The sequence below is a fragment of the Odocoileus virginianus genome, chromosome 4 (assembly GCF_023699985.2).
Source record: "Odocoileus virginianus isolate 20LAN1187 ecotype Illinois chromosome 4, Ovbor_1.2, whole genome shotgun sequence".
Classification (NCBI taxonomy): domain Eukaryota; kingdom Metazoa; phylum Chordata; class Mammalia; order Artiodactyla; family Cervidae; genus Odocoileus; species Odocoileus virginianus.
This window is the reverse complement of record NC_069677.1, coordinates 46076074-46148162: the sequence shown is the minus strand read 5'-3', so window position 1 is coordinate 46148162 and position 72089 is coordinate 46076074. Positions and strand designations below refer to the sequence as shown.

The window sequence follows — 72089 nt, the reverse complement described above, 5'->3', positions numbered from 1 at the left end:
ATCATGGCGTCCTGTCCCATCACTTCATGGCAAATGGATGGGGAAACAATGGAAACAGTGAGAGACTTTATTTTTGGGGGCTCCAAAATCACTGGACAGTAACTGCAGCCATGAAATTAAAAAACGCTTGCTCCTTAAAAGAAAAGCTATGACAGACTGCTATGATATGATATGATAGACAGCATATTAAAAAGCAGAGACATTACTTTGTTGAGAAAGGTCTGTATAGTCAAAGCTATGGTTTTTCTAGTAGTCATGTACAGATGTGAGAGTTGGACCGTTAAGGAGGCTGAGTGCTCAAGAATTGATGCTTTCAAACTCTGGTGTTGGAGAAGACTCCTGAGAATCCCTGGGACTGCAAGGAGATCCAACCAGTCAACCCTGAAGGAAATCAACCCTGAATATTCATTGGAAGGACTGATGTTGAAGCTGAAGCTCCAATACTTTGGCCACCTGATGCGAAGAGCAGACTCACTGGAAAAGACCCTGATGCTGGAAAAGATTGAAGGCAGGAGGAGAATGGGATGACAGAGGATGAGATGGTTGGATGGCATCACCGACTCAATGGATGTGAATTTGAGCTCTGGGAGATGGTGAAGGACAGGGAAGCCTGGCATGCTGCAGTCCATGGGGTCACAAAGAGTCAGATACGACTGAATGACTGAACAACAACAATAGAAGTTTAGCCAAACTGTAATAGGATCAAATGCTATTATTCATAAACGAATGAACAGGACTGGGGAAGACTTGGCTGTGGCTCTCCTGATTCTATCATTTGAGAGGATTGCACAGGGTTTTAATATTGGAACAATATTAAATACAATATATATCATATATAATTATATAATTATAATTAATGTACAAATATAATTGTATAATATTATATGAATATAATTATATAAATATAATATAGAGGTGAAACTAATCATAGTAGTCTTCCAGGTACAAATGAGTAGTATTTACCCAGAAGTAATTTAAGCATTGTTCATATATCTTGACTGTAAAAATCTATCATTTTTCAGTATCAGATAGCTTTACTGATGAGTTCTCCCACACATTTAAAGAAGAGTTAATATCAGTCCTTCTCTAGCTCTTCCCAAAAACATCAGTACAGATGGACCACTTCCAACCTCATTTTATAAGGTCAGCATTTCCACTGTACCAGAAGCAGATAAGGATGCCACAAAAAAATTGCAAGCCAATATCCCTGATGAACACAGATGCAAAAATCCTCAACAAAATGTCAGCAAATCAAATGCAGCAATGTGTTAAAAGGTTCATACTCCATGATCAAATTATTCCAGGGACAGAAGGATGATTCAGTATCTGCAAATCAATCATTATGATATACTACAATTATAGAATAAAAGATAAAAATCATATGATCATCTCAGTAGATGCATAAAAAGCATTTGACATAATAGGTGGTGCTAGTAGTAAAGAATCCACCTGCCAATGCAGGAGATGCAGGAGATGCAGGTTTGATCCCTAGGTCAGGAAGATCCTCTGGAGTAGGAAATAGCAACCCACTAAAGTATTCTTGCCTGGAAAATTCCATGGATGTTGAAGTCTGGCAGGCTACAGTCCATGGGGTCGCAAAGAGGCAGACAGGACTGAGCATGCACATACTAGGTTTGTCATAGCTTTTCTTTCAAGGAGCAAGTGTCTGAATTTCATGACAGCAGTCACCATCTGCAGTGATTTTGGAGCCCAAGGAAAAAAAATTGTCACTGCTTCCACTTTCCCCCCTTCTATTTGCTATGAAGTGATGTGACCAGATGCCATGATCTTAGTTTTTTGAATGTGAGTTACCAGCCAAGTTTTTCACTTTCCTCTTTCACCCTCATCAAGAGGCTCTTTAGTTCCTCTTCACTTTCTGCACTTAGAGTGGTATCATCTGCATCTTGGGTCTGGAAAGTTAAGTCTATAAAAACTCTTGAATGATGAGATTTAATGAGCTTCTTGGCTGGTGAATATATAAAAGTTTTGCAAGGGTGTCAAGCCAGGAGAAGGCATTGAAGTTCCATGCCTGCCTCCACCCCCTGTACCTTGCTCTACGCATCTCTTCCATTTGACTACTGCTGAGTTATATCCTTTATAATAAACTGATAAATAGAAATAAAGTGTTTCCCTAAGTTCTGTGAGCCATTCTAGCAAATTAGCAAACTTTAGGATGGGATCATGGGAACTTCTACTTTGTAACAGTAGGTTGGAAGTATGGGTGGCCAGACTTAAGACTGGCATTGGAAGTGGGGTTTTATGGAGGACTGAGTCTTAATCTTGTGGTATCTGTGCTAATTCTAAATAGTTCATATCAAAATGAAATTCTAGGTGGACTTCCCTGGTGATCCCGAGATTAAGACTCTACCCTTCCATTGCAGGGGGACGCATACTCCATCCCTGGTTGGGGAACTAAGATCCCACGTGCCCTGCGGCAAAAAAAAAAAAAATGTTTTTGTTTTGTTTTTTTAAATTGAATTAAAGGATATTCAATTGGTGTCCAGAGTATCAGAGAACTGGCTATTGGTGTTGGAAAACACTCCAGATATGCATACACACCTTTTCTGTATATTCTGACTACTAACATCTTATTAATTCAGAGTGATTCTTAATTTTTTTTCCTCCTTGAAATAATTACATCATTAACTAGTTTTTATTGGTAAGTAGAACTTCAGAAAAATTTTCAATATTTTCTTTCCAGTTTGTTTACAGTCAAGAACTTTTGGCAAGTGTGTCTGTTTTTCTGCATCAAAAGGATAATTATCAATGCTGTTCTCTTTGTATATATGTCAGCAGTTTATATTTTTCCTAATTAATAGATTTTGGGGAGCTACTCATTTTTTCTTCTCTTTTTTCATAAACTAGTTTTATTAATCTTTAAAATGAATACTATTGGAGACTATGTCTTCATTAATTCAAAGTGAATTAAGAGCATGACAATGAAGTAATCTATAGAGAATAATTATGAAGCTCTGAAAATAAACATATTTTCAAAAATTTGTTACCTGAGCTTTTATCCCCCCAGTTTCCAAAGATTTCTTTCTTTCTTTTTTTTTATGTTGCACTGTGCAGCATGTAGGGTCAGGGTTCCCTGACCAGGGATCAAACCCGAGCCCCCTGCATTGGGAGCACAGAGTCTTCAACACTGGATTATCAGGGAAGTCCTCCAAAGATTTACTTTCCTGTTTATTTCTTCTCAAAGTTTCCAACAATGTTCTACAAAAAGAATATTATAATCACACATAAAAATCATTTAAAAATCATTTTACAATGATGGAGTAGGGAAGAAATAAAACACAGAAAAATAAAGGAGATTGAAAGGAGGTAAATAAAATTTTTAATCCTAGTTTTTTCAGCTAACTAAAGGAGTACCAGTGAAGCCTGACACGTGCCATCTATCCTTTCACTGATTGAAATGACATTTATTACTACCATCACATTATTACCTCCTGTTAAATACCTGGCCAGCTCCAAAAATGTCACTGTCTAAAGGGTCATGACTTACAGATAGTAAACTCCCAGGCCCTGGATCCAAGGGCCAAGTAGAAACCAGAATATTATCTGTTAAGGATAATGTATGAGAGACTCAGGTGTGATGGACAGTAGAACTACACAGTTTGTAAGAGTCTTCTAAATGTTGAGAACTGACTGCCTGAAAATACCACCAAAATAATCTGCTAATAAAGTACAGTTTATTTATTGCTCAAAATGTTAAAGGAGAAGACTACTGTGAAAAGTCCTAGTGTTTCAAAGTGGGGCAGACAATGTGACCCAGCAATACCACTTCTAGGCATACACACTGAGGAAACCAGATCCGAAAGAGACACGTGCACCCCAATGTTCATCGCAGCACTGGTTATAATAGCCAGGGCATGGAAGCAATCTAGATGCCCATCAGCAGACGAATGGATGAGGAAGCTGTGGTACATATACACCATGGAATATTACTCAGCCATTAAAAAGAATTCATTTGAATCAGTTCTAATGACATGGGTGAAACTGGAGCCCATTATACAGAGCGAAGTAAGCCAGAAAGATAAAGACCATTACAGTATACTAACACATATATATGGAATTTAGAAAGATGGTAACGATAACCCTATATGCAAAAAAAGAAAAAGAGGCTCAGATGTATAGAACAGACTTGTGGACTCTGTGGGAGAAGGTGAGGGTGGAATGTTTCAAGAGAACAGCATCGAAACATGTATATTATCTAGGGTGAAACAGATCACCAGCCCAGGTTGGATGCATGAGACAAGTGCTCGGGCCTGGTGCACTGGGAAGACCCAGAGGGATCGGGTGGAGAGGGAGGTGGGAGGGGGGACCGGGATGGGGAATACATGTAAATCCATGGCTAATTCATTTCAATGTATGACAAAAATCACTGCAATGTTGTAAAGTAATTAGCCTCCAACTAATAAAAATAAATGGAAAAAAAAAAAAAGAAAATTTACAAAATAATAAAAAAAAAAAGTGGGGCAGACAAAGGCAGGATTTTTATGAAGTTTTTTAACATATGGTTTAAGACGGCAAGACCTTAAACCACATATGCTTTAAGGTGGGAAGACCTTAAGTCATGCATTTGAAGATAGGGCCTTTAAAGAGGTGATTAAGTTAAAAGGAAGTAGAGTGAGGACTCTAATCCAATATGACTGGTGTCCTTTGGAAGAGGATATTTGGACACACAAAGAGACATCCAAGGTTAACACAGACAGAGTAAAGACCATATGAGGATGGTTGCAACCATGTGCAACCAAAGTGGAAAGCTATAGGAGTAATCTGACCTGCTAATGCCTTGATCATGCACTTCCAGCCTCCAGAACTGGGAGAAATAAATTTCTGTTGCTTAAGCCACCCAGTCTATGGTATTTGTGATGGCAGCCTGGGCACACTAATATACTGCATCTACCTAATTGTCACTTTTCAGCATTGCAATGGAAGTCTGAGTCCAGGACTTCCCCACATTTTGAATATGAAGATTCCCTGCAGATCTTCATGGAGACATGACAATGTCTGGAATACGTGTACCTGATCATGATTTCTCTAGCAACCTTTAGGTTGCAGACAGTTTTATTTTGAGGTTAATCAAGGAATTTAAGGGTTTTGACTGTTACCTTTTGGTTAAACTCGTCAGTTTTATTGCATTCCTGAATGAATTGTATTTTGAAGGAAGATAAATAGTGTCTCCCGAAAGTCAGCAGAAGACTTTTGACAAGTTGATGGTCAACATCTTACTGAGAGCCCTTGAAGCCTGGATGAGTGAGTCACACCAACTCCCCTAGGCTTGAACAATCTGTGATCTATTCCAAAAGCTCTGACAGTTTGTCCAGCCTTTGACAGCATTTCCTGGCATGTGACAGGCAGTCATTTCGTACTTGAAACAGTGACAATAAGAGAGACAGCTTTGTCTATCTGTGGTTATTCCTCAGTGGCAAATATTTACTATACATGGGGTACACTTTCTGTAGCTCTATCTCCGTACTCTTTGCTCTGTGCACGATTTTTGAAGACAATTTAGAATATGTCACCCTAAAATATGCCACATCGGTATATTGATTATTTTGAATTAAAGTAACTTTAGAACTGGCTGATGCAAGAACTCTGACCTTACTTTGTCCCCCCTAAAAGTAGGAGATAAACCTCTCATGTACAGGTACCCTCCCTGTACCAGGAGGGTAGAAGGCATTTTTATCACCAGAGACAGGGAATTTAGGGCCAAGAAAGCTGTAGAAACAAACCTTGCTACTTCATCATATTACTACCCCAAGCCAAAACCCTCTTGTCTTGTCAATTCTTCACATGTTTATTGTTTCTTTGTCTAAAATGTATTGAAGGAGGAAAGAGATGGAACAGGCTTCATCTTGAAAGCAGGACTCCGTCTTGGGCTGGACGGTGGACTCTGAGCTCTATGCCCGGTATCTATGGAAAGGACATACCAACTGGAAAACCAGACCCCCCAGATGGAAGAGCCCCAGGGCTCATGCCTAGACTCTCTCTCTCCTAAAAGAACACCCTAATTATCTGTGTAACCAAATAGAATCATAAATTCTATTATGCTTATTGGGGTATGACCACAGCCCTATTGATAATTGTCCACTGTTAACTACCTAGGCTTAAGGCATACGAATCACAGGTTAACTTTGAGTGTATATTTCTTTCCTTTGTTCAGACTAGTTTCAGAGCATTTGGGGAGGTGGGTTTGAGCATGTACACTTAGGGTATATAAGGTTTCCACTTAACCTGGTCAGGGTCCTTGGCTAAGAGGAGACTCTGCCTTGGGCCCACTGGTGTCATAAACTGCACTCCACTATCTGCATTGCTCTTCTGAGTGAGTTTGTTTCCTGGAATGCGTGGCTACAACAGTATAAAAGTGTCCTGCTTTGCTCACTTTGAGTTTCATGTCTTTGCCTGGCAGGGTGCAGGGAGGGGGGGGTGTCCTCATATAATTATGTTTATCTCCTATTACTTGCTTAGTCGTGTCCGACTCTTTGCGACCCTGTGGACTGTAGCCTACCAGGCTCCTTCATCCATGGAATTTTCCAGGCAAGAGTACTGGAGTGGGTTGCCATTCCCTTCTCCAGGGGATCTTCCCAACCCAGGGATCGAACCTGGGTCTCCCTCATGGCAGGCAGACGCTTTACTGTCTGAGCCACGGTCACCTGACCTAGTCTTTTTATTACAGGTGGGTCTCAGCCAACAAGCTGGGAGGATAGAGGGGAAATTATATTTCCTCCCTTATACCACCTTCTGAAGTGAGACACAGCTCTGTAACTGAACTGACCTATTCTCAGTACTAAGAGACCAGTTCAGTGAGACTACCAACTTCACAAAGACTATGAAACTTAGCAGGGAACTTTCAAAGGATGGAATGAAAAGCAGTAGAATATGCCACTCCAAAATATACCTGTTTGGCATAAGGATTATTTTGAACTAATTATTATTATTATTTTTTTAGAAACAGCAGACACAGGAGAAGCTCCAGAAAAGAGCTGAATTTACCCTTTTCTAAGGGAAATCTCCATTGATTATGTTATCTTCCTCTCTGTACCAGGAAGAGAATGACTCTAAATCACAAAACTCATCCATGAAGAAGGTGCTGGCTTAAATCTGCATAACAACCTTACCGTGTTTACTGTGTCTTTCCTGATAACCTCCTGTAACTGTCCCCCCCTAGTTCCCAATATCTTTCTTTTGTCTTTAGCCGAAGATAGTATTTCAAGTGATGGATTGGGCCATTTCAGGGTATTTTACTCAGTTTTCATGGGTGTCTCCCATGTATACATGATATATATGTGTTAATAAACTTCTGTGTGTTTTTCTCTATTTAATCTGTCTTTTATTACAAGGGGTCTGATCACAGAACCTAAAAGGGTAAAGGAAAATTAATATTCATGATAGTAAGAGGTATTAATGCTAGAACGGTTAATAAAAAGAGAGTGTGTATATTTCTCAGAGTTCTTCTAGTTTCAGGATCAGCCACAACTTTCTCCTTAGGATCAGGAGAGGTTAAAAGGTAACATGACAACATTAAGCAAAATATTAGTTGCTGTTGTTTATTTTTAGAAAAGACCAAATGGAGTAAAGATGCCCTCTAGTGTAGGTCAGGTACATTTTACAATCAAACTGAAAGAACAGAAAATCCATTTACAATTACAAGGCAATTGCAATGTGGAGCTTTTGCTTTCTTTCTGAACAATAAAATCAATAACAGAATTAAGAAATTAATTCCTTTACATAATAAATTATATTCTCATTCATATGTTCTTCCCGAATGAATTTTATTTATTTTAATTACTTCTAAGTTGTTTTGTTCTGTAAATACGAATAACCAAATTGTCATTAGGTCAAGGAAATCTGTTGTTTCCTATTTTGAAAAAAAAAAGGGTTAACATTACCATCTTTCTAAATTCCATATATATGTGTTAGTATGCTGTAATGTTCTTTATCTTTCTGGCTTACTTCACTCTGTATAATGGGCTCCAGTTTCATTCATCTCATTAGAACTGATTCAAATGAATTCTTTTTAATGGCTGAGTAATATTCCATGGTGTATATGTACCACAGCTTGGACTCTGTGGGAGAAGGCGAGGGTAGGATGTTTCGAGAGAACAGCATTGAAACATGTATATTATCTATAGTGAAACAGATCACCAGCCCAGGTTGGATGCATGAGGCAAGTGCTCGGGCCTGGTGCACTGGGAAGACCCAGAGGGATCGGGTGTAGAGGGAGGTGGGAGGGGGGATCGGGATAGGGAATACATGTAACTCTATGGCTGATTCATGTCAATGTATGACAAAACCCACTACAATATTGTAAAGTAATTAGCCTCCAACTAATAAAAATAAATGAAAAAAAAAAGAAAAGAAAAAAAAGGGTCACTCTTTATTGACAAATATACTCTTTCTCACAAGTTATAAAGTAAATATTGGCTTGTTGAAGAGATAATCTGAAAGTATTATCAGAATTTGCTTTAATTTTGTAAAAGAAATATTTGAGAGAAAATAAATTGCAAAGTTATCCAAAGATCTAATGATAAAGAACTCCCCTGGTGGCTCAGTGGTGAAGAGTCTGTGAAAGCAGGAGATGGGGTTTGAGCCCTGATCTGAGAACATCTCACATGCCGTGGCGCAACTAAGCCTGTGTGCTACAATTGTTGAGCTTGTGCTTCAGAGCCAGTGGGCCACAATTCCTGAGCCCACATGCCACAACTACTGAAGCTCACACACCCTAGAGACTCTGCTCTGCGACAAGAGAAGCCACCACAATGAGAAGCCCACGCATCAGAACAACAGAGTAGCCTCCCCTCTCTGCAACTAGAGAAAAGTCCACACAGCGCTGAAGACCCAGAACAGCCAGAGATAAAGAAAAAAAGAAAGTTACCTAAAGCAAAAAGATCTAATGACAAATCTCTAGAAAAATAAGATGTTGACAGAAATTCTTATTTTATGACTTTCAGGGTCAAGGTGCTTGAGAAAGAGATAAAAGAATAAAGGGACTGTGTGTAGAGTTGATGGGCACGGGGAGCAGGAGATTATGCTCTCAGAGGCCAGCCCAGAGTCTTGTTCACAGTGAAAATCAATAAACATTGTTGATTGGAGGTGAGACAAGTTGTTCCCTAACAAACTGAAATAAAATCTCTTCTGGATGAATTGCTAAGATGGTTGGCAAATGCCAAAATTCAGTGTTCCACTGATTTAAAACTGTCCTGTAAGACTTACGGGCTGACAGTCCCTTGGCTATGACCAAAGGATACTAAAATACAGTGGTGAAAAGATGATCGTTTCAACAAAAGGTTCTGAGTTTATTGGATGTCCATCTGCACACACACAAAAATTAATCTTAGCTTCTACCTCATACCTTAAAGAAAAATCAGTTCCAAGTGGATTGCGGATCTTAATGTGAAAGGTAAAACATCAAAGCTTCGAGAAGAAAACACGGCCACCTCAGGGATTGCAGATATTTCTCAAACTGGATGTGAACAGCACTAACCACAAAGCAAAAGACCGTACTAACTGAAAATTAAGAACTTCTCTACTTAAAAGCACCACTAGAAGACCTATGCAATATGTATGTTCAATAAAGGACTTTTATCAAGAACGTATTGAGAAGTCCCACAAATCAATAGAGAAATGAACACAGAAGAAAAATGACTTAAAATTAATAGGGACATTACCAAAAAAAGATATTCTACTGATCAATAAACTTATGAAAATATGTTCAACTTTCTTAGTCATCAGGGAAAGAAAACATTAAATCACAATGTGATAGCACTATGACCAGAGGTATCCTGGTAAATATTCGACATTTGGCTTTCTAGAAGGAGGAAAAGTGTATATGTATGTGTGTCACAAACTGACAAATAATAAAATATACAAGATATACTCTTTACTGTAAATTCCATACAGCCAATTGATTCTTATAGAATTCTTTCTGATTTTTGCTGAACTTTTTCATCCTTATCTAAGGCTGTAATTCAACCATGTTTAATAATTTTTTTAGCTATTTATAAGATACCAACTACATACATGAAACTTTTAAGTTTAATCTGCATTATTAATATTTCCCCCATCACTTTCTGAAGTCTGTATAAATCAAGCCCTGATTAGTGGCATGTCCCAGTTTTCATAGATAAATATTCCACTGTGGTCAATCTCAAGCAACCTAGAAGGTATTGCTAAAGAGATGCATATAATATTATGTATTATATAGTATTTCCATCATATGGATAAAATTACTATAAATAAACTCAATAGCATAGAATGACAGTCAATGTAGTACAGTAATTAGGAGGTGATAAATTTTGAACACTTTTGTTTTAACATAACTTATTTATGTTTATGTAAGTTAATTTTTACTAATGGTTATTTTTAACAACCAGTTGTCAAAATTACTACAAAGTTAACCTTTGGTCCCTGAGAGCTGGTCTGAGCCAACTCCGACATACCTTTGAACCTACCAGAATGAAAAGATAGCCAATACTACATGAGCTCTATGACAATTAATTCTTAGACAAATCCCCAACAGAAATGAACACCTAGGTTCATCAAAGACATGTATAAGAATGTTCACAGCAGCACTATTCATAATAGCCCTGAATGAAAAGCAACCCCAAAGTCCATCAATAATAGAGTAGATAAATAAATCATATAATATTCAATGAGAATGAACATACTATTGTTACATGTACCAACATGATGAATCTCATAAATGTGAAATAAACCAGAGTGAAATAAGCCAGACCCAAATGTACACATGGGCTTTCCTGATGGTTCAGACAGTGAAGAATCCGCCCACAATGCGGGAGACCTGGGTTCAATCCCTGAGTTGGGAAGATCCCCTGGAGGAGGGCATGGCAACCCACTCCAGTATCCTTGCCTGGAGAATCCCCATGGACAGAGGAGCCTGGTTGGCTACAGTCCATGGGGTCATAAAGAGTCAGACACAACTGAGCATAGCATAGCAAAAGAATACATGCTGTTTGTTTCCATTTATATAAATTCAAAGAGACGAAAGTAGTCTATAGGGTCAAACTCAGGGAACGGGGTGCGGGCGCGAGGGAAACAACCGGCTTTCTGCCTGTGTTCTTTTTCTATGCTGACACGGTCTCCATAGTTGTGTCCAGTTTGTGAAAACTCATTAAACTGTACCACTTAAGACCCGTGTGATTTTCCATGGATGTTGCATTTCAGGGTTTAAAACATTAAAAAAAACTCTACTCCCTAGATTTAAAAAGGCAAAACTGACCTAACTGATAATTCCAAGGTGATATTAAGTTGGCTAATTTAATTATCTATAACTGAAGGAGTTGTTTAGTCGCCAAGTCATGTCTGACTCTTTGCAAACTGCATGGACTATAGCCTCGCGAGGCTCCTCTGTCCATGGGATTTTCCAGGCAAGGATACTGGAGTGGACTGCCTTTCCATTCTCCAGGGGGTCTTCCCGACCCAGGGATCGAACCCACGTGTCCTGCTTAGCGGGTGGAGTCTTTATCACTGAGCCACATGGGAAGGCCACACAAGGAGAAGAGGAGTAGAAAGCAGAAGGTTAATTAATGGAGTCCCATTGTCTCATCATGAAAGCCTCTGAAAGAATTTTTATTCCTTTCGTGACTCAATACTTTCTACCACAAATAGAAGCGGATTACAAAAGTCAGAAAATTAACGAAACACAAAGCTTACCAAATCTCTATACTAACCTTCAAAATAGCTAAACTCTATGAAGCTATTTTGTAACAGAGAGTAATATATCCCCAAATAATTTACTTGGTCCTTGAAAATATGACTCTGTTTAAGAGTCATATAGCCTTTTAAAGATTTTTCAAAGACATAATAACCTTGTTCATTTTTTCCCCATTTGGCCTGTATCCACAGAGAGAAAACAGCTACAAGCCAATAAAATAAAAAGGAAGGAGTACTTCTCAGTAAAAGATATGGGTAAATGGTTAAATGGACGTTGGAAATGGAGTGAGGGCTCCATCAGCCGTAAACCCAGTGGAAGGAGCAGATTTCTGTTGAGTAGAAGTTAATTTAACATTATATGTTGCAGATAAAACTGTTTGCCAGAGATTATTAATTCCTACAGATCTATACCTAGATCTTCAAATTATTTTCAAATTACTTTTGAAAGCTTTCTCCTTCCATATCACAATATCACATACAAAAATACATTAGACTCTGTTGCTGCCTGAAGTCTCTCCTTCTAGAAGCTTTACTGTTATAGCACATTTCACATTTCATAAATTTTGATGTCTGTTTTGCCCTAGACTTTCCTTTCTATGTGAGTTATTTAGCAGAACTTCGTTTAAGATTATGTGATACGTCTAAAAGAGTACTCATTTTAGATGGACGTGATAGAAAGAAATTTTTTCTTGAAGGTTCATTCATTACATTTTGTAAGGATAAGAACCATAACTGAGTATTAGTTTCACCATAAATCTACCCATCTCCTTTGCAAAGAGTCAGCAAGTCAGTGATCTGGGAATTATTTTAGACATTTAGCTCTGCACACACACCAACTTGACAAATGTGAGTAATAGGCTCACACTGACTGGACAGTCAGAAGCAGACAACACTTGGGTAAGTCAAACACGGTTTACATATTTGAAGGTGCAGCATGAAGTCAGAACAGATTAGCTGGGCAGTAGAGACATCAGCTCTCATTTGCTATTAACAGTCAGAAGTGCTTTTACTTGAGAACCCATCAAGGGGGCCACACCAGCAGATACACAGTTGGGGATGGTAAGTCTGAGCAAATGAGGCTCCCGTCAGACTTTTCAAAGACTCGGACTGTCAGACCTAGTCTCGTATACATAATGCTAAATCAGTCCAGGATGTCTTGGTCTTGCTTGGGTACATGCTGGAGACAACTGCATCCTGGCTAGGTATACCACAACCATCAGGGAATCATAGGACACACGCCAGACTTGCAGGAGTATATCGTACTCATATTGTTTGTTTAGTCACTAAGTCATGTCTGGCTCTTTTGTGACCCCATGGGCTGTAGCCTGCCAAGCTCCTCTGTCCGTGGGATTTCCCAGGCAAGAGCACTGGACTGGGTTGCCATTTCCTTCTCCAATATAGTACTTGTACTGCTAAATAAACTCTTTGCTCTTTGCTTTTAACCCCTCCAAACTATGACAGCATGGGCTGGATGCGATTCTGAACTCCATGCCGTGGAACCAGAGTAATGGGTAATCTGTTACCCATATGGCTCTGGGAGTCATGCTAAAGCACCCTCGGACCAGTTTTAGGATCCAATCAACAAGTCCAGAGTTACTTATGTTGACAAGGAATCATGAGATTAAACAGGGAAAAAAAGACTGCAAAATACATGCCCTAGCCATAGACTATCCAATCACATAGTCACTAAACATTGCAAGACAATTTTCTACATCATTATTTTTTTTTTGAACTTTCTATGTTGCCTTGGGGTATAGCCAATTAACAATGCTGTGACAGTTTCAGCTGAACAGTGAAGGACTCAGCCATACACATACATGTATCCATTCTCTCCCAAACTCCCCTCCGGTCCAGCCTGCCACTTAACACTGGGCAGAGTTCTATATGCTATACAGTAGGTTCTTGCTGGTTATACATTTTAAATATAGCAGTGTGTACATGTACATCCCAACTCCCTAACTATTCCTTCCACCATTCCTTGCCCCAGCAACCAAAAGTCCATTCTCTATCTATGAGTCTGTTTCTGTTTTTGAAGTTCATTTGTGTCTTTTCTTTTTAGATTCCACATATAAGGGATGTCATATATCTGTCCTTCTCTGTCTGACTTACTTTATATCATTACTTTATATGTGCTTTTATTTTGTTTATTTTTGTTGCCTTCTAAACCTATTCATTGAAATGTGAGGAGGTTTCTATTTAGCCATCCTCCATCATCTGGGGGCATCCTTTTACCAGGTGAAACACCCATTTGCTTTGGATGGTGTCCTTCCTTTCAACTCAGTTTTGAATAATCGGATGCCAAACTGCAGTGCCACAATGAGATCCCAGCAGTTTGGGCTCATCATTGGCTTAATCCATGATGTTTTTTTTTTTTTTTTTTGGCTGCACTGGGTCTTTGTCGTGTGCTCAGGTTTTTCATTGCAGTGGCTTCCGTTGTTGGGGAGCACAGGCTCTAGGGTGCCTGGGCTACAGTAATTGTGGTGCACAGGCTTCATTGCCTCATGCCATGTGGAATCTTCCCAGACCTGGGATTGATGTCCCCTGCGTTGGCAAGCAGATTCTTCATCATTGGACCACCAGGGAAGCCCCCATGGCATTTTAATCAGAGAAGAGTTGCTAGATGTTACACATCTCTCCCTAAAGCTTAATCTACCTTAACCACTCTGTCATGCTGAAACCCTTATTCACCCTGGATGGTTCCACTGAGGCAGAGAGCTGATTTAGATCAGGAGCCAGGCTCAAACCCTGGGTTTAACAACTACTACACTTGTGATCTCCAGCAAGTCCCATGAGGCTCGAGTTTGTTTTCCTCACCAGTGAAGTGGGATCTAATCTATTGCGCCTTATGAGTTTGCAGCAACAGTGTAGAGAATGCTTGTAACTTTGCCTTAAACAGTGCTTGACACACAGTCTGTACTCGATAAACATAAATTGAGTCTGTCTGACAGTTTAGTCTCTTGAAAATATCACATGTGCAAAAAATTGTTTATTGTGTATAGATTTTACTGACATGAATGGGTTTTACTGAAAAGTCTCTAAACTTCAGCAATAAATTCATCGCTAGGATTTGAGAAGATAAGTTTGGTGTGTTCTGAACAGATGTAAAAGTGCCTGCAGCTAAAAGCATTTCCTTGTATGTGAAATTAAGACTTGGCAGCTACATGCCAAGCAACTCATGAATCAATATCATATTCTGGGCCACCACTTACCCTCTTAGAAGCTTTTTGAAAAAATTAGTAAGTGTAACCAAGAATTTGTTGAACTCAAGTAAATTTTCACTGAGCTGTTTGATTGCTCAGTCTGTTAGACGGATTAAAGGTTATTAGTGAGGGACCGTCATTGACAGCGCTGCTGATGGATCAGCAAGCAGAGAGACTGCACAGTAATGAAGAGAAAGAAAACCACTCCATCCAGGGATTAAGATTTTAATTGGTTTCTCAAGGCACTTACAGACTCTATTTCAAGAGCTAGTTCTGAAGTTTAAAAGAATATTGGAAGGTTGCAGTCATGACCACCTAGGGCTTTCTGTTTTACATTCACAAATATTAATCAACAACATTGCCACTGTCTAAAAATAGCCCAATAAACATTTACCAAGAACTTCTTAACTGAATGCACCCAACTGTGTTAATTTTGGCAATGAATGTGCAAATTACTAAGCTGGTATAGGGATTCTAAACTTGGAAAGGGCAAAGGTAGGAGAGTAGGAGGTAGTTCTTGGAAAATTAGCATGAATAGGACTGGACTACAGTGGTCAGTGGCTCAAACTCCCTGTGCATCTTTAGTTACTGCCCAGTCGCAATCTGCTCACATGATGTAGGCTCTGCTGATTACAGGTGCCAGCCCTTAACTTCTGAGTTAATGATGCAAAGAATCAAGGACGGCAGGAAGCCTCATTATGGCCACACAGAGTTCCTAGGGAAGCAGGGACTGAGGTTCTAGCAGCAATAGCCGTATCTGCAGGGCAGGCTGCAGTGTATATACTGCGATAGTGGTATCTATGTGGTTTTGACTGGACATGTTGGCTCTGCTGTGTGATTTCGGGTGGTGTTCCTGGCTGCCTGGCCTCAGTCTTGTCTTTCACCTTCCTTTGGATTCTGGGGCCTACCAAGAGTATGTCACAAATTCCTTTTGCTAACTAAGCCAGAGTCAGTTTCTCATGCTTATAATTAAGAACATAGTATTTCATTTGAAAAGCCCCTGATGTTGGGAAAGATCGAAGGCAGGAGGAGAAGGGGATGACAGAGGATGACATAGTTAGATGGCATCACCAACTCAGTGGACATGAGTTTGGGTAAACTCTAGGAGTTGGTGATGGACAGGGAGGCCTGGCGTGCTGTGGTTCATGGGGTCACAAAGAGTCGGACACGAGTGAGTGACCGAACTGAACTGATTACATGATAAAGCTATTCATTCAATTTTTAAAAAGCCAATGTTAGAATATAAAAAATCCCCATGAACTGGATTTGTGATGGTACATCACTTCAAGTCCTCCCTTGTAAATTATAAGCTCCTGGGAATTTCCTGGTGGTCCAGGGGTTAGGACTCTCTGCTTTTACTGCCGTGGCCAGGGTTCAATCCTTGGTCAGGGAACTAAAATTCCCCAAGCCACGTGGTGTTGCTAAATACATAAATGAATAAATAGCAAACTTCTTCATAAAGAAAGTGGGGGAAAAGAAATAGGAACAGAATTCATACAAGCTGGGTTTCTTCATTTTCTCCCAACATCCTATCTTTTTAAAAGAGTATTTTAACAGAGTATTAATTATTAAGTATTCTTTAAGAAATTGTTGCAGGATCAAAGAAAAGACAAACCTCAGGGTAAAATGGCTGGGTCATAGTGCACATCTAGTTTGCCTGAATCCCTGACATAACATGCTGATGGGAGAATGTATATTCCATAATATTTAGAATAATCAGGTAGTCTGGAGAGAAAGACAAAGGAGACTTTCCACTTTTGTTCTTTTAACACTTATGCTAATTAGTAAATGCCATTTACTTCGGACAAAACAGGTGCTAACAATCTGAAGAAACTCAAAGAAGTATGGATCACCCGACTGGCCTTCAAGGAAACACATTTATTCATCTTTCAAATGTTTATTAGACTCTCCTGTATTAGACCTGATGGATATAAAGATCTGCAAGGTATAGTCTTTGTCTGTTGAGGTTTATGGTTAATAGGAATAATCATTCACATGACTAGAAGCCTGTGTGGCCTTGTGACACACAGACACCTATTAGATATATGTATATATATTTTTTAGCTTATTTATTTTTGGTTAACGTTTTAAGCATGTACAACCAATTACCATAACCTGTGGTATTTTCAAAAGCTTGATACTCATTGCATGTCTTGAGTTTATAGACTTAAGCAGTATATAATATAATCAGAAAGTTAGAAATAAACTCATAAAGGCAAAGATATGTTTCCAAAGGTGGCATGTACATTAATTAAATCAGGCATCTAAAATTATGACCAAAATTTTTTTAATGTAGAAATGTAAAATTACACTTTTTTAAAAAATGAAGAGATTATCTATGCACTTTAAAAATCAAGTGTGTTTTATATCAGAGACAGAAGACAAGATATAGGATTGCACTCTTCAAAGCCAATTACCTAAGATTTTTCTTGTTACCTAAACAATAACGATGGCATTAGAGGAAACTTACTCCTTGGAAGGAAAGTTATGAACAACTTAGATATCATATTAAAAAGCAGAGACATTACTTTGCCAACAAAGGTCCATCTGGTCAAGGGTATGGTTTTTCCAGTGGTCATGTATGGATGTGAGAATTGGACTGTGAAGAAAGCTGAGTGCTGAAAAATTGATACTTTTGAGCTATGGTGTTGGAGAAGACTCTTGAGAGTCCCTTGGACTGCAAGGAGATCCAACCAGTCCATCCTGAAGGAGATGAGTCCTGGGTATTCATTGGAAGGACTGATGCTGAAGCTGAAACTCCAATTCTTTGGCCCCCTCATGCGAAGAGTTGACTCACTGGAAAAGACCCTGATGCTGGGAGGGATTGAAGGCAGAAGGAGAAGGGGACGACAGAGGATGAGATGGTTGGATGGCATCACCGACTCAATGGGCATGAGTTTGAGTAAACTCCGGGAGTTGGTGATGGACAGGGAGGCCTGGCATGCTGCGGTTCATGGGGTCGCAAAGAATCGTACATGACTGGGTGACTGAACTGAATTAAACTGAACTGAACACCTGCATTTTAATTGCCAATCTAGCATTAAGGTTGTTCTGCAAAAAGGTAACGCAGTTGAAAGACTTCCAATCTCCGAATCAAAAACCTGAGAGGCCCAGATTAAAGTATGGAATACTACAGATAAAAATAAAGATACAATTGGTTTACTGAATGGAATCAAACATTGCTGACATTTCTCTGAACCTTGGAACTACTAAATTTCATTTCTCTAAATATTTCCATTATTTTTTTCTTAGTGGCATGAGTTATCTCAAATAGCTTACAAAGTTATTCTCTACAAAGCACTCTTGTTTGCTGCTGTTCAGATAGAACAAAAACTTTTCCACACTAACTTAACAATTTATGTATTTTTGTTATAAGATTTTATCATGATGGATAGCTAACAATTTTTTCACTAAAACAAAACAGTAAAATATTTTTGTTCTATCAGCACTGCATCTTAACCATGTTACATTAAACACAAAGAACCAATATCTTATTTGACTATGATATATTGATATATTGAGTTGAAAAAAACCTATAATTCTCCTGTGCTTCTCTTTAGTCTCACACTGCTGTCACATTCATAACATGCCTGACACTTCTGGTCACAAAATGTGAAGGCTTTTTCCCTACACCAAGCAATTCTCCAGGAAACCAGGTGGATTGATGATTTAATTCACCGTGGCACTGTCTATATGGAGATAGTGTCAGATTCCACTAGTTAAGGGCTCAATCCCACAAGACTGCTCCCAACTTACTTCAGATATCAGTCCTAAGTCCCTGGGTCGCCAGGTTACCCACAACTTCTGACTTGGCCACAAACAGGAGGTTCTCACAGCTTTCTCCTTGTTGTGCTGTGCTAAGTCGCTTCAGTTGTGTCCAACTCTTTGCAACCCTATGGATTGTTACTTGCCAGGCTCCTCTGTCCATGGGATTCTCCAGGCAAGAATACTGGAGTGGATTGCCATGCCCTTCTCCAAGCTCTCTCCTTAGGTACTATTAATTTACAAAAATGGCTCACCGAACTCAGTGAAACACGTTTACCAGTTTATTAAAGCATAAAATAAAGGATATAGATGAACAGCTAGATGAAGAGATACACAGGGTGAAACCTGGGAGGGTCCTGAGCTCAGGAGCTTCTGTCCCCATGAAGTGGAGTGTGTCCACCTACTGGTGTGTGGGTGTTCACCCCCTTGGAAGCTCTGTGAGCCCCTAACTATTGGGATTTTATGGAGACTTCCTCATGTAGCCATGGTCAATTGCTAAATCCATTTCCAGTCCCTCTCCCCTCTCCGGAGGATGGGAGGTAGAGATGAAAATTCAAAAATTCTAATCATGGCTTGGTCTTTCTGGTGATCATCCTTCATGCAGGAGCCAGCCAGGAGCCCACCCAGAGTCTCCTAGAAAAAAGTTGCTTCCTGAGCTCTTACCACTTAGGAATTTACAAAGGTCTCAGGAGTCCTGTGTCAGGGATTTGAGATAAAGACCAAATATATATATTTCTTATTATATGGCAAAATATCACAGATATATTTTAAATCTCTTATTAGAGAGAAAGCCTGGGAAGAAAATGCAGAATTTCTTGAAGTTTAAAGGTTGAAGAACGCCCAAAGACAAAATCCAATCAAGTGGTTTAGCAGCCTAGAGGGAGGTTAAAGACATGTAAACTTCTTAAGACCTGAGCCAGAATGGGCTTCCCCTCTTTCTAGGTATTGTACTGATTACAACCTGAAATTATAGTGGAGTGATCACAGTTCAGGTATACAAAAATGGAGTTGGGTGGCCATGTCCCTAACCTACTGAGACATGTCCCTTAAACTACTGAGAATTGAACATTCTTTAAACTGTACCACATCCAGGCACACAACTAGCAGTTGCATTTAAAACAAACCCGGCCAACTGCAATTTTATGTTCTCAAGGTCTCTCCTTATAGCTAGGCAACCATTTTAGACCTCAACCAATTCTTACTTAACAATCACCCTTACTTCGTGCCAGCCCCAATTATAATTCTTAGTAAGTAACTCATGTAATTAACTGTAACCCTGCAGTTTTTGCCTTTATCAGTCTCTCTCATTTTGTAGTCTGGCAGAACACAATTCAAGTGCATCCTGGATCTGTGTGTTCTGGGAGGCAGCCCTAACAAATCCCAAATGAATATTTTTAAAAATTTCAATCAGGTCTCAGTTTCTAAAATTTAGACTAATGGCACTTTTGCTAAGTAACCCCTCTCTGAGCTTCAGTTCCTTCACCTGGCAAATGGGGATTAAGACCTATTTCATAGGACTGCTGTGAAAATTAAATTTAAACAGTGAGTGTAAAGTGTCTGACTTATAGCAGGTAACTTAACAAATGTTTATTCATTTTTCTTTTCCCCTGGAGCTTAAGATCTAGTTGGGATGATCAGTGGTAAAACCACGATGAGGTAAAGAAAAATTCAAGATTTAAGCCACAATTCACATTCTCTGAGGTGGCTGGAGAAGATGATTTTTAATGTCCCTTCCAGCTCTAAACATCGATTATTCTATACGAGCTGGTATGAGAAGTGTCACGGGATGGTGCATGATGAATGGGCAGTTGGGAAGTGCAAACAGTAAGAGCTATGAGGTCAAAGAATTGAGTGACTGCCCTGGGCTGGAATGGCTTAGGAAGACCATTAAAAAATTCTGAGCTGTCTGAGCTAGAACAAAAGCCCAATCCAATTAGGAGAATGACTGGCAAGAGTCTGATTATAATACAAACTCAGGCCAAGCCGAGGAGAATAAGAAATAGAAAATATTGTAGAGAAAGGAGAAAGGAAAAGGCAGTGTCAGCAATTTGGTTTCTGAAGCAGAGAATATTAAGCAGCTATCATGCTTTTCATCCTTGTAATAGTCTCATAAGGTAGCTGTAGTGTATTAGTCCTGCCGAGAATCTCCTGTGAGTGAAGAATCTGTTAGAAATGTGTTTGGTGACAAACATTAGAAAATCTGGCCAAAAGCAGCTTACACAAATAAAGTGGTGTGTTGTTTTTCTCCTTCAAGGGAAAGGACTCCTGGGTTGTTGCCACCACATAATAACACAGCCAAGACACAGGCTCTTTCTAGCTCTCTCCTGCCTCACCATCTGCTTGCTGGCCCTTGCCCTTATTGCTCTTTGCCTACAGTCAGGAGGAGGCTGCTGTGCCTTCATGCATCACATTTGCATTTCAGACAATAAGCAGACAAAAGGGCAAAGGAGCAAAGAATGAGGGCAAAATGGCATACCCACTGAGTCTGTGCCTTCTTATTAAGAAAGCTAAAGTTTTATGGAAGATTGCCCAATAGGCTTCCCCTTGTTATCCGCTGGCCAAATTTGTGTCTCGAGGTTGCTCCTAGTGGTAAAGAGAGAGAGGGGGAACGTGGATGGGGTTAGTCAGTTGACCGATGATGAAGAAAACTGTTGAAGCCTTGTGAAAAAAATTACTACAAATTCAACTTCCTTGGTAGTTATCAGGTTATTTAAACTATCTACTTCATCTGGGGTGAGCTGTGGTAGTTTGCGATTTTTGAGATATTGATCTATTATCAATAAGTTTTCAAATTTTTGTGTGGAATTTTTTCATAGTCATTCTCTTATCAATATCCAACTATTTGCCAGTTATTAAATTCTTTAAGATATTCAGAAATACTGTATATGTCATCAATTTTTAGTTTCTTGTAGAAATCTTTCTCAGAGCCATCTGATTGCTCCAATTCAGAGTGATAGCATGTAACTATCACCTTGGAATTTTGCTTTCCTCCTATTTCCTGAGTCTCGTGTCTTCCTTTTTCTTGGTTTATATCTACCAGTAACTTCCTCAGAAGGGTGAAACTGAGACTATCTTTATTCAACTCTCACACTTTATTGATAATTCAGTCTAGTATAGAATTCAAGGTTGGAAACAATTTTTCTTCAAAATTTTCAAAGTATGTCTTCATTGTCTTCTTGTATCTGGTGTTGCTATTGAGAAGTCTGAAGCTATTCTGATCTTGAGCCTCTGTAGACCTGTTTTTTCCTGCCTGGAAGCTTTTAGGATTTTTTCATCACTAATTGGGAGGCCATGGTTCATCTAACAGAAAAGTATCCTAAGGTAAATCAGCTACACAACCAGAAGTTTTAGAAAGTGCTTTTATCTAACATCCAAATTTGCCTACATACACTCCCTGTATATCCTTGAAACCTCCCCTGAAATTCTACTTCAGATGATATAAAATGCCCACATAGGCAACGTACGTTTACTTCTAAACAGTTTTGGCAGAAAAATTCTCCCCATCACCTCCAGACTGACTGGTCATTACAAGTACAGTTTTGTGTGTCCTTTGCATTCTTGCTACTGGAGTGAAATAAAAAACAGACACCAAGCATCTTTGAGATCATCTGAGAGGAAGAGGTGAGGAGGCTTTTAGGATGAATGAGACACTGACATGGTAGCAATTACTGGAAAAGAAGGATGAGAGGAAAAAGTTTCATATCCCCAAATTCTTAGTTCTTTGAGACCCAGTGAAGTTTATTTTTTTATTTCTTAATTTTGATTGGAGTTTAGTTGATTTACAATGTTGTGTTAGTTTCAGGGGTACAGCAAAGGGAACCAGTTACATATATATAATATACCCCTTTTTATATTCTTTCCCCATATAGGTCATTAGAGAGCATGGACTAGAGTTCCTCGTGCTATACAACAGGTCCTTATTAGTTATCTATTTTGTTTTGTTTTGTTGTTGAAAGTTATTTTGGTACATCTAAACTTGTTCACTTCTATTTTTTCTTTGTTCGTCTTCTCTATTAGGATACCTATTTTCCAACTTTGCAAAAGTGGGAAAATTTCTCAAGGGTTATTATTTTGATTTTATCATTTTATCTGTTTTTTTTTTTTTTAAACTGGGATTTTAACAAGTTTATTTGTATTTTTAAAACTTTTTGTTGAAGTAAAATGCACATGCAGACATATGCACAGATTTTATAGCTGAATGAATTTCACAAAATAAACACTCAAATTTTATTTTGTTTATAATTTATCTTGTAAATTAATAGTAAAACAAGATCACAAGTGTGATATCTGAAATTCTATACAATGGATGTATCAAATACTAACCATTTTATGCCATTTAACTCAATTGCTGTTAAGGAACTTTGGCTGAGAATGACATAACTCTGTCTGTAACAGTTTTTGCAGTTTACTAAACACTTCCTTATGGAACTTACATTTTACTAATATTTCTATGTACCTTATCTTAATCATTTCTCATAACAACTTTATGAGGGACAAATAATTACATAGTTTTAGAAAGAAGGAACCAACAAGGACCTACTGTACAGCACAGGCAACTACAATACTCAATATACTGTAATAACCGATAATGAAAAAGAATCTTAAAAAGAATTCTTTACCACTGGGCCACCGGGAAGCCCATGTATCACACACACATACATATACATGGGCTTTCCGGTGGCTCAGTGGTAAAGAATCTGCCTGCAATGCAGGAGACATGGGTTCAATGCCTGGGTCAGGAAGATCCTCTGGAGAAGGAAATGGCAACCCACTCCAGTATTCTTGCCTGGGAAATCCCACACACAGAGGAGCTTGGTGGGCTACAGTTCACAGGGTTGCAGGGGTCGCATGTGACTTAGCAGCTAAACGACAACAATATGGATATATAACTGAATCACTTTGTTGTACACTTGAAACTAACACATTATCTAAATCAACTATATTTCAATAAAAATTTTTTTTTAAAAAAGAAGGAAACTGAGGCTCAAAGAGGTGAAGCAATTCCTTGGGGGCAGAGGGTCTAAAAGCCGTGGGACATGAAGCAAGGCCCTGAGAGTCCAGCATGAAAGGGAATTCATGCATGCTCAGTCATGTCTGACCCCATGGACCCACCAAGTTCCTCTATCACTGGAGTGGGTTGCCATTTCCTACTCCAGGGAAATCTTCCTGACCAAGGGATCAAACGCGAATCTCTTGCATCTCCTCCATTGACAAGAGGATTTTTTTTACCACTCCGCCACCTGAGTGGTTCCTGAGAGTCCAGGTCTAGTATCAGTTCTATAGACAAACTGCTCTTGTGTGAGGCATGCTGTGAGGTGCTTCCTGGATACCCCTTCAGGATGAAGGACTTATTCCTCTACTTATTCCTTATCCCTGCTACTGGGGGAAAACTCTGAGTTTCACCCACTTCTGGGATCCCCTTGGCTGAAGAAGAAACCTCACCCAAGGTTATACCTTCTTCAGTGGGCAGTCACATCCAGTGACTCATCAATGAACCATGGCCCAGCACCCTGGGGAAAACTGAACAGTCACCTCAGCCTCTGAGCTTCTGGCATTACGGTTGGTGAGGCCTCCATCAGAGCACAGGGCATCACGGCTTCTCTCCCTACTCAATTATGGGTCTCTTCCTCCCCTTCCACAGGTGTTGATTCTAAGTGTGCTCCATAATAAACCTCTCCTATGCTAATCTCTGGATAATGAGACACATGTGCTATCACATGGTGTGATAATAGCCATACTCTGCACTAGAAAATTCTGTATAGAATTTCACTAATAGCTATTGAGCATTTATTACTTGCTAGGTATAGAAGATACTTAAAATTAAGAAAACTTTACTTTTAAACACTTAATTCAATTTGTCTTCAAGAAAAGTGAAAGTGAAAGTCGTGTCAGACTCTTTGTGACCCCATGGACTGTAGTCCATGGAATTCTCCAGGCCAGAATACTGGAGCAGGTAGCCATTCCCTTCTCCAGGGGATCTTCTCAACCCAGGTCTCCCACATTGCAGGCAGAGTCTTAACCAGCTGAGCCACAAGGGAAGCCCAAGAATATTGAAATGGGTAGCCTAACCTTTCTGCAGCGGATCTTTCTGACCCAGGAATCGAACCAGGGTCTCCAAGAAAGTAATGTTGTAAACTAAAACAAAACTGATGAAAATATTTATATTTACTTTAATTGGTCAAGAAAGAGATTTTATGGATTCTGATATAATTTTTTAAAATATTTATATCAATGTCATGTTTGTGGTGTGTGGTTACATGCTCCCCCTTGTAATTTGGGAGGGAAAATTTCACAATATCTGGAGCCCTTGAGGGCCTGCAAACGAAGCAGGAAAATGTCCTCAAATCCCTCACAGCGGAGCCCAGTTAGGGGGTGCCAACGTGACTTCCTAACGGGATAGCACATCTACAAAAGGAAAAGTGATGGTGTTACCTTGTGAATCTGAAGAGAACCTGGGAGAAGCTTCTGCTGGCAGCTCATGCCCTTGTGACATTGAAAACCCAGCTGATGCCAGAATCACGTGCTCCAGGAATGCTGGCCATTCAGCCAAGCTGTGTAAGTTTGCTGCTGCCTCGGGAGCGACTTCCACTGTGGGGCGCTTCATCCACTCCTGTAAGCATCACTAACCTGACGTAGGCAGCTTCTGCCCTGTATTCTGTGCTTACAGACCCCAGGACTGACCACCAATCTCACAGAGGCGCCTTATGGTAACCCGCCTACTGTTGCGCCAGGTCACATAGACTCTCCCCGGTGCTGTGTGGACCCCGCCACCCCCACAGCAAGGAGGAGCTCCCGGGGTCTGATGTGGCCATGCCGGCCTGGGGATTCTGCGCCTGTGAGGATCCGTCTCAGGCGCACACTTGTGCGAGGTCAGGTCCTGTCTCTGTTTCACCAGGGATCCTGAAGAGACTGAAAAGGAGGGGCAGGTGGCGCTGATAAGGCTGAGACTCAGGAGGAATTTCAGGGTGAATGTATCACTCCAGGTCCTGAGTTTATTTCGACTCAACCCCAAGTTGCAGACGGTCTGCAGGGACAGGGTCTGCAGGCAGAGGTGGCCTCGTGGCCTGCCAGCAGCCTCTCCTGGAGGACCGTCGCACTCTGCCTGCCTCTGAGGGCTGGTCTGAAACTGCCGCGGCTCAGGCCACTGACCCAGGAGGAACAGCCACAGCGGTCTGACACGGCTGCCTCACATACTCTTTAACAGAAAATGTAAATAAGGTGGATGGAAAATAAATAGTTTCTTGAAAAAAAAAAAAAAAAGGCCATGAATAAGAATAGCTGATCTGAGCCTCAGATGGGCTGGGAGCCTGGTATAGTGGCACATGGAAACAGACGTAGACAAACTGTTGTTCTGGTCCTGGTTCTGCCACTTACTTGCTACAGCACTCTCAACAAGCTACCTAGTTGTTTGGAAATATCAGCCTCACCTGTAACACATAAGCTCCATGAGGGCAGGGACCATGACTGAGCTGATCTAATGCCTAACAAACCTGGCACTATGGCACTTGGTGACAAATTAAACACAGTATGGAAGCAGTGTATTGAGAAAGAAAAAAGGAACAACCCCAGACATTCAGAACGTGGCTTGTACTCACAGATAGGCCAGAAAAGGAAGATTAGTTCCTGCAAGTCCTGCCAGTTGGCTTGTATGGCTGTGTGCTTAGGAATGTGACAGGTTATGTCCAGGCCAGATCCTGAAGGGTCTTTTGCTATGCAAAGAAATTTGAATTTCCCATATGGGTAATAATCCAGAGCTGGAAAAGGTCAGTTTTCATTCCAATCCCAAAGAAAGGTGATGCCAAAGAATGCTCAAACTACTGTACAATTGCACTCATCTCACACGCTAGTAAAGTAATGCTCCAAATTCTCCAAGCCAGGCTTCAGCAATACGTGAACCATGAACTTTCAGATGTTCAAGCTGGTTTTAGAAAAGGCAGAGGAACCAGAGATCAAATTGCCAACATCCACTGGATCATGGAAAAAGCAAGAGAGTTCCAGAAAAACATCTACTTCTGCTGTATTGACTATGCCAAAGCCTTTGACTGTGTGGATCACAATAAACTGTGGAAAATTCTGAAAGAGGTGGGAATACCAGACCATCTGACCTGCCTTTTGAGAAATCTGTATGCAGGTCAGGAAGCAACGGTTAGAACTGGACATGGAACAACAGACTGGTTCCAAATAGGGAAAGGAATACATCAAGGCGGAATATTGTCACCCTGCTTATTTCACTTATATGCAGAGTACATCATGAGAAACACTGGGCTGGAAGAAGCACAAGCTGGAATCAAGATTTCTGGGAGAAATATCAATAACCTCAGATATACAGATGACACCACCCTTATAGTTCTTAAGAAGAACTAAAGCGTCTCTTGCTGAAAGTGAAAGAGGAGAGTAAAAAGTTGGCTTAAAGGTCAACATTCAGAAAACTAAGATCATGGCATCTGGTCCCATCACTTCAGGGCAAATAGATGTGGAAACAGTGGAAACAGTGGCTGACTTTATTTCTCTGGGCTCCAAAATGACTGCGGATGGTAACTGCAGCCATGAAATGAAAAGACGTGTACTCCTTGGAAGGAAAGTTATGACCCCCCCACACTACACAGCATATTAAAAAGCAGAGACATTACTTTGCCAACAAAGGTCCGTCTAGTCAAGGCTATGGTTTTTCCAGTAGTCATGTACGGATGTGAGAGTTGGACTATAAAGAAAGCTGAGCGCCAAAGAATTGATGCTTATTGTAGTGTTGGAGAAGACTCTTGAGAGTCCTTTGGACTGCAAGGAGATCCAACCAGTCCATCCTAAAGGAGATGAGTCCTGGGTGTTCATTGGAGGGACTGATGTTGAAGCTGAAACTCCAATACTTTGGCCACCTAATGCAGAGAGCTGACTCATTTGAAGAGACCCTGGTGCTGAGAAAGATTGAGGGCAGGAGGAGAAGGGGATGACAGAGGATGAGAAGGTTGGATGGCATCACCGACACAATGGACATGGGTTTGGGTGGACTCCGGGAGTTGGTGATGGACAGGGAAGCCTGGCAGGCTGCAGTTCATGGGATTGCAAAGAGTCAGACACGACTGAGCAACTGAACTGAACTGAATAATCCAGAGCAGAGACCTTTGAAGGATTAAAAGCAGGGGAGTGTAACAAGATCAAACTTACACCTTGGAAGGATGGGGTGTGGAAATAAGGAGAAGGAATGGGGGACTACTTAAGTTCCCTACACAAGACAAGGGAGGCCTTCTCTGATCACAAGGTGACCTTGCTTATACCTTGAAATTTGGGGTGAGAAGACAGAAAAAAAAGAATATGGTTGCCCTCTTCAAATATTTGAAATTCTGTCATAGGAAAGAGTGATTAGATTCTTTCTGAGCTGCTCTAGGATCAAGGTATAAAGTCATTAAGTGCACTACTGGGGAGCACTTTCTAATAATGTGCTTCCCTGGTGGCTGAGACGGTAAAATGTCTGCCTACAATGCAGGAGACTCGGGTTCAATCCCTGTGTCAGGAAGATCCTCTGGAGAAGGAAATGGCAACCCACTCCAGTACTCTTGCCTGGAAAATTCCATGGACAGAGGAGCCTGGTAAGTTACAGTCCATGGGGTCGCAAAGAGTCAGACAGGACTGAGCGATTTTCTTTTCTAATAATGAGTGGTCTTAAAATAACATAGACTGCTTCACAAATAATTCTTACATTTCTTTCTCATTTATTCAACAAATATTCATTGGAACAGTTATGATGTGACAGGCACTAGGCATAAAACGGTGAGCAAAACAGACAAAGGCACTGCCCTCGATGGAAGTTACTCTAATTTCTTTGTGTAATGCGGTGCCGTGAACAGATAACTTTTATATAATCACTTAACCAAGAAGCAAGCTCCCAATAGGGATATCTAAATAGTGGCTTCGAGTGAGCTCTAGCCAAGGAAGGATGATAACCCAATAGAAGAGCTGTAATCTGTGTTAAATCTCAGGAGCCACAGGACGAGAGAGCCCCGTAACTTCTCCCTTGGATCCATCCCACCCCTTCGGCCTCTGCTCCGCCCAACGTTCTCCAGCGCCCTCCCCTTCCTCCGCCCCCACCGGCAGTTGTGAGTCTCGTCTCGCGACTCGCGGGATTTCGAACCCTTCTCTCGCGAGATCTGCACTGTACTGGAGTCAGCTCTTGTGGCGGCTCACTGGACTACTGAAACTGGTCTTGCTCCAGGTTTTGAGCACGTTTGGGTCCGGCGCAGCGGTGTTAAGTAAGTTTTGGTGGCCGAGCCCCGCGCTGCAGTCTCGGGGGTCTCTGAGAAGAGACCGGGACGGACTCCCTGGTCGTGGGCCGACTTCGGGCCGCTTGGGCGCAGCGTGTGCGCCGCCAGCAGGAGCTCGCATGAGGTCTTATCCGCGGGGTGCGGGGTCAGGTCGGGGTGGGTGGCCCGCAGGCCCGGTGACAGCGCCCGCGGTGTCTTCTGCAGTGGGTTCTAGGCGCGTCCGCAGCAGGATTTGGAGCTGGTGATGTCCGGGACGGCCCCGGCCGTTTCTGGCCCCTTCTTGAGTTTTCCAGGGTTGGCGCCCAAGTGACACCTGAGTTCAGCGCCCAGATTCGTGGCTCCGAGGGTCTTGCATATGGGATCCTCCGCCAGTCGCTTCCTTCTGTTATTAAGGAAATTACTTGTTCCAGAGGTTGCAGGTGGAATGGGTTTTTCTTATTTGCTGCTGTACGAGGCTTGGCTGTCTTACACAGAAAAGGAAGATTCGTATGAAAGGGTGAATAGAAAAATGTCTAAATCTAACTATTCTCTGTCCTTGAAATCAAGGTGTACAGAAAAATGGAGTATATGACAGAACCCGTCAAGCACACACCTGGACATATGTGAGTCGCGTCCCTTTTCCCTATCCCCATTAAATTTAAAAACTTAAAAATGAGTCTTTAAAATTTACTGTGGGGAAAGCTTTTCTTTTAGGGGGATTCTTTTGTCTTAAGTGGGAAAAAGGAAGAACCTTGTTTCCTGGAAAAAACGAGTTCAGTTTTCGCTAGAAAGTTTGTTGTGGTAAATACTGTTTTAAAAGTATTAAAATAGTCTAGTCTCTGTACATTCTTCTAGATTGGCATCAACCATTGGCCATATGTGGCTTTTTAAATTTCAAGTATGTAATAAAACTAAGTATTCAGTTCTTCTATAACCCATATTTCAAATCTTCAGTAGTCACATATGCCTGGTGGCTACCATAGTGGACATTAGTGGTTATAGAACTCTTATTTTGGATAGCATCAATGGTTTTAAAATACTTTCTGTTCCCAATACACCTAGGGTTATGACACTGCCGTCAGTTATACTGATACTTTTCCATCCTTTTTACATTTTGGCAGTCCCGGTGCTATATTGAGGCTTTAAAAAATTTTTGCCTGTGGACTATAAAGCTATCTAGTGATTACTATTAGCAGTTATTTAGATTCTCTAGACCCGTTTTTTTTAACCTTTTGTGTATGTCATATTTTGAGGCTTTTTGGAATTTTGGCCATCCTTTTTGTTTTCCTCAATAATCTAAAGTTTTTAAAAATCTAGTGCATCTTTGAAGATTGCTCAAAGTCAGGTTTTTAAAAAGGGCAGAGATACTATAGCCTAACTTGAAGACTTTGGTTTGTTTGTTAATTTTATTATTTTTTTTTTATTGAGGTATAGTTGATTTTTCAATGTTGTGTTAGTTTCTGCTGTACTGCAGTGTGATCAGTTTTACAGATAAACTGTGTGATTCAGTTATATATTTCTTATTCTTTTCCATTATGGTTTATTATAGGGTATTGATTATAGTTCCCTGTGCTATACAGTGGGACCTTGTTTATTTTAAATATAGTAGTTTGTATCTGCTAATCCCTGTTTGATAGTTTTTTAATCTAACTAGTACACTTATGAAATGTAACTTGAAAAAAATGTATGCTTTATTTAAGCTTGTGCTGCGACTGTGGTGTCCCAATTAGTCCAAATCCTGCTAACATTTGTGTGGCTTGTCTGCGAAGCAAAGTAGACATCAGCCAAGGCATTCCAAAACAAGTCTATATATCCTTCTGCAAACAATGCCAAAGGTATAGTGTGATACTTTTTTATCCTACTTAAAGTTGAAATTCACATATAGGAGAGCCATTAGAATATAGTGAGATTAAGATACATATACTAAAGTGCACGTAACTGAGATTTAAGTTTTATTTATGGTGTCAAAGCTAGAGATTATAGAATTTGCAATTTTGTAATGTATTTTTCTAGTTTTCCCTGCTAATGTGGTAAAGTTAGTATAAAGGGATTGAATCTGTTTTTTTTATGTTAAGGGATTAAAAGGTTTGATATGTATAATTAATACATAAAAGTTCATGTTTTCAGGAGTGAGAGCAGATTTTAAAGACATAACTGTTCCAATTACCATGAAGTTTTTGTTTTTCCCTTCAACCACTCGAAGCCATATATGATAAAAAAGCACCTTATATATAAAAGTAATTTGGCAGTGTGTAAGTAAGGTTTTTCAGTGAACCTTTAAAAGTGAAAATCAGAATATTTACTTGAGTGTGAACAAAGCATTCACGTAATGCATTTAGAAGTATTACGTATTTAACAAACATTTGTTAACATTTACTATATGCTAAGCACTGCCCTCACTCCTTGCTTGGTTGGGCTACAAGACTTCAAGTATATATATATAAAATATTTTAATTTATTCAGGTTTTATATAAGATTTTAAATTTTACAATTTCAAATTTGAAAATTAAACCTAAGATTCGTGTGTTAGTTGCTCAGTCATGTCTGACTGTGAACCCATGGCCAGTAGCCCACCATATTCCTCTCTCCTTGGGGTTTCCTAGGCGGGAATACTGGAGTGGGTTGCCATTCCCTTCGCTAGGCATCTTCCCTGCCCAGGGATCAAACCTGGGTCCCCTGCATCGCAGGCAGACTCTTTAGGGTCTGAGCCGTCAGGGAAACCTGAAAAGGGATTTGAAGTAGGTGAGTAGTCTTATTTATACATAGTGTTAGGTACTAATTTACATTTTCTGTGCGTGTGAGAAATAAGCAGTTCTTAAGCATTTTATTTGTACACTATAAACCATGTTAATGCTATTGTGAGATGAGTTTTTATCCATGTTTCAGAACATAGCTTCAGGAAATTTTTTGCAATTTGTCATCATTGTAATTCTTATTGGTGCTTGAAGTAATAAGACCTTTTAATAAGTTATTACAGATTGACTTTCTCAAATACTCAGAATTTCACCTTTTTAACTAAACTACTGGTCTAATTGAAAGTTTCTGAACCTATTAAAATATATTTGGGTTAAGTGCCTCAGATCAACCTTGAGTATTATTATATATGGTTAATAATCATTGTTGTGTCTTCATATTTAAGTGGAATTTTTTTTTTTTTTCCTGAGAGATACTGAGTTTCAATATGGTACCTTTTCTCTCAGGTATTTTCAGCCACCAGCAACTTGGGTACAGTGTGCATTAGAATCCAGGGATCTTCTTGCTTTGTGTTTGAAAAAAATCAAAGCCCCTCTGAGTAAGGTAGGTCAAATAGCTAAAATCAGTTTTTGTAGGTGTATGTGGGTGTGGGTATGATTTAATGTCTCATTTTCAGATAATCCTTGTATGAGTAGATTTTACAAAATAACTGTTAAATGCTGCTGTTGGTAAGCACACTACTACACATGCTGTTTTCATCTTTAAAGTTGTATATATTCTTTAATGGAAATGAAAGTCCTTTTGCTTTAGAAGATTTAGCATAGAATCAAACTTGGTTGATTATTTGAGAACCTCTTTTGTGCAGTAATCTTTTATGAAAATATATATATACAACCATCACTAAACATAGTTTTGGAGACTATAATAATATTAGGGCTATGGTTTTCAGTTTTTAAAAAAATTTTCATCACTCTCTGGAGGGAAGATACCTGTGCTTATTATTTAAAGTTAGTACATAAACATCTCTAAAAACCAAATAGGGTTTGTTAGTTTAGTTAGCCTCTCTACATAACACTTTGAGTTTTCTTTATGCTAAACTCTACGAATTATTTCCACCAGCGATGTTTTTAGTTGAAATGGACTCTTTTGGTTTGAAGGTCTTCTGATTCTCTTATCTTCTGAAAAAATTTCATGTAATAGTTCTTTAAAGTTTCTCTCTCTGTTTTCCTTATTTCTTTCTGCCTGGAATTCTCATTAGTCAAATGTTGGCCCTACCGGCTTAAGACTTTGTGAAATGCCTTTTTGCCCTTGTATTGTCTTTAATTCTTTTTTTCTGTGTGTTCCTGGCAGTTTCTTTTATCTTCCAATTTTTGTATGAAATTTTTCAGTACTAATAGTTTAAGTTTAGAATTTTTAATGCTCTTGATTCAGTCTGTTGAAGATCTCTGAAAGTTTTAATTGTTGTTTTTATACTTTTCTTCTGTTCCCTGATGTGTCTCAAGTTTTTCTCTTTTTTTCCCCCTGGAGTCAGTTTTGTGTGTAATTTGGTCTTTTGCTTTGATTCTTCAGGCTTTTGTCAAATGTTCATTAATAATTCATTAGCATTTCACAGCACCCCACTCCAGTACTCTTGCCTGGAAAATCCCATGGACGGAGGAGCCTGGTAGGCTGCAGTCCATGGGGTCGTGAAGAGTTGGACACAACTGAGCGACTTCACTTTCACTTTTCACTTTCCTGTATTGGAGAAGGAAATGGCAACCCACTCCAGTGTTCTTGCCTGGAGAATCCCAGGGATGGGGTTGCACAGAGTCGGACACGACTGAAGTGACTTACCAGTAGCAGCAGCATTTCACAGATGTTTATTAAGTGTCAACCTTGTGCCAGTCTGCTTGTGGTGTCAGAAACATGGCAGTAAATGAGAGAGGAAAAATCTCTTGTTTTAGAGACCTTTTATTTTGGTAGAAGTGGAGGGTGTGGAGTGGGCAGTAAACAAAATAAATAGGTATATTAAAAGTTATAAATTCTGTGGAGGAAAAATTGAGGAAGGGGATAAAAACTGCTCAGGAAGAGTTGCAATTCAAAAAGAGTGGTTAGAGGAGACCTCATCGGTGAGGTGATCTTGCTGCTGCTGCTGCTAAGTCACGTCAGTCATGTCTGACTCTGTGAGACCCCATAGATGGCAGCCCACCAGCCTCCCCCGTCCCTGGGATTCTCCAGGCAAGAACACTGGAGTGGGTTGCCATTTCCTTCTCCAATGCATGAAAGGGAAAGTGAAAGTGAAGTCGCTCAGTCGTGTCCGACTCCTAGCGACCCCATGGACTGCAGCCTACAATGCTCCTCCATCCGTGGGATTTTCTAGGCAAGAGTACTGGAGTGGGGTGCCATTGCCTTCTATGAAGGTGATACTAGAATAAACATTAAAAGCAGTAAGGGAGGAGGCCACAGTTTAGAGAAGAGCACTATGGGTAGCAAAACAAGTGTAGAGGCCGGGACCGGAGCATACCCATATGGTTAGAGTGGAATTGGGAGGGGAAGGCACTTGGGGGTGAACTAGGGAAGACACGGAAAGTCTGAGTAGGTCAGGCCTCGTGGGCCCTTTTGCAGACTGGTTTTTACTCTGAGTGGGGCTCCCTTGGTGGCTTAGATGGTAAAGAATCTGCATGCAATGCAGGCGACCCGGGTTCGATCCCTGGGTCGGGAAGATTTCCCAGAGAAGTGAATGTCAACCCACTTCTATATTCTTGCCTGGAGAATTCCATGTATTTAGAATAGATTTGAGGGGAGTGGGGGCCTTTAGGAAGTGATTGTAGTAATCATGAGAAATGATATTTGAATCAGTAGTAGAGGTAGTGAGAAGTGGATTGATTCTGGCTCTGTTGTTGAAGGTAGTCAGTAGACTTTATTGATGAAGCTGGATGTATGCTTATGAGTTGAAAGAGTCAAGGGTGATTTCTGTGGTTCTTGAGCAACCAGGGGGAAGTTGCTGTTAGTGAAGTAGGAAAGACTTCAAAAGGAGGAGGGCAGGTGGGAGAAATCAAAGCTCATCTCAGGTGGTACTTAGCTGTTCATTAGACATGGAAGCAGAAATAGTGGGGAGCTGGATGGATAAGCAAGGGCATGGTCTAGACTGCAGATAATGAATTTGGGGATGTATATGGTATTTAAAGCTATGAAATTGGATGAGACTTCCTAGGGAGTTTAGAGAAGGAGAAATTTGAGGATTGAATCCTAGGATCCTTTGATGATAAACATTTGAGAAGGTGAAAAAACAGTCAGTCATTACTTTCCATTATCTGCTCAGTTCAGTCGCTCAGTCATGTCTGACTCTTTGCTACCCCATGCACCGCAGCATGCCAGGCCTCCCTGTCCATCACCAATTTCTGGAGTCCACCCAAACCCATGTCCTTTGAGTCGGTGATGCCATCCAGCCATCTCATCCTCTATTGTCCCCTTCTCCTGCCCTCAGTCTTTCCCAGCATCAGGGTCTTTTCAAATGAGTCAGCTCCTTCACATCAGGTGGCCAAAGTATTGGAGTTTCAGCTTCAAGATCAGTCCTTCCAATGAACACCCAGGACTGATCTCCTGTAGGATGGACTGGTTGGATCTCCTTGAAGTCCAGGGGACTCTCAAGAGTCTTCTCCAACACCACAGTTCAAAAGCATCAATTCTTCAGCACTCAGCTTCTTTATAGTCCAACTCTCACATCCATACATGACTACTGGAAAAACCATAGCTGCCGCTTCTGTACTGTCGCAGCCTCATTAGCTGTAGGGAGAGCAATATATATATATATGTATGTATAAAATCAGGAGATGTAGAAGGTGAAGGGAATGTTCAGGAAAAAGATTGAGGATTCAGAAGGTTTTGTTGTTAGTGAATGTTGAATTCCAGAGGCCACAATAAGAAGGTTTTCAGGATTTGGGGAGGAGTGTTGGATGGGACAGAAAAGGGCGTGTGTGTTAGGCATGGAGATTGGAGTGTGGGAGATGAGCCGGTGGCTGAGGTAATGGTAAAGAAGGCTGAAGGGCTCAGTAAGTTGGCTTAGTCCTGGTTGTCTGAGGACAGAGTGTGGTGAGCCCGAGCTGGGGAATGGTGAAGTAGGTCCAGTCCTACGATGGAGACTGGATGCTGAGGAGAGGGCAGTCTCATCCAGGCCCACGGAGCTTCCGCGGACCGCCGCAGATGGAGGCTGAGGGAATCAACAGCTCTCTGTCACCCTTTGTGCCTGGCGACTTGTCGACTGACCACTAGGCTTTGGTTTAGGGGAGCCAGTCATATGAGGAGGGTTTTACTCTAGACTGCTGTATCTGCACTAGCTTATCTACTTCTCACCAGACAGGTCTTGATAAAATTATTATCTGCCTGCTGATGTCTCCCAAACCTGTTACCTCTAACTCAGGTTTCTCTATAGAGCACCAGACCAAATGTGTGTATCTCACTATCTCCTGAACAGCTTCGGTTGGATGTCTCAGATAAATCCGCTTGAGCTTAGGTGTCTGAAACCAAATATAGCACATTCCTCTGCATTTAATCTCTTTTTTATTTGTGTCAGAAAAAGTGTTACCTTGGTGTCCAAGCTGGATCCTTGACTGTCGTTCTAAAATCTTCCCATGTCTAGTTGTTATTAAATCCTATAGATTTTATCTCTTGGCTTAGATCCTTCTGCTGCTATTATTTCCAGCCCCTCAGTTCAGATTACTTAAACTCCTGCTCAAATTAATGAAACAACCTCTGTTTTTTGTTCTCCAGCCTCCTTTCTTGAAGCACTCATTTTGGCGTATGAGCTGCACTGAGTTTATCACATAGGGCGAACTGTTCTTGGCCTCTGCTGAGTCTGCTGATTTAGCAGGGAGTTACCTTTGTGAATTCAGTAGTCAGTGCATGAGACTCCCTCTGAAGAGTGAATGTCCATCTATATTTTTTAAGCCACAAACTTACTATAGAGAGAATAATAAAAGTAGAAACCTTTGTTCATGTGTTTTCTAGTAGATGATGAAGTCATCAGGTCTTTGTTTTCTCCTAAAAAGTGTACTTTGAAATAGAAAAACTACTGTTTTTAAGGGGAAGGAGTTTTAATTTTTGCTTGAATTATGCCAGTTGCTTTAATATAGTCATTAGATTTTCACTTCACTTGCTGTTTTTGTTGCCATACCTCTGATAGCTTTTTAAAAAATTGATGATGTTGGGTAGATTAGTCACAGATGCTTGAGCATCTGTGAAATCTCTTTATCATGAGTTATTCTTTCACCTTTTTTCTCTTTTTTGAAGGGAACTTATGTTTCTTTGTGTTTTATTGAAGGTACGGCTTGTAGATGCAAGCTTTGTTTGGACTGAGCCTCATTCTAAGAGACTTAAAGTTAAACTGACTATTCAGAAAGAGGTAAGCTATACATAATTTTTTGGCATGGTTAAAGTGTAGGTAGTGAAAGTAAGGGGCTATTGGTAAATTAGGGCTTGACAGCTTAAAGAGAAATAAATAACATTATTAATTTTAATTTTTTGTTTTCTTTTGGATCATCTGCAGAAATGATCAGGTCACTAGTAAGATCAGCCTTTGTTCATGATTAGTGGGCTAAGTTAATTTTCTCAAAGTCATTTTTATTTGGAATAAGATTGAAGTAAAAACATGACCTAAGGTAGTGCTTCTCAAACTTGGCTGATGATTATGACTCACAGTGACTGAATCAAACTGGATTCACCTGGGTATAAGATCCAGGAATCTGTAAAACTTCCTGGGTGATTTCTGATGATGGGTTAAGTTTGGGAACAATTAAGTAATGTCTTCTTTCTTTGAGAGTTTTCTTTGTCTCTTAAGAATGAATTTTATACACACACACATGCATATATATGTATATATAGCTATAAAAAATCTTCAAAGAATATCTTAGAACCACTTCAACTAAAGGTAAGTTTGAAATGTTAATCTAATCTAATAAATCCTATGAATTAAACCTGTATATGTTTCTGGAAATAGTATAACTTAACGACTTTAAATGTAACTTATTTATGTCCTCAAAGCATTCATAGAAGAAGATTTTAAGTTAGATATTAAAGGATCTTCTTTTGAGAAAGGAAAGAATGAAAGACTGGATTGTTTTCTTTGTCAGGTGATGAATGGTGCCATCCTTCAGCAAGTGTTTGTGGTGGATTATGTTGTTCAGCCCCAGATGTGTGGAGATTGCCATAGAGTGGAAGCTAAGGATTTCTGGAAGGCTGTGGTTCAAGTCAGGCAAAAGGTAATGAGAGAAAGATGATGTGTGAGTCCTCCATCTGTATTTTGCCTTTGTCCATTATAAATAGTGGGTAAAGCCTTCTCCTTTCCCTTCTTTCCAAATAGTTTAGGCACCAAGGATATTCCAGGGCTTTGGGACATTCACCTTTAGAAACAGATCGTTGCCACATTTTAGATAATCTTTATATTGTTTTTGTTTTAAAAATTACTGTGCTCTCCTACATGGAAAGGAGATCTGAAAAAAAAAAGGGATACATGTATGCATATAGCAGATTTACTGTGCTGTACAGTGGAAATTAACACAACATTGTGAAGCAACTGTGCTCCAATAGAAATTTAAAAAAATGAGTGTGCTGTGTCTGTAGGTACCTTTTTTTTTTTTTTTTTTTGCATTTCATCTGTTGATCTAATAACTCATTTATGTTTAGACTTTGCACAAAAAAACTTTCTACTATCTGGAACAGTTGATTTTGAAGTATGGGATGCACCAGAATACACTTCGTATCAAGGAGATTCATGGTGAGTTAAAATTTAAAGCATTTGAAATGATTTCAGATTTATTTTAAGTATCTTAAGGAGTCTTTTATCATTAGTAATAGTATCTAAAATAGGACTGTCCAAAAGAAGTTTCTGTTAGGAAGAAAAAAAATCTTAGTTCTTTTTCTGCATTATCCAACTCATATGGTAGCCACTAGCCATAAGTAGCTGTTGAATATTTGAAATGTGATTAATTTTTAAATTTTTTAAATAAAAAATTTTAATTTTTTTCTATTTTAGTTTATATTTACACTAAATTAACCAAATGAGTAAACCAGTAACTGCATTAACAGAATGTAAAGTGGTAGAAATTTATCAAAAACTTGTTTTATGCAGAATTCAGTTTCTTATTGAAAGGAAATTATTTTTGAGATCTGTTAGTTGTAATATTTTTGTTTTTCATATGCCTAGTGGCATTTGTGATGCATACTTTGAATCAGAAGGGTAAACTCAGTAATAATAAACAGGGATATACAAATGATATAATTAAATTTCTTGAAGATGGAATTTTAAAATATTTGCGTAGTTTCATAATGGCTCCTCAGAGTGTATTCTGTCTTAGCACTTATTATTTATTAGTGTAGCATACTTACATATACTAGTTGATGGATGAATATTTGTTTAATAATAGAAAATATAAGTATTCTTTAGCAAATACTTCAGTCTCTTGGTGAAAGTGAATGTTTTTAGTTGTAGGACATGTACGTAGTTTTCCTGATTGTTACAGAAGGGGTTTAGAGATAGCTTTCCTTGAAGGAATGACCAAATTCTTGTGCTACTTATTTTAAAAGTGTAAGTTCCTCTTTTACTTACTGATGTGTTATTCACTTATCTCATATATCTTTAAGAAAGTACTTGTAAGTGTGGTTTGGGGTCTCTTAAATGGCGGGAAAAATATCAGTTTTGTCACCTGGAGAAACTCTTTTAAACTTTGTATCTGATTTGAGTGCATTACCAGTAGACATAAGGTTAATAGTCAAAATCTGTGGCATGAAACTTACTGAATACTTACTGTAGGTAAAGTACTTTGCTACCTGTTTAACATGGTGTCTGCTATTTGTGGCTAGCCATCAGGCAAAAATGTACTTTTGTTCTGAATAACTTTGTTTTGAGTAACTTGGGAATTGGGATCCTAATATTCTAGCAAAGGAAACAGAAAACTCTGATTATTGTTCATCACTGTGGCAGAAATATCTTCATGGAATTTTTTGTAGCAAAAAACTTGCATACATTCTGAAACATACTTTTGCAGTCACTTTCAAAACCAAAAATGCTGGAAGTTTAACAATCCTTTTTTTCATCCAGAATTAAATCTCTTTTTTTTCCTACTGGTTCTTGGTTTGATGTAAATTAATCTTTTGTTAATTTGCTTATAACTGTGTTTTTAAAATCATCATAATTATAAACATTCATAAAACTTTAAATTTAAAATTCTAAAAATTAGAAAAATTATAAAAGAAACAAGCTTTTATGAATAAAGGACCTCTGTCCCATTTATCCATTTGTTATTCCCAGATATAGCCCCTTAAAGCAGGATATTACAGTGTTTATTCTGTATAGCAATTGTGATAACATTGATTTCTCCTCATATTTGAGATCGTTCTGTAACATTCTGTGATTTCCATCTTACTATATTTAGAAACCTTTCCACATCATTGCATATAATCCTGTTTCATTATTTTTAACTCTGTGGTTGTATATTTGTTAATCATTGTATTTTTAATTATTTAGTTGTTTGGTATTAATTGGCTTACAAGATGTTCCAGTTTTTTGCTACTACAAGCAGTACTGTAGCAAACATTTTTATGTTTGTGCATAGCTAGTAACTTTTCTTCGGGACTGAGTTTGAGAATTGAAATCACTGGATGAAAGTATGCAAATGTTAAATTTTTACATGTGCAACTAGATTGTTTTCCAAAATAGTACCAGATAAATGTTAGAAAGAGAAAAAAATAAAAATAAAACAAAAAAACAAAATAGTACCAGTTTACAGTCCCATCACTTGTGAGAATTTCTGTTTTACCAAACACTTGCCAGTACTGCATAAGACTGTATTGGGCTTTCTAATTTTTGCTGTTCTAATGAAGAAAATAAACGCATCTTGTTTTTATTTTCATTTCCTTGATTACTAATGAAGGTTAACATTTTCGTATGTATTGGCTGTTTATCTAATGTAAATTATTCTTTATATATCTAAGTTTTCCTTATTTATTTCCTGTTACAGAGGATATCAGTCTCATTATGTGTGTATTTATATACAGAGAGAAGCATATAGAGCATGCCCTTGAGTGTGAGCTGAGAGAGCAGATACTTACTGTCTCATGTCTTCTCTTATCTAAGCTGTTCATATTTTAGTCATATTAAGACATGTGAAAGTCACTCAGTCGTGTCTGACTCTTTTTGACTCCATGGACTTTACAGTCCATGGAATTCTCTAGGCCAGAATCCTGGAGTGGGTAGCCATTCCCTTCTCCAGGGGATCTTCCCAACCCAGGGATCGAACCCACGTCTCCCTCATTGCAGGTGTATTCTTTACCAGCTGAGAGCCACAAGGGAAGCCCAAGAATACTGGAGTGGGTAGCCTATCCCTTCTCCAGTGGATCTTCCCGACCCAGGAATCCAACCGGGGTCTCCTGCATTGCAGGCGGATTCTTACCAACTGAGTTACTACGGAAGCCCATTTTAGTCATATAGCTATGGCTTATGACTTTCTATCTTACATAGGATAGAATCTTTCTATCTTTCTTTAATCTATATTTATACTCAAGATTATTTTTAAAAAATAAATTTTTGTTTTACTTTTGGATCTTTAATCTTACCTGGTATGACTTTTTCCCCAAAAGTTAACTTGCATTGTCTCAATACTTACTACCAAGTAGTCTCTTCTTTACTCACTGATTTAAAATTTCTCCTTTCTTATATATACTAAATTCCTTTATACACATCCCACAGTTCTATTTTATTTTGTCTCATTGCTTTTGTTACAGTATATAAATTATACTTCATAACATATACCCTCTTATTAATTCTTTTGTAAAACTTGGTTAATAGTAAGAGCATGAATTGTGGAACCAGATTTTGTGAATTTGAATCTCTTTCCCACCATGTTTTTGCTGTGTGACCTTAGGCAAGGTATTTAACTTCTCTGAGCCTCAGTTTTCCTGTCTATAAAATGGAGTGGATGATAATAACACCTGTCTCATAGGATTACAGTGAGAATTAAATTGTATAGAGCACTTACAACCTGGTGCATAATCATATTTTTTCAGTTCTTTTCTGTATTTCTTTGATATTGTTTCATTTCCCTCATCAAGATTTTGAATGATTCTCACTTTTTTCCCCCAGACTATTCTATACTTGTAGTTATTGGGAATGGTGGTTTTTACTACATTTTCTAAGTCATTATTGCTAATATTTTTGGAAAGCTCTTGATTTTATAGGTTGATCTTTCTGAAATTTCTTAATATCACTAATGGTTTACATTATATTCTTGTGTCATTTACATAATACTCTTGATTTACTAGGTAAGTAATTATTTGTATACAATGATAGTTTTATTTCTTCCTTTACAGTATCATCCCCTCTTTTTCTCCCCTTTCTTTTTTCCCCTGTGTCTAGGAGTGGAGAATAGCGTTGAGTGATAATGTAACAGGCATTGTTGTCTATCTGTGTTTCATCCCTAAATAGAATAGTTGTTGAGATTTGTATTTGGTTCGTATGCATGCATAATTATATTAAACTGTTCACTCTAATCTTGTTATTAGTTATGTTAGTGATATAGAAGCAATCAGAGTTTTTTCTCTTTCTGTATGGTATTTAATCAACATCTTTAAGTTTAATAAGAACCAGCCCATTAAGCCATTCAGTTTGGTATGAGGAGAGGGAGGAAGCAAAACCTTTCAAATCATTTTGTTAGAATGTTAATTTTTTTCAGGTACTATACTGCTTCTTGAATCAATTTTAATAGCATTTTCCAAGGAAGTACATGTCATTTGGCTTTTCACATACTTGGCATAGAATTGAACATGGGGTGTGTGTGTGTACGTGTGTGTTTATTGTGGCCTTAAATCTCATCCATAACTCATCATTATATCTTCTTCATTGTTGCTAATCTTTGTCTTTTCTCGTCATCTTTCACTTCCTCCCTCTCCCCACTCAGATCAGATTTGCCAGAGTTTTGTCTATTATAGTAGTTTTTTCTAAAGATAGTTTTAGTTTTATAAAAAAAAAAAAGTCTTACTTTTTTCTTATTTTTTGTTTTTATTACTAACTCCTTCTACTTAAAATTTTTTTATTGAAATAGAATTGTAAAATTCACATAAAACATTTTATTCATTTCAGGTATATACTGATTGGATATTTGTGTATATTGTTGAAGGATCACCCTGTGTCTACTTAACATGCATCACCATACATGGCTATACAATTTTTTTCTCTTCTACTTTCTTTAGTATTTTTTATTTAAGTTAATTGAAAGCTTAGCTTATTTTAAATTTCTAATATATAGATTTAAAGTTAATAAATTTTCTTCTGAGTATCATATTGGCTCTGCAGCTGGTACTTAAAGCTATATTTTTCCATTTTTTTCTCAGCAAGCATTAGACTGTTTTATTTTCTTGAGTGCCTACCTAGAGGTAGAATTGCTGAGTTGTATGGTAAATTTGTATTTATCTTTTTAAGAAGCTGCATTTTCAAAGTGGCTGTACCGTTTTATATTCCTGTCAACAGTCTTTGAGGGTTCCAGTTTCTACATCTTGACATCACTTGCTATTGTTTCTTTGTATAAATAGCTATTCTAGGGAATGAAGTGGTATCTCATTATGGTTTTAATTTGCTTTTCCCTAGTGACTGATGATCTTAATTGTCTTTTCATGATCTTATTATCATTTCTGTATCTTTTTTGGTGAAACAGCAGTTTAAATTTTTGCCAGTTTTGATTGTGTTGTTTGTCTTAAGTTATAAGATTTATTAAAATATATGCTAGATATAAGCCCCTTTTCACATATGAGTTGTTAATATTTTCTCCTGGTCTGAATTTTCATTTTCTTAATGGGTTCTTTCTTTCTTTCTTTTTTTAATTATGATAACACAACATGAAAACTACCCTCTTAAAATTTTAAGTGTATGGTAGTGTATAATACCTTACAGTTGAGTAAGTATAGTGTTAACATAGCAGATCTCTAACTGAATCATCTTGTTTGATTGAAATTTTATGCCCATTAACTTAGTCACTCCTCATTTCTCCTTTCTCTTTGGCAACCGTAGTTCCACTCTTACTCTATGATTTTGACTATTTTAGGTACCTCATATAAATAGAATCATGCAGTATTTGTTTTTCTGTGACTGGCTTATTACACTTAGCACAATGTTCTCAACGTTCATCCATGTTGTTGCACGTTGTAGAATTTCCTTCCTTTTTAAGGCTGAATAATACTCCATTGGAGGTATATATCACAATTTATCCATTCATCTGTTGTGGACACAACCTAAATGTCCATTTTCTTGACTATATAAGCTTAGCTATATAGCTTAGTGAATAATACCTCAATAAACACAGGAGATCTTGATTTCACTTCTTGTGGATAAACACCTATAAGAAGGATTACTGTATCATTTGATAGTTCTGATTTTAAGTTTATGAAGAACGTCTGCATTGTCTTCCATAGTGACTGTACTGTTTTATATTTGCCTTAGTAGTAGTGTACAAGGGTTCCAGTGTCTCCATATTCTTACTAGTATGTCTTTTTTTCCTTTGATAATAGCCATCCTGAAAGCAGTGAAGTGTAAACTCATTGTGGTTTTGATTTGCATTTCCTTGATGACTAGCAACATTGAGCTTTTTTCATATTTATCTGTGCCATTTGTACATCTTTTTTGGAGAAATGTCTTACTCCTTTCCCATTCCTTATTGGCTTATCAGGTCTTTTTTTCTTTTTCTTTTTTTTTTGCTGATGAGTCATAGGAATTCCTGATAGATTCTGGAGATTAACTGCTTTTCAGATACATGGTTTGCAAATATTTTTTCCCATTCTGTAGGTTGCCCTTTTATGGTGGTGATTGTTTCTTTTGCAGTGTGTGAGCTTTTTTACTGTGATGTAGCCTCAGTTGTTTATTTTTCTTTTTGTGTCATCCATGAAATCATTTCTAAGACTGATGTCATGAAGCTTTTTCCATATTTTCTTCTAGAAGTTCTACAGTTTCAGGTCCTAGTTTGAGTCTTTTTAATAATCTGTTTTGAGTTGATTTTTGTTAATGATATAAGACAAGAGTTCAGTTCATTCTTTTGCATGTGGATATCCAGTTTTCCCAATGCCATTTGTTGAAGGTATTATCATTTTCCCACTGTGTATTCTTGGCACACTTGTTTGTTCATGATCAGTTGACTATGTATGTGTGGACTGATTCTGTAGACTTGCCTTTTTGTCTATACCACACTGTTTTGATGACTGTAACTTTGTAATATGTTTTGAAATTAGGATATGTGGTGCCTACTTGTAATAATGTCTTCTGAATCATGAAAGTTTTAAAATTTAATCTTTGTATGTGAATATTTTTTGAATATTCTATCAACTTTTTGAAAATAATAGGTATTCTTTCTTGGACCACATTCTAAAATCTCAGTTAAATCAACCTTGATAGTTGGTTTTTCAAGTTCTGTGTATCCTTTCTATTTTGGGTCAGTTTGGGCTTAAGTGATATGGCATTCCTAGTGTACTATGGTGAGAAAATTATAATTTAGTTATTTAATATGCATTTAATTTGTGATATAGTCATATTAGTAGAAGAAAATCTTTGCAGTATGACTTTAATATGGCTTTTTTCTTTAAAAGATGGTCTGGATTTCTATTATTCCTCAAAACAACATGCCCAGAAGATGGTAGAATTTCTTCAGTGTACTGTCCCCACTAGGTATGTTCTGAAACCTACATGTGATTAAATCCAGGCAACAGGGAATGAACGTAGGTCACATCCACTCTTCAGGCTTAGGCAACTTACCTTAAAATATGTAAAACTATAGTAGGATTACTTAAACAATTAGTAAGCATTTGTTGGATTAGCTACTTTTAACAGAAGTATTAGCCAAAGAGCATTAAGAATCTTTGGGGAGCTAGACTCAGTCTGTGATAGTAAGCACTGTAGTCCTGAACCACTGATTCAATGTATTTAAATAAGAAAAAAGCAGAACACGGTTAAAAAAACTTTGGGGAGAAACTTTATGGAGGTGTAAGGACTTAAGCTCCTAAAATGGGAAATTTTCAAAAGTAGAGTTTGTACTGAAGGGTGAGATTAGTGTGAACAATGACTTGGAGTGGACATTAGTGTAGCTTTTAATGGACGATATATGTAGACTTGCTTGGTCTAAACCATGGGCATGTTTTGGAGGTTTTCAGTAGATAAACTTGAGAACAGATAGAGTGCAATCAGACTGGTGAAAGTTTATAAATTAAGTGCATGAACTGAGACTTCACCATAACAGGCATCAGGAACCTGTTTCAGACCTTGGACAGTGATAATTTAATGAAAATTTATATTCCCAAGATTAGACAAATAAAAACCTTTGCCTTTTTATAATGGTTAACTTTTTCTCTTAATAGATACAAAGCCTCACAGAGACTGATCTCTCAGGATATCCATAGTAATACATACAATTACAAAAGCACTTTTTCTGTGGAAATTGTTCCAATATGCAAGGTACTTTTTCTCATTTAATTAATTCATGTCCTTAATTGGTTTATATGTAATTATTAGCTTCTGATTTCCTTCTGGGATTGGTTAAACATTTAGAATAACTTCTTAATGATTTCTGACACATTTTAGTCATGTTAAAAAGATTTAAGAGTAATCATGCTTAAAATTATAAATTTTTGGTGTACTAATTAAAAGGCCTCATTGCCGTTCTTAAGGCATATATTCCTTAAACTTTGCAGTCCTAGTGGACACATGCTAGTTCTATTAAACTTTGAATATAGGAAATTACTTATCAGGGAGCCACTTTGTGGAATGTGTGCAAACTGGATTTTGGCATGATAAAATTAAAGAATATTATGGAAGGAGAGCTTTGAATTATTTTTGTGATTTTAAAAATATCTGAATAATACTTAAGATATAGATTATCATTTTTTAATGACCATCCATTATTTTATATAGATATAAAATTGAATTAGAAAGGAAATATTTTTCTCATAAGAACTTAGGATTTACTCTCTTTACAACTGTCATACATAACATACAGGTGTGTTAATTATATTTATCATGTACATTATATCCTTCATAGTCATTGATCTTATAACTGGAAGTTTGTGCCTTTTGACTGTGGTAATCCAATTCCTCTTTCCCCTTGCCCTCACCCCCACCTCTTCTGGTAGTTGCAAATCTGATCTCTTTTTCTAAAGACAAAAATTGTCATTTCATTAATTGTACTAAGTTAAAACTCTGCTTCAAAAAATATAAATGAATTAAAATTCAACAAATAGTTATTGGGAATCTGTTGTATAGAAGACTGTGTATTAAGGACTGTGTCCTAGATGTCTCTGCTACATAGGAACTTACATGTCCATGTTTAAATCACTAATAATGATAAGTGCTGTAATTTATTGTGAGCATTCTCCATAAAGGTACTTTCTGAGCACTTAAGTATGTTTCACATGTTTAGTCTCAGGACAACTGGAGTAAATCATACCATCATTCTGAAGATGAGTAAGAAGCCTGGGCAGGTTAGATGATTTGCCCAAAGTTAACAACAAGAGGAAGCCAGGATTTGTGCCTAGGTCTGTGACGCTGAGACTTTAAATCTGTCGTCATTATGGTTTAGTACAGAACCATGAAATGATGGCTTAAACAGAGTCAGCAAATTTTTTTTGTGTAAACAGCCAGATAGTAAATAGTTGCAGTTTTTAGGTTATATAGTTTGTTTTGCAACTACTCAGCTGTGCTGTTGTTTCACAAAACTGGCCATAGATAATAGGTAAATGAAGGGCTGAGGCTGTGTCCCAGCAAAACTTTATTTACAAATATTTGCCTCAGGGTCTTATTTTGCAGACCCCCAGTTTAAATGAAACATTGAATCTAGGTGAGAGGACATATTTAGGCCTTGTGTATTAAGTGCTTTCAGTGATTCATATAGGTATCTGAATGAATACACAGTGTAAAGAAGTTTTCCCATTAATCTTTGGAGAATCTTAGTAAGTTTCAGGGAAAAAAAAAAGGACTGAGCTAGGTGCCAATAAGGATGTACAGAATGTCCTTTCAGTGAGGGAGCTTATGATTGTGAATAGATACAGTTTAAAATATAATCCAGATCCCTTTTATATTTTAATAACAGCTTAAAAACAGATAGCCACATCAGTATTAGTATGTCCTGGTGCACACATAGGCATATGTGCTCTTGGAGGGGCATTACATCTTTGATTACACATTGGTACATGCAGACAAGAAGGAGGAGCATACGGCTCCTCTGAAATTTTTATGGAGAGTAAATGAAGTCACACTGTATTAACACAGAGTAATAAGCAAGCATTCACACTTGAATAAAATTGAAATGAACTAAACAGCTTGGTGACTAGAATCTTTAAATTACTTTTTAAAGCCATTTTATTAAGACAGTTATTTCCATCTTTATAGCTGTTTATGCAAGATCTGATTCTCTTAAGCCATTTGTTGATACATAGAATTAAAAATGACATTTTGGTTTGATCAAATGCACTTTGATTAGGTTTACATTGATGAGTGTTTATCAAAGACTCCTACTTAAAATTTGCTTCACACTAAATGTTAGTTCTTATTCCTAGGATAATGTTGTTTGTCTGTCTCCAAAACTGGCACAAAGCCTGGGAAACATGAACCAGATTTGTGTGTGTATTCGAGTAACGAGTGTCATCCACCTCATAGATCCAAATACCCTACAAGGTAAGTTTTAGAAACTGCCTTGACACTTCTATTTAAAAAGCAGTAATAAATTGTTAATTATAATTTTATCAAGTATTCTCAGTAATATTTTTTAAAAAAAATAGTTAAAATCAATACTGTACAGTGTTTAAAACACTGGAATTTTTTAATACTTTTGGTAAGTTGCCCTTGTATTTTTTTTTTTTTTTGAAGAAAAATTTTGCATTTTTAAGTTTTTATTAGTCTTATCCCATTTATTTTTACTGAACTGGACTTATTTACCTCTTTTATTTTTTATGACTAATTATTTAAGTTCATTGTTAAATTTTAGTGTAGAGCATATGTTTTAAAGTTTGGAGCATTTGACTTAGAAGAAGACCCTATATTGAAAGGTGTCTCTCAGTACTTGGTTGCATCTCCTACTTGATCTTTTTCATATGTTTACTGTAATACAAGTTTTCTGTTATAAAACATTGAATTTATTTTGATATTTTCTAGAAAGTCAATTATTATCCTTATTAATTAGAATTCATCAGTCAAAATTCTGTGTGCAGTATTGGGATGAACATCTGTCAGGTAGAAATTTGTTTCCCATAGACTAAACACCTTAAGATGGCTGATAATGTGTCAAATAAAATGCCAGCACATGAAACAGCTATACAGCTGATTGGATCTGATCTTATTTTAAAGGTACTTGTTCAGTTCAGTTCAGTCGCTCAGTCGCGTCCGACTTTGCGACCCCATGAATTGCAGCACGCCAGGCCTCCCTGTCCATCACCGGCTCCCGGAGTCCACCCAAACCCATGTCCATTGAGTCGGTGATGCCATCCAGCCATCTCATCCCTCTGTCATCCCCTTCTCCTCCCGCACCCAATCCCTCCCAGCATCAGGGTCTTTTCCAGTGAGTCAACTCTTCGCATGAGGTGGCCAGAGTACTGAAGTTTCAGCTTCAGCATCAGTCCCTCCAATGAACACCCAGGACTGATCTCCTTTAGGATGGACTGGTTGGATCTCTTTGCAGTCCAAGGGACTCTCAAGAGTCTTCTCCAACACCACAGTTCAAAAGCATCACTTTTTCGGCGCTCATGTTTTTGACACCTGGTATCTCTCTTACTCTCTGGGAAACTTGGGGTTGATGGGTAGGAATGAATGATGTCCTCTGCAGTGTGAGTTGCCACTCTGGTTTCTGTTGACCTGATGCTCCACAGTCACTGTATCAGCTTCTTCCTCGTTAACACATTTGATGGCTTTTGAAATACTTCAGTTCTTTTGTTCTTTGATGTTTCGTGTTTCCTCTTAGTTGCAGATATTGATGGGAACACCTTCTGGAGTCACCCCTTCAATAGTTTATGCCATCCCAAACAGCTGGAGGAGTTTATTGTTATGGAATGTAGCATAGTCCGAGATATAAAACGCAGTGCAGGTGCTGGAATGATATCAAAAAAGGTAAGTTCCATCCTGTTCACCTTCCTCTAATCCTGACTTACTGTTTTAGTTCCCCTCTCTCACTCTTTTTTTTTTTTTTAAATTTGTTAGTAATTCCAAAATGTGGTTCCAAATAAGCTGACACCACATTCAGGTAAAAATGCGTTTTGTGTTTGTATGCCATCTGCTTTTAACACGTGGCCATTGTGGTGAGAACTATCAGACATATACTGTCTGGTAAGTTAATTCTTTCTCTTTAATCTTAAAATGTTATTATGAAAAAGTATTTCTTTTACTCTTTGTATAGAAGGAGCAAATGAGAAGCTGAACCCTCTTTCACTTTTTAAAAAATTTCAGACATTTTGAATTAAATATATATATATTATCAATAAATACTGAATACTTCAATATGTATCTGTAAAACCTAGAAACATTTGATACATAATCAAAGTATTATCATATATATCAACTATATAGCTTGCCAAATTTCTTTATTTTTCCCAAAGTGTCTTTTATGGTTTGTTCAAACCAGTACGTATTTGGGGACTGACTGTGCATTAAATTTGAATATTGTACCTCTTAAATATTAATAATAGTACCCGCTCTTTTTTTCTAATTTTTTTTTTTTTTTATGATACCAACTTTCTAAGGCAACTAGGGCATTTATTTTGTGGATTTATATTCTCATTTCCTCATGATGTTATTTAACTTGCTTTGTAGTCTCTTATATTTCTTTTAAAAGTGGATCTGAAGTCTCATTTAAATTTAGGTTAATTTCTTTTTTGGTCAGAACATTTCAGAGGTGATGATATGTACCTTTTGTGATATATCAAGAGGCAAGTAATGTTTGATTGTTTGATAGCCCGATAACTCCGTTGAAATTTTTGAATTTTTTTCCCTTTGTTCCTGCCTTCTCCCTCCTCCTTCCTTCCCTCGCTGCCTCCCTCCCTTCTACTCAGATTGCCTCAAATATAGCCAGTAGCAGCCTCTTCAGAACAGTTTCTGTCCTTTAAAAAAGTTTATTTTTTAATAACTTTTACTTTTTTGTGGGGGTGGGTGGCAGAGGGGCTCCCCTGGTACCTCAGATGATAAAGGACCCACCTGCAATGCAGGAGACCAGGGTTCAATCCCTGGGTCAAGATCGCCTGGATAAAGATTTTTTTTAGAACAGTTTTAGGTTCATACCAAAATTAAGAGGAGGTAAAAGATTTCCTATATACCCCTTGCCTCCACACATTGGTAGCCTCCTGCATCGTCATTGCCTTTCTCCCACCAAAGGAGTGGTACATTTGTTACAATTTATGAATAGATTTATGGACATACAATTTATGTCCACATTGACGTGTTATAATCACACAAAATGATTCAATATTTGACATTACAGTTCACTCTTAGTATTGTACTGTCTATGAGTTTGGACAAATGTATTAATACAGTGACATGTATCCATCATTACAGCATCATGCAGGATATTTTCATTCCCCTTAGAACCTGCTGTGCTCTGACTATGCATTTTTCTACTCCCTCCTAACCCCTGGCAATCACTGTTTTTTTGTTTTTTTTTAATACTGTCTCTATAGTTTTGCCTTTTCCAGAATGTCATATGGTCTTCTCCTATTGTGCCTGTATAGTCTTTTTATATTGGCTTCTTTCACTTAGTAATGTGTGTTTAAGTTTCCTCCATGTCTTGGCTTAATAGCTTTTTTTTGGTAATGCAAAGTATTGTCTTGATATCCCAGTTTACTCATTTACCTACTGAAGGACATATTGGTTGCTTCCAAGTTTTGGCAGTTATGACTAAGTTACTGTAAACATTCCTTTGCATGTTTTTGTGTGGACATGAGTTTTCAACTTCTTTTGGTGTAAATACCAAGGAGCATATTTAATTCTGTAAGAAACCACCGAAGTGCCTTCCAAAGTGATGGTATCATTTTGCACTCCCACTAGCAGTCTGTGAGAGTTCCTGTTACTCCACATTTTCACCAGCATTTGGCGGTGTCAGGATTTTGGATTTATCCATGTTTAGGATTTGGACCATCCTAATAGGCATATGATAGTATCTCATTGTCAATTTGTATTTCCCTGATAATGCATGATGAGGAGTATTTGCTCATGCTTATCTGCTATCTGTGTGTCTTCTTTTGTGAGTTATCTGTTAAGGTCTTGGGCCCATTTTTTAAATCAGATTGTTTTTTCTTATTTTGGAGTTTGAAGAGTTATTTATGTATTTTGGATGATGTCCTTTGTCAGATGTGTTTTCTGGAAATATTTTCTCCCAGTATAATTTATCTTCCTATTCTCTTGACACTGTCTTTCATAGAGCAGAAGTTTCTAATTTAATGAAGTCCAGTTTATCAACTGTTCTGTCATAGATCATGCCTTTGTTTTACTTACAAAGTCATTGCCAAACCCAAGGTCAGCTATATTTTTCTTTTGTTATCTTCTAGGAGTTTTATAGTTGTATGTTTTCCACTTAGGTCTGTGATTCATTTTGAGTTAGTTTTTGTGGAAGGTGTAAGGTTTTGTCTAGATTGACTTTTTTTTTTGCATGCCAATATCCAGTTGATCAGGCTTTCCTGGTGACTCAGCAGTAAAGAATCTGCCTGCAGTGCAAGAGTTGCAGAAGACATGGGTTTAACCCCTGGGTCGGGAAGACCCCCTGGAGGAGGGCATGGCAACCCACTCCAGCATTCTTGCCTGGAGAATCCTGTGGAGAGAGGAGCCTGGCAAGCTGTGGTCCATAGGGTTGCGAAGAGTCAGACATGACTAAAGCAACTTGCAGGCACGCATCCAGTTGATCAAGCACCATTTGTTGAAAAGACTGAGTTTGCGCCATTGTTTGGCCTTTGCTGCCTTGTCAAAGATCAGTTGGCTGTATTTGTGTGGGTACACTCCTGGACTCTCTTTTGTTTCGTTGATCCATTTGTTTATTCTTTTGTCAGTACCACACTGCCTTGATTACTGTAGCAGTATAGTAAGTCTTAAAGTTAGGTAGTGTCATTCCTACAACTTTATTCTTCTCCTTCAAAATCTTTCTGACTATTCAGGATCTTTTGCTTATCTATTTAAACTTTAAAGTCAGTTGTAGATACCCACAAAAAAATCTTATTGGGATCTTTAAAAAATTGAAATGTAGTTGATGTACAGTAGTTTATTTTCTATATACAAGTGATTTGATATTTGCATAATATTATGAAATGTTCACCATGGTAAGTCTAGTTACCATCTGCCGCCATACGGAGGTATTACAGTATGACTGACTGTATTCTTTATGTTGTATATTATACCTCTGTGGCTTAACGTGGGATTTTGATCAGAATTGCATAAATCTGTAGGTCAAGTTGGGCAGAACTTAAATCTTGACAATATTGAGTTTTCCTGTCTATGAACATGTAACATCTTTCTGTTTTAGTTCTTTGATTTTGTTCATGAGAGTTTTGTAGTTTTCCTTATACAGATCTTATACACAGTTTGTTGGACTTAAGTATTGGTGTTTTAACATTTCAATTATCATTTTTTATATTGGTAACAGGAAAATGACTTTCATTTATAACCCTGTATCCTGTAACCTTTCTATATATATTCAGGAGCTTTTTGGTCCATTTAAGTTTTCTGTGTAAGATGACCATGTCATCTGCAAAGATAATTTTACTTTCACCTTCCCTGTCTATATACCTTTCATTTCCTTATCTTTTGTATTAGCTAGGGTTTCCAGTAGGGTATTGCAAATGAGTAGTGAGAGGGGACATCCTTGCCTTGTACCTGATCTTAGAGGGAAAGCGCCAAGTTTCTGACCATTAAGTATAATGTTAGTTGTAATTTTTAAATAGATACTCCTTATCAAGTGAAGGAAGTTTCCCCTCTATTTCTAGTTTACTGAGCGTTTTTATCATGAATGAGTGTTGGATTTTGTCAAATGCTTTTTATTTATTGATATCATTGTATGATTTTTTTTTTTTTGTTTTTAGCATGTTGTTAATGACTAATGGGCTCCGTTAACTTGATTTTCAAATGTTGAACTAGCCTTGCATACATGTGTTAAATTCCACTTGGTAATGGTGTACAGTTCTTTTATATTTTGTTGAGGAGTTTTAAATCTATGTTCATGAGGGATTGGTCTGTAGTTTACTTCCTTGTAATGTCTGTCTGGTATTGATTTTAGGGTAATGTTGGGCTTGTCATTGAGTTAGGAAGTGTTCCGTGTGCTTCTACCATCTGGAGAAGATTCTAGAGGAATGGTGTATCTCCCTTAAATGTTTGCTAGAATTCACCAGTGAGTCCATCAGGGCCTGATGCTTTCTGTTTTGAAAGATTATTAATTATTGACTCAGTTTCTTAATAGCTGTAGGTATATTCTTATATCCTTTGACATGACTTTCTTTAAAGTAAAGTCTTTGAAAGCATCCTTACGTTTTCGGATAACACCACAACATTTAGGTGTTCTAAAATCACATTGTGTAGTTCTTACCCCAATATCTGAAATCAGGTATTTCTTCAAGCATGTCAGTCTGATTTCTTCTACTATGGAAAGTAGTATTTAAGAGCAAATACTTATCATTTAAACACCACCACTTCCTCTCCAACATATAAAGCTAGATATTATGTTTTTTTTTGTTTTCAGGAAATACATTGTTAGAATTTAGTCTTTCCCTGGTAGTTTGCTTTTATTTCTTTCCCCACCCAGTTTTCCCCTAAATCCAGGACCTGTCTGTTAACTTTGGTTTTTTTCCTGTATCTTTACCCCTTCTTTTTAACTCTTTGAGATTCTTTATCTATAATTCTTAGTGTTTTGCTCTGAATCCCGTTTTACCTGGGTTTGTTTTTGTTAGTAAAAGGTATTGGCATGGCTCTACTTAATTCAGCCAGGAAATTTGAAATGTCATTTACAATTGCTTATAAAATTCTGTGTTGGAAAGGGCCTTTAGTGGTTTTTTGCTTAAAAAGTTCAAACTTGAGATGATGTTTCCATGATAGATTTTTAAAAAAGGTATGCCTCAAAATAGTAGACATTCAGAAAATTAATTTGATGAAGATTTGGGTGCTGTTGTGGCAGTGGTGCTGCTGGGATTGTTAGATTATTTTCTATGAACTCTGGTGTTTTTAACCCTATGTGTAAAACATAAGGTGTTAAGATATTTGCTGTATTTAAATGAAGATTCCCCTGCTTTTTTAGTAGGTGGCTTCCCAGGTGTGCAGTGGTAAAGAATCTACCTGCCAATGCAGGAGATGCAGGGTTGGGAAAATTCTGTGGAGAAGGAAATGGCACCCCACTCCAGTATTCTTGCCTGGAGATCCCATGGACAGTGGAGCCTGGAGGGCTATGGTCTACGGGATCGCAGAGAGTTGTACACAATTGAGCACACGCACAGACACACGTGCTTTATTCTTTTTGCTCAGTGTTTGTTGGGTGATCTCCCTGTGAATACATTTCTTTTGAAAGATCGACATATGTGTCTGCTTTTAGGTGACAGTGTTAATGTTTTCTAGAAGCCTTGAATAAAATCTTAACAAAAATATTCATTTTATGAATTACTTATGAGTTTTTCTCTACTCATAGTTCAGTAATTGGTTAATTTTGACAGTGTTTCAGAGGTCTGGAAAGTCAAACACTTCTAATTTAAAATGAAAATCAGAAACCAAAATCAACATTGTATTTATTAACTTTTCTATGAGATGCTTTGTAAGTTATGCCTAGATTATTGAAGAGTTCATTTTCTTCCCTGTTAAGCATACCCTCGGGGAAGTCTGGGTACAGAAAACATCTGAAATGAATACAGATAAACAGTATTTTTGTCGCACTCATTTGGGACATCTTCTAAATCCTGGAGACCTGGTGTTGGGGTTTGTATTATTTTATATTATTTTAAACTGCCCACTAGCATTGCAGATTTTCTCTGGGAGCCAGCAAAGCTATCTAAATAAAGTTGTTTATCCTAAAAATAATTTAAGAATTCTTAGGAGCCATATAGCTCACTTTATTATTGATAAATAAATTAAATTACTGATTGGACAGAAGCTTATAATTATTCCATTTTGGCCATTATCTTAGAGTCATTTGTTACAAGATTTTGAGTAATTGATCCCTGAAATTGTATGATAAGATTATGTGTATAGTTTTTTGGGGAGCAGGTGGTTTTTTGTTAGGCATATGCTGTTGTTAAAATAAATTACACTTTTAAAATATGGCAGCTATATATGTAAGGGGTCTTTATGGGCATAGGGTAGCCCATTCTGATGCGGAACTTAATAAGCTTGCCTTAAACATTACTTTTGCTCTTGGGGTTTCAGTTCATTTTACTGGAGAATGAAGGATGTTTTGTTTTTGTTGTTTATGAATAAAATGAAGCCATCTAACTGAATCCTTACATTAGACTGACAGATACCTGTTTTGTTCTTTTACAAGAGTATGGTAAGGTGGGCAATAGTGGATGACTTATGAAACTCAGAGATTGAATGCATTTTTATCTTTACTATGATCTGTAGAAGCCTATTCACCACACAACTTCTGAAGTGGGAAAGCATATTGAATGCTTGATCTTAGCAGGAACTGTTAGGTGATCATTTATAAAACAACATGGAAAGAGTAAGTGTGTCATTAATTGTTTCATTGTTTGCATTTCAGGTTTGATTTGGTCAACTGTAACTTAAATGATGAGTATGTCAACAAAATGAAATCAGACAGAGTACCAGATGTGGTAAGGCTTTAGATTTCCGCCCCCCTTTTTCTTGTGTTGATGAGGATTAATGTAACTGTTATGGGGAAGATGCACGAAATCACACTTTTTGAAAATAATAAACTTAGAGGTTTCTTTTGAAATTGCAGTTAAGTTATAATAGCAAAATCTTTATGTAAGATAATTATTCTTTGATAATCTCAAAATCCAAGATTTATTGAGTTTTTTGTTTTCTCTTACCGAATTTTCATTGTGTCAAATTGCTTGACAGTATCTATAGAGCAAAAATAAATTTACAGCTAAGAATGATGACCTTTATTCTGTTCATTCTTTTAGGCTCAGTTTATTTCATGCTTTTTTCCTTCATTTTTTGGCGGCAGCTCATATAGATCTTATTAGTTCCCTGACCAGCGATCGAGCCCCTGCTTCCTACAGTGGAAGCGTGGAGTCTTAACCACTGCCAGGAAAGTCCCTCATGTATTGTTAAGAAGGCATTTAAAGTTAACACCATCATTCAGGTTTGAATAAAATTATTAGTTGAAAATAATCTTCACAGTATTAAGTCTTAGAGAAAGAAAGGATGTTACTTCCGGGAAAAAAAAAATTGTTAAATTTTAACATGAGTTTATAAGACTCAGGAGCAACAGTGAATGTGAAATGTGAAAGGCTAACTCCTGCTTGCTTAACTTAATGTTTTAAAATAAATTTTGATCTCTTTAGCTGTGGGCAGAAAGCAAGTCATGGCATAAGAAGGACTCCCCTCATCACCCAGTTGTGCTTTATTAATTAATAAATTAGGAAATAGAAACATGGTTTAGGTGTAAGTCTAAATAGGTATTTCTCAGAGAGGTCATAAAGAGAAGATTAAAATGGTCTTATAAGGTTTTGTGAAATTATTTTATCTCCACTTTATTAAATTGTTCCAGGATATATAGTTGTGAATATATATATGTAGTCTATAAGTATTTATTAGTAGGAATATGAGGGAGAAAAATTGTCTTCCTTTGATAATGTTTCAGAATGATTTACCTGAATGGTAGCGGAAAACTGAACTTCGATGTAACAGAAGGAAAAAACCACCAGAAACATGAAATTTTTAGTATAAAAAAGTCTCGGTCACTGGAAAATTTCAGTAAATTTAGCAGTTACACTCATAAGGCTAAATGCATTCTCATAAAACATTAAGTACATTAATAAAAATGCTGAAAGTTCTGACACTGCTTCTTGATCTTTACTCCTTTCTTTTGAGGTATAACCACTATCATCAGTTGGCGGTCTTTCTGACATTCCCATAATCTTTTCATTTAAAAAATTTTATTGGCTTCTGAGGTCCTGTTACTTAGTTCTCATTTTTTGTAATTTTGCAAATATTTCTGTAGGTATTAATCAAGAAGAGCTATGACCGTACCAAACGTCAGCGTCGTAGGAACTGGAAACTGAAAGAGCTTGCAAGAGATAAAGAAAACAAGGATACAGATGATGAAAGGTCCCACTTCGTTTATACTTTTTGTGTTGTCTCAAAGGAAATCCTTCTGATAAATCTTTATGGTTTTTATATCATCAAGAAATAGTTAGCACACGGTTGCTTCTTGCACTCAATATTAATTTTGTTTTCCTATCAATATGTTGTTTGGATCAGGATGAGCAGATATAATGATCTTTACCATAGATCTAGTTATTTTTTCCTAATTTGTGACCTGACAATTGCAGTGTTGTTCTAGATGATTCATTTCAAAATATAATGAGTTCTTGTGGGTCCAGAGTATAATCCACAAGATATAATGATAACCTTGTGGATATCACAGAGAGCAAATGAGTACTTAATGACTTAGTGTAAAAGAAAACAGCTCTTTGATACCAAATATGCTGTTTTCAGTTTAAGGAGAAATGAAGATGCTGTGTTCTAGAAAAATTTATTGGATGATTGGAAGAGTGGCCTTAAGGATGACATTAATAATATTGATATTTACAAAAATGAAAAGTTTAAATGAAGTGTCTTGAAATGTGAGTGGGAGATAGCAGTATTTCTAAAAAATAGTTTCAGTGTAGTTTAAAATAAGTACGTATGTATAAATATATAATATTAAATAGATACTATATGTATTTGACTGTTTCATCTATAGTCTTAAAAATGTTTGTATTTCAACTTGGCTATACATTTTTGGGGGGAGAGGGTAAAGTATGAAGGGGTCTTCTCATTGTCTTATATTTAATGTCCCCTTATATTCAAGTGTGGCTTCCCAGATAGTTTAGTTGGTAAAGAATCCATATGCAATACAGAAGATCCTGGTTGATTCCTGGGTCAGGAAGATGTGCTAGAGAAGGGATAGGCTACCCACTCTAGTATTCTTGGGCTTCCCTTGTGGCTTAGCTGGTAAAGAATCTACCTGCAATGTGGAAGACCTGGGTTTGATTCCTGGGTCAGGTAGACCACCTGCAGAAGAGAACGGCTACCCACTCCAGTATTCTTGGCCTGGAGAATTTCATGGCCTGTATAGTGATTGGGGTCACAAAGAGTCAGACACAACTGAGTGACTTTCACTTATATTCAAATGTGTGTTGTTTTTTATTAATCAGGTAATTTTGAAGGAAAATATATTTCAAAAACCTGTCAGTATTTATTTAAGATCCATATTTGACCTTCAGTTATTATTTCTAAAGATTTTAATACTTGGAACACACTTACCTTGTAATGCTGAAAATGAAGAAGACATTAACGTCATACTTTTTGGTAAAGGAGAGATACTTAAATGTTTCTTTATCCTTCTGTAGGCAATACCAAGATTTCCTTGAAGATCTTGAAGAAGATGAAGCAATTAGAAAAAATGTGAACATTTATAGAGGTTGGTGAATAAGGAGTATTTAAGTTGTATCTTCTGTAAATAAATAATTACTGCAGTATGAGTATCTTGAGATCTTAAACTTCGATTCCATAAACGACTTTTACTATATGTTCTAAAACTACTCTAAACATTTACCCATCTTCCCCTAAAAGAAAATCCCAAACTTTCACAACAGTAAAATATTGTTTACCTTGCTACATTTATGTAATTTGCATCCTAGCATGATCCCTCAGTATGCTGACCCCTATACAAATGGATAGTTGTTCATACATTTATGCAAGTTCAGTCATTCAATGTATATTTAAATGCCTGCTCTGGATGTGATATAAGTGCTACAGATACAATACGGTTAAATAGTAGTAATGATGGGGAGGGCAGGTATTTGCATATTTCCATATTTGTATTTATTTGAAATTCTCTTTATATTTTGTCTTAGATTCAACCATTCCTGTGGAAAGTGACACAGACGATGAAGGAGCACCTCGAATTAGTCTGGCTGAGATGCTTGAAGACCTTCACATTTCTCAAGATGCTACTGGTGGTGAAGGTGAATCGATGATGACATGAGATCATGTTGTATATGGTTTCCACATCTGTAGGGTCAGGATGTTGGACAAAATACTATTACTTTCTGTTCTGTCTATGCCTTCACAGTGAGAGAAGAGAAATTTAGTTTTAAACCTTAATAAATGCATCTATTTCCATTGCTCACTTGAAGAACTGAAAACAGTTGATGGCTTTGAAGTTTTAGATAAAAAATTATGGAGAATGGAATTATTACTGAAATTTAGGCCATTTACAAATAGAAGTTTATTGGCTTGCTTTTTTTATGAGACATTAGTATTTCCACATACTGTATAGCTCTGGGTTTAAAAGCTTGCAAGTTGTGATTCCTTGGAGCTTACCTAAACCTTCAAGCACTAAACGCGCTTTTACATTCTTTTTATATTGATTGCTTTAGTGGAAGAGCATATGAAAAGTCATTTTCAATATGAACTTGTAGGGTACTTTAATCTACTTTAGATCATTTTTATATCCTTGGGATAGGAAAATTGGGGGTTCAGTTTATAATTGGACATTCAGTAGGAAGGTTACCTTTTTTAATTTGTAATATTTACATCTTCAAAAGCTGTTAAGCTGGGGATAATCTTACTTTTTTTTGCAAAAGAAGCTATATTTAAAATATTTACAAGTTATATAGCAAACAGAGTATTGAAAGGTTAAATAATAATTTATTCCTTAATTGTTTTGGTCTGTGCCAGCAGCTTAGTGTTGTAGCTGCTTATGTTATAAAAATGTCTTCCTGTCTCTACAAGGATTTTGCTTTTAAAATTTTGGTATACAAATTGAGAAGGAATTCTGTCTTTATAAGTTTGTTTCATTGAACACATCACCATCAAAAAGGATGTTAGAATCCAGCATATGGATGATGAAATAATATAAGTGATCTTGCTTTATAAAACTATGAATCAGATTTAAATAGGAAATACCTTTCATATCCTTGAAGGCAAGGCATTGGTTTGGTTTTTAAAGTGTTCCGAAAATGAAGTTTTAAGATCCTATTTCTATAAGCAAGATAACTAAGCATGCCAGAACTAAGAGCCAATTCATAAATTCTATATATATCACTAAATAAGGAAGTTGAGTAAGTGCTTAATGGAACACTTTCCTATTTAAGATTTGACTCCTTAATCCTAAAGTTATGAATAAAGCCTTGTTCTTTCTAAAGTGACTTCTTTTCTGTCTGCATATTTAAAGTTTTTACCCGTGGTCTGTCTTTATCTCTTCTATGTCAAGACTTTAAAAAGCATGAAAATAAAAACAATCTCCCCCTTTTTTGTGTCCTTGAAGTGATTATGTTTGTGTCGTATTTAAGTTTCTTTCAGTTTTCTGAGATAGAATTAGTGTTTCTTACTTGTTTTGATGTTGTGTCTTTATGAGTAATGAAATCTGTTGGTTGAAAGAAGGCTGTGACAAGATGATGGAATATAGCTAAAAGAAAAGCTGTTAGCCAAGAGTGTGCACAGTTATACTGCCTTGCTAAATCTGCCATTTTAGAAGATAGTTCCCAGGCTTATGGGTCCCAAAATGCTCTTGTTGATGTCCCAGAGTTGATATGATTTGGGAAATGCTGGTATTAATCAGAACCACAGAAACCTGATTTATAACCCAGTTTATAAATACGAATAATTTCTAAGTCAATGTGATTTTTTTTATAGCCAGATCTGCATGTCAGGTCACTATTTTATAGGCAGAAGGCCCTTGATGAGCAGGGAAGCAGTCGAGCGGAGAGTTGCTTCAGTAGTTAAGATGCTTCACAGCATCAGGCTAGTTCCTTGCCACAGTGGAACCCAGAATTCAGGTTTTGTGCTGGGACACCGTTCGGTGATCAGTTTTGAGTAAGTATCAAGAGCTTTCTCATGACTCTTAATTTATTAAATGTGTTCATGGTGATTCTTACCTTTAGATAACTTGATCTGTTATTTTTAGCCTGAAGGATGTTTATTTTAAAAAATAATTGAATTTTGACATAATTTCAGACAAAAGTTGCAGAATAGTACAAAGAATTCCTGGAAACCCTTCACTCAGATTTGCCAAATGTAAACACAACCTTATTTTTTTTCTTTGTCTTTTAAATTATGTTTTTTTTCCTGAGCCATTTATGAGTAACGCCCTAAATACTTGTTTTTTTTCCTCTCCAAAGCAAGAAATTTTCTTACATAATCACAGTGCAGTAATCAAAATCAGAGAATTAACATTGCCACAATATTGTTATCTAATCAGTGAACTACACTGAAATTTTGTCTTTTATCCCATCTATAGTAAAGTCCTTAATCTAAGATTGTGTTGTGTGGAGTTCTCTTACTGGACTTCTTTGATCTGAACCTGCTCCTGAGTTTTTTTTTAAAGGTGTAATTGGCATTTTTGAGGAGTCTAAACCAGTTTTTGTAGAGTGGCCTCAGTTTAGCCTTGTCTGATATTTCCTCAAAATTATGTTAAGCCCTTTGAGCAGGATTACGCCAGATGTAGTGGTAAATTTTCATTGCATTGCATCAGGAAATGTATGCTGTTGATTAATCCAGGTGTTTTCAGACCTTGGGTTATTTTAAGTTGATTTTCTATTTGAAGGGATTAAAAGACTTGATCCTTTGCAGTTGTTATTTTAACTTGATTTTTCTTTTTAAATTCATTAATTTATAAAGGGTGAAGCATATGCTTTGATTTACAGTTCTTTGAATTTTAACATGTATAGATCCTTATAATTGACACAACAATTAAAAAAAAATCCTGTCATCCTCCCCAACTCCCCTGAATTCCCTTTGCTACCCCTTTGTTTTCAAACTGTTCACCTATACTTCACCCCTGCCAACTTCCAGTCTGTTTTTTAACCTTCAGTTCAGCTCAGTTCAGTTCAGTCGCTCAGTCGCATCCAACTCTTTGCGACCCCATGAATCGCAGCACGCCAGGCCTCCCTGTCCATCACCAACTCTCGGAGTTTATTCAAACTCATGCCCATGGAGTTGGTGATGCCATCCAACCATCTCATCCTCTGTCGGCCCCTTCTCCTCCTGCCCTCAATCCCTCCCAGCATCAGGGTCTTTTCAAATGAGTCAACTCTTGGCATGAGGGGGCCAAAGTATTGGAGTTTCAGTTTCAGCATCAGTCCTTCCAGTGAACACCCAGGACTGATCTCCTTCAGGATGGACGGGTGGGATCTCCTTACAGTCCAAGGGACTCTCAAGAGTCTTCTCCAACACCACAGTTCAAAAGCATCAATTTTTCGGTGCTCAGCTTTCTTCACCGTCCAACTCTCACATCCATACATGACCACTGGAAAAACCATAGCCTTGACTAGACGACCTTTGTTGCCAAAGTAATGTCTCGGCTTTTAAATATGCTATCCAGGTTGGTCATCACTTTTCTTCCAAGGAGTAAGCGTCTTAATTTCATGGCTGCAGTCACCATCTGCAGTGATTTTGGAGCCCAGACAAATAAAGTCTGACACTGTTTCTACTGTTTCCCCATCTTATTTCTCATGAAGTGATGGGACCAGATGCCATGATCTTAGTTTTCTGAGTGTTGAGCTTTAAGCCAACTTTTTCACTCTCCTCTTCACTTTCTGCCATAAGGGTGGTATCATCTACGTATCTGAGGTTATTGATATTTCTCCCGGAAATCTTGATTTCAGCTTGTGCTTCTTCCAGCCCAGTGTTTCTCATGATGTATTCTGCATATGAGTTAAATAAGCAGGGTGACAATATACAGCCTTGACATACTCCTTTTCCTATTTGGAACCAGTCTGTTGTTCCATGTCTAGTTCTAACTGTTGCTTCCTGACCTGCATATAAGTTTCTCAAGAGGCAGGTCAGGTGGTCTGGTATTCCCATCTCTTTCAGAATTTTCCACAGTTTTTAACCTTAGGGTTTGCTTTTTCCAAAATATATGATATGAAATCATTATGTATGAAATCAGTATGTAGTCACTTAAGTCTGCTGCTTTTCAAATAGCATGGTGCAGTTGAGATTTGTCTAAGGTGTGGTATATATCAAGAGTTTGTTAGTTTTTATTTTAAATACTGTTACATTGTTTGGTTGTACCACAGTTTATCCATTCCCCTGTTGACACACCATTTGAATTTCCAGGTTTTGATGATTAGGAGTAAAGCTTTTGTGAACATTTGTGTATAGGTTTTCATTTTACTTGGATAAGTAACTGGGGATCTGATTGTTGGATCTTTAAAGTAATTGTGTATTTAACTGTTTTCCAGTTGATTTGTGCCTTTTTGAAAGTTTCCCACCAGGCTTCCCTGGTGGTTCAGATGTAAAGAGGTCATCTGCACTGCAGAAGGTGCAGGAGATGTGGGTTCGATCCCTGGGTTGGGAAGATCCCCTGGCAAAGGGAATAGCAACCCACTCGAATATTCTTGCCTGGAGAGTCCCCGTGGACAGAGGAACCTGGTGGGCTGTAGTCCCTGGGGTCACGTGACTGAAGGGACTTGAGCACTCACGCATGCTTTCCCACCAGCAGTGTGTCAACATCTCAGTTACTGTGTATCCTCACTACCACTTGATGTCATTTTTTTTTAAACCAGTTTGATAGATAGTAGATAGAGTGCTTTGTGGCTTTTTAATTTACATTTTCCTAATGGAGTTGCAGAGTTGGATATGACTGAGCAGGCACACACAGACACGCAAAATGGCTTATTATGTTGAGCATCTTTTCATGTGCTTACTAGTTATATGTATATCTTCAAGTGATAAAATCGCTGTTCAAAACCTTTGTCTACTTAAGAATCAGATTATTTATTTTCCTTTTGCTGAGTTAATTTTTTCTTTTGATGCTCACATCCTGTAATTGGCTATCGGGTGTGCCAGCAGTCTGGCTTCTGTGTCCTTTTCACATGTTCTCCTCTATATATTTGATTTTATTCATGGATGCTGATAATGGAACTCTTTGAGCAGGTTTTGGGTATCCCTTATTCAGGGCCTTTGTGCAGTCTGCTTTTGGCTTGTTTTCATGATAGGGGCAAATTTTCCTAAAAATAGACCAATTTACTTAAAAATAGGCCAGTCTCAGTTGAGTCATCCTAGGGATTAAGGAATTAGGAAATGGTGTCATAAAAAGCACAGATGTAGGCTATTCATTCTCAGTTTATCAATTCTGTCACATGTTAAACTAACTTGAGCAGTAAGGTGGTGAGCCTTGACGAAAGTAAGAACTCAGTCTCTCTATCTCTCTGAACTTAAAAGTAGTTTAAGGAGAATAATCAGTTTGATGTATTTTGAAAGAGCTGCCTTATTGCCTGGGAAAGAGGCATGCTGGAGGATTCCTTCTGGTAAAACAAGATCTATAATATTTCAAAGTTATTAGAAGTAGGTTTGACAGTCACTGAGTTTCTGTAGCAATGCTGCTTGTACAGATGGTCACTGATTTATGGTGGTTCAATTTAGGATTGTTCAACTTTATGATGGTGCGAAAATGATGTGTTTTCAGTAGAAACTGTACTTCGAATTTTGATCTTTTCTGGGGCTAGAAATATGCAGTACAATATTCTTGTGATGTTGATCAGCGACATCGAGCATAGCTCCAAATCAGCAATGAGGGTAGACAATCAATAAACTTATGTTCATTCTGTGCCAATACAACCATTCTGTTTTTCACTTTCAGTATAGTGTTTCACTGTAAATCAACTATACTTCACTTTAAAAAAATTTTGTACAAAAATATTTGGGGAAAAGTTACAGTGATTTTTATAGCATTTACATTGTATTGGGCTTCACTGGTGGCTCACATGGTCAAGAGTCTGCCTGTAATGCCTGAGACCGGGTTTGAGCCCTGGATCAGGAAGATCTGGAGAAGGAAATGGCAACCCACTGCAGTGTTCTTGCCTGGGAAATCCCGTGGAAGGAGGAGCCCAGTGGGCCATAGTTCATAGGGTCGCAAGGAACTGGACACGACCGAGCGACTAACACTTTCACTTTACACTGTATTAGGTATTTTAAATAGATCTAGAAATGATTTGAAGTGTGTCGCATGGTGTGTACAATGTGCAAATATTATGCCCTTTATCCTCGTAGTTTGGAGCCCCTGGGGTGTCCTGGAACTAACCCTTTGCCGATTCCCAGGGACAGCTGTTCTAGGTCAGTCATTTATTTAGAGCAGTGAGTACTCATGAGTACGTACTTTATGTTGAGGTTATTAGCTCGTACTACTGTACTTTGCTGTTCTAGCTTGGGCAATTTGTAGCTCTCTTGGTTGGTCTTCTTTGACAACCCCATTGGGCTTGTATATGTGGTTTTTTTCCTTTTCCTCTCCTTTCTCCTCCTCCCCTCTCTCTACTTCCCCTTCCCCCATTCCTTGTCTCCCTCCCCTTTCACATTCCCCTTCTCTGCCCCCATAATTATGGTACTGCAGACTCATTTTGTATATTTACTGCTTTAGAATCAGCCATTTTGCCAAGAAATTCTGGTTCCATTTATTGGAGAATGGTTTTAAAAGCCAGTGTCTAGGCACAAGGTATGCTTGTTGCTACTGGGTGTCATTTCTTTCAGGCCTTGAGTGACTGAAAAAAAATGCTTTTATAGTAACCTATGTATTTGTACATATTTATATCTGTATTAAGCTAAATATGAGTTCATATTCTCTCCAGCTCTTAATTTTTTACCTCATGGATCCATCTGACTTCCATTGTTTATCTGTAAACTCCCACTCCAATAGTAAAAAATAAAAAAAACAAAAACCTAAAACTCTGGTCCTCTCATCTGCCATTCATTTATCTAATTATTCAGTTCTGTGGATATAGGCTTCCCGGGTGGCTTACCCAGTGGTAAAGAATCTGCCTGCCAACACAGGAGATGCAAGAGACTCAAGGTCAAACCCTGGGTTGGGACAATCCCCTGGAGTAGGAAATGGCAACCCATTCCAGTGTCCTTGCCTGGAGAATGCCATGGACAGAGGAGCCTGGTGGACTACAGTCCATGGGGTTGCAAAGAGATGGACATGGCTGACTCAGCACATGCGCATCTTCAGTGAAGTTTCTGTGTATTGGCAATACAGTTCGAATCTCTTGTCACAGTCTGCATTTAATCCCCTGACTTCCTAAATGATTTTTAAAAATTTTCTTAGATTAAGATTCGTTTTGTGCTATCAAGTTTTATGGATTTTGATAAATGCATAATGTCTTCTAGTCACCATTATAATATGATGCAGAATAGTTTTACTTCTCTAAAAGTCGCCTGTACTTCACCTATTCATCCTGAACCCGATATCTTTGGGAGCCACTAATCACTTTACTATCTGTATAGTTTAGCCTTTCCAGAGTGTCATGTAATTGCAATCATATGTAGCCTTTTATATACTGGCTTCTTTCTCTTAGCAACATGTCTTTAACGTTACTCTGTCTTTGGTGCCTTGTTAGTGTGTGTATTTCATTGTTGAATAATATTCCTTAGTATAGAGGTACCGTACTTTATTCATTCACCTGTCAAAATATCTTGTTTACCAGCTTTTGGTTATTATGAATACATCTGCTATAAACTTTTGTATGCAGATTTTTGTGTTGATAAAGGTTTTCAAGTCAATTGGATGAATACCTAGGAGCAAGATGGCTGGCTGTTATGGTAACACTGTGTTTAGCTTTGAAAGAGATTACCAAACTGTCTTCCAAAGTGGCATTCTACATTGGCACTAGCAATGTATGAGAGTTCTTGTTGCTTTGCATCCTTGCTAGCATTTGGTTTTGTTCGCTTTTTGGATTTTAGTTATTCTAATAGGTGCATGTGGTATTTTATGGTTGTAATTTGCAATTCCCTGTTGATAAAAAGATGATTAGTGTCTTTTCATATTGCTTATTTGTCATCTGGTGTATCTTCTGTATATATTGAGGTGTCTGTTCAGATCTTTGGCCCATTTTTTAATGGAAGTATAGTTTATTTACAATGTTGTGTTCGCTTCAGGTGTACAACAAAGTGATTCAGTTATATATATATATGTATCTCTTTTTTCAGATTATTTTTCCCTGTGGGTTGTTACAAAATATTGAGTATACTTCCTTGTACTGTACAGTAGGTCCTTTTTGGTTATCAGTTTTATTGTGTGTGTTAATCCCAAACACTTAATTTATCCCCCGCCCTCTTTAGTTTGTTTTCTATGTCTGTGGGTCGGTCTATTTCTGTTTTGTATATAAGTTCACTTGTATCATTTTTGTTTTGGATTCCACATATAAAGGATGTATCATATGATATTTGTCTTTGGCGGCCCATTTTTAAATTGTGGTTTTTTTTTCCAGTTTTGTTGAGATAAAATTGACATGCAGCATTATATATGTTTAAGGTATGCAGTATAATGATATACATCATGAAATGATTATCACAATAAGTTTAGTGAACACCATTATTTCATATAGATTCAGAATTAAATGCATGGAAAAAAATAATTTTCCTTGTGATGAGAATTCTTAGGATTTACACTCTCTTATATATAACATATATATATATATATATATATATACACAACATACAACAGTGTTAATTATATTCTTGAGTTTTAAAAATTCTTCGTGTATTTTGTATAAAGGTCCTTTATCAGATACGTATTTTGAAAATATTTTTGTCTGTGGCTTGCCTTTAAATATTTATATGAAGATTATATATATGAATTATTTGCAATATTTGTATTTACTTACATATAATTATGTAGAGGTGAGATCATCCTGTCTGTCTTTTTGTACCTTCCTTTCTCTTTAACATTAACATTATCATATAAACCTTTTCTAAACCATTAACAATTTTAAAACATATTTAATAATAAAACATATTTCACTGGTGGATTACGAAAATAGTCCTAATTCTTTACTCTTCCCTGTGTCCATTCCCTTTATCTTGTAATTTGCAATAAGACCAAATAATAAACATTTAAGGATTTTCAGGTTGTATGGTCTCTGTTACTACTACACTGCTGTTACAGTAGAAAAAATCCATGGGAAATATATAAATGAAAGGAAGTGTCTATATTCTAATAAAACTTTATTTAAAAAAAACAGATAGTGGATCAGATTTTGCCTGTAGCCTATAATTTGTTGACCTCTGATGTAACTCTGAAGTGCCCTTCTACTCTTTGGGTTTGGTAATTAGAATGAGGTTCTGAGTTGAGGGCTCAGGATGCTCGTGCCTCTGTCTTAACTGTGAAAACATGCCTGGATGAGTGTCAGAGGAAGAGATACAGGTGGCACAGACCAGGTTGCCCCAGTTACCTGTATGAGGCCAGCCAACCTCATACATTGAACAAACCCAGCTAAGATCAGCAGAACTGCTGAACCAGCCTCAACCAACTAGGGGTTTGCTCTTGTTGCACAGCATTAGACAATTGGTAGATTGATATGCCAACATTTAATTATCCTACCTCTAAAGTTGGTTGTTGCCACATTTTTTTTCCTTATAACAATCTTTGTTTTGCTCATTATTTTCTTAGGAATGAAATTGCTGTCAAAGAGCATATAAGAATCTCAGACACATTACAAAAGTCCTTTCTAGAATGATACTGTGTGGTACAATTTCTAGGAGTATCTCTTAAAATCTTACTATTCTTAATGATTGACCTGTTTTCTCTTTTCACTTAATATTTTCTGGACTTAAGTAGGTGAGGCCAAGTCCACAGTGATCTGTGTGTTGAACTTCTAGGGCAGTTATCATCTCTCCTTAGGTTTTAGATGCCTCCTAAGTTATCATTACTGTTTTTATATGTATTTGGCCCTCTAACTAGACTTTTCTAATTAGCATTTATTTAAGGCAACGTGAGTGCAATGCATAGTCTTCAGGTAGTTAGTAGTATGATTTGATTGAAGTCAGTATTTTTAAAAAATGGGCATAGTTTTAAGTAATTATTTACAAGTCTGTCCATGAAGTAAATCAAGCAGATCTGAATGGTGTTAGAGAGGCAGTAAATGGGATTTGTAGGGAGAGTTATTTATGTTGGTCAAGACTTCATTTTACTTAAACAAAACCTACATCTTATTCTAAGCTTGATAAATTTTGAGTAGTACTGATTATAATTGGTTAATCACAGAAGTCTGATGTAGTATCATCACAAACTGTTAAGTGCAACACACAGTAAATAGTTTTCTTTCTTAAGGGTACTTTATTGTATATAATAGCACAAATGGTATTTGTAATTGGTCATGTGGGCAGAGAAGTACAAATGACTTACTCAGAGAAGGTAGTCTTTAATCAAAAGTATAAACTATTGGGCTGTATTGAGGAAGTATTAAGTATGTCTGATAGTTCTTTGTTTATACATTTAGATCGGAAATAATATTGAAGCACAGGCTACTTGACAGAGGCTGAGATAAATCCATGTTCATCTGGATTCTATAGAGTGTCAGCATAAATGAATGCTGTAGAAGTCTCTGCCGAGTGTTATGAGAGATTCCTGGGATGGTGACACTATGAATAGCCTGGGATATGGAATTTTGTGATTCAGAGGGGATCTTAAAAATATCTGTGTTCTGATGGGAGAGCTCTATTTTGGCATTTTGCCTTTTTTTTTTAATTGGAGAATAGTTGGTTTACAGTGTTGTGTTAGTGTCAGTTATATGGCAAAGCGAATCAGTTATATATATACTCTTTTTTTAGATTCTTTTCCCATATAGGCCATTACAGAGTGTTGAGTGGAGTTCCCCGTGCTATACAGTAGGTCTTTTAGGTATCTATTTTATGTATAGTAATATGTATATGTCAGTCCCAGTCTCCCAATTTATCCTTCCCCGTCTACCCCCACCTTTCCGCCCAGTAACCATAAATTTGTTTTCTACATCTGTGACTGTATTTCTGTGACATTTTGCCTTTCATTTTGTAAGAATACATAGATTCTGATCCTCAGCAAATTTGTATATTGCAAAAAGTTTGTTTGGGGTTGTTTTCCCAGTCCTTCCCTAGTCACGTTGGTACCTTTTCTCTCTTTTCATAGGAAATGGTCTGATACTCATAGTAAGGGATAGATAAATAGTTATAGAGTAAAGTGTTAGTCCTGGGAGTGTTTTCATTTTTGTTATGGACCAAAGTCTTAAGCAAAGGCACAGTCAGGTGGAGGAAACATTTTGCGAGATAGCAAGTCTTCTGAGTGTGGTAGATTGAATTGTTGGTTACAATTCTTAATCCCTCTGTAGGTAATGAGTAGCATTGTTTCCCCAGTGCTCATGGTGATGGAGTGTATTTCTTTACTCCTTAACTTTGGACTTGACTGTGTGCCTTGCTTTGGCAGCGAGGTGTTAGTGGATATGGTAAGAAGATTAAATTGCCTTTGCTTATTTGCACTTGTGTTCCTGTCTTTCTATCTTCACCACAAAGAAAATGCCCTTGGTAGTCTCTGCCCCCTCAGCTGGGCTCAGAATGGAACATCTGAAGCAGTGTCACTCTAAATAACTGCTAATGCCAAGTGTAAGAATAAATGATTATTGTTAAGCCATTGAGTTTTGGAGTGGTTTCTTATGTAGTATTATTGGCAATAGCTAACTGATAGTCTCATCTTTAAAATTCATTTCATTAAGTAGTTGTTAACGGACAGTACTTTCTCTGACGCAGAAACAGGCAGTCTCCCTTCCCCCTCTCATCACATAGGGTTACAGTTAAGATGATGGGGGTATATTCCTGTAGATTCCCTTAAAGCAGTCTGAGTTTTACTGCTACTTTCACTGTTGTGAGCAGATATAAACATTTTATTGGGTTTATTCCCATGCATTCTCCTGCCTGTTTTTAGGCTTTACTGGTTTAAATAATGGTGTCTTGGGCAGATGGGGGAGGAGGCCAAGAAGACCTAGCTCTGGTTGTCCCAACTCATGCTTCAAGCTAGCAACTTCATTTTTATTTAGATATTTGATTTTCATGTAAGATTTTGTTAGGGAAAAACAGGTAGTTTTTACAAAATTAAAAATTGGTGCTTGTAAACAAACTTGTATATTCATACCATGGGATATTCATCAATAAAAGGGAATGAACTCTTTGATACACACAACTTGGATGGACCTCAAGGGAATTATGCTGAGTGAAAAGAGTCAGTCTCAAAAGGTTGTTATAAATGGTGTCATTCCATTTATATGACATTCTTGAAACAACACATTTATAAAGAGAATGGCTTAGTGTGTCAGTGTTTAGTGATGGGGGTATGTGTGGAGGTTGGGTGTGGCTATACTGAGATTGCACGTGGGAGCAATGATGATGGAAGAGTTCCATGGTTTGATTGTGGTGATCACATGAAACCACATAGGTGATAAAATTGCACAGACAGGTGTGTGCACACGCACATGCATATACATACACATATGCTTGTAAAACTGGTAAAATCTGAATGAGCTCTGTGGATTGTCTCAGTGTCAGTTTCCTTATTTTGGTCCTGTACTATAGTTATGTAAGATGTTAGCATGGTGG

The 72089-nt window shown here is 37.6% G+C and overlaps 1 protein-coding gene across 1 annotated transcript; it reads left to right on the top strand.

Annotated features, from left to right (window-relative positions):
• The first annotated feature begins 28758 nt into the window (after window positions 1–28758).
• On the top strand, window positions 28759–61004 carry NMD3 (NMD3 ribosome export adaptor). Its single transcript, XM_020904645.2, has 16 exons — window positions 28759–28888; window positions 29447–29502; window positions 30580–30714; window positions 32080–32176; window positions 36873–36953; window positions 37681–37809; window positions 38234–38324; window positions 45173–45251; window positions 45938–46034; window positions 48131–48248; window positions 49528–49673; window positions 55381–55493; window positions 56275–56347; window positions 57706–57812; window positions 59099–59169; window positions 59606–61004. Exons 2-16 carry the CDS (start codon window positions 29459–29461, stop codon window positions 59734–59736), a joined length of 1512 nt encoding a protein of 503 aa, XP_020760304.1. The 5' UTR covers window positions 28759–28888; window positions 29447–29458; the 3' UTR covers window positions 59737–61004.
• Window positions 61005–72089: the final 11085 nt, after the last annotated feature.

Excerpts from the sequence above, each read along its gene's own strand:
- NMD3 (XM_020904645.2), top strand. The coding sequence starts at position 29,459 with ATGGAGTATATGACAGAACCCGTCAAGCACACACCTGGACATAT. Across the intron at positions 48,249-49,527 it reads AGATCCAAATACCCTACAAG|TTGCAGATATTGATGGGAAC; the intron begins GTAAGTTTTAGA and ends GTTTCCTCTTAG. Across the intron at positions 56,348-57,705 it reads CAGACAGAGTACCAGATGTG|GTATTAATCAAGAAGAGCTA; the intron begins GTAAGGCTTTAG and ends ATATTTCTGTAG.